General features: G+C 39.0%; 2 protein-coding genes and 1 long non-coding RNA gene across 5 annotated transcripts; 2 read left to right on the top strand and 1 right to left on the bottom strand.

The window, feature by feature from the left end:
- The first annotated feature begins 41,231 nt into the window (after positions 1–41,231).
- On the top strand, positions 41,232–45,048 carry LOC133801163 (protein NRT1/ PTR FAMILY 8.1-like). 2 transcript variants are annotated; one of them, XM_062239319.1, is made up of 6 exons: positions 41,232–41,360; positions 41,472–41,530; positions 42,469–42,623; positions 42,749–42,966; positions 43,135–43,685; positions 43,991–45,048. In XM_062239319.1, the coding sequence occupies exons 3-6, from the start codon at positions 42,509–42,511 to the stop codon at positions 44,823–44,825; spliced, it is 1,719 nt and encodes a 572-aa protein (XP_062095303.1). In that variant the 5' UTR covers positions 41,232–41,360; positions 41,472–41,530; positions 42,469–42,508; the 3' UTR covers positions 44,826–45,048. The 2 variants fall into 2 exon arrangements, with proteins under 2 accessions (XP_062095303.1, XP_062095304.1); XM_062239320.1 differs by having other exon boundaries at positions 42,415–42,623.
- A 2,686-nt stretch (positions 45,049–47,734) lies between these two features.
- Positions 47,735–51,841, bottom strand: LOC133801165 (protein NRT1/ PTR FAMILY 8.1-like). 2 transcript variants are annotated; one of them, XM_062239321.1, is made up of 5 exons: positions 51,035–51,841; positions 49,640–49,857; positions 48,998–49,551; positions 48,506–48,912; positions 47,735–48,317 (listed from the first exon to the last, which is right to left on the bottom strand). In XM_062239321.1, exons 1-5 carry the CDS (start codon positions 51,141–51,143, stop codon positions 47,905–47,907), a joined length of 1,701 nt encoding a protein of 566 aa, XP_062095305.1. In that variant the 5' UTR covers positions 51,144–51,841; the 3' UTR covers positions 47,735–47,904. The 2 variants fall into 2 exon arrangements, with proteins under 2 accessions (XP_062095305.1, XP_062095306.1); XM_062239322.1 differs by having other exon boundaries at positions 51,568–51,841.
- On the top strand, positions 51,565–52,091 carry LOC133801166 (uncharacterized). The gene is made up of 2 exons (XR_009876762.1): positions 51,565–51,703; positions 51,835–52,091. It is a non-coding gene; the product is annotated as an uncharacterized LOC133801166 (long non-coding RNA).
- Positions 52,092–72,089: the final 19,998 nt, after the last annotated feature.

Here is a 72,089-nt window from a genome sequence, read left to right as displayed (position 1 = left end):
TAGAAAAATTGTCACAATTTATATAATGTTATAGGAAAAGGAGTACCTGAGGTATGTTGTGGAGGGGAAGTGGCAATGGTAGATGGACTCTCTTTGACAATATTGTGAGTGACATAATCCCATAGAAGCATCGAAGGAATTTTAGTTCTCATGCCACGACTTAGAACTTCCTCTGAACCATTGTCAACTAAATCAATAGTAACAGGGGTAATTCTATTAGAGTGAGAGACCTCATCCGAAATAGGAGGATTCGTGTTTGTTGTGGTTTCGAATTCTTCCTGATCTGCGTTTGCTGGACCAGCTGAATTAGGCTCAACCACAGGGAGTTCGGTAGTAATGGGCTCAACACTTATGGGCTTGGCAGTCGGTTGGGCTGTAGTAGTGTCTTCGTTGTCAGGGACTACATATTGAAATTCTGCAAAATCCGAATCAACATCCACATCCAACTCGAAATTATTGCGAGCCTCAGTATCACTAAAAGGAAAAGTATCTGCAAAATTTTTTACGTCTCGTGATACAAAAAACTCATTCTTGTGAAGATCATAAGGTCTCCAACCCTTCTTGCCAAACAGATACCCAACAAAGCTACACTTGCGACTACGAATTTCAAATTTATCTCCTTTAGAGTGTTGATTGTGAGCAAAACATAAGGAACCAAACACACGAATTGCATCATAAGACGGAGTGTGACCAAACAATTTTTCAAAGGGAGTTAAGTTATCAAGAACGACAGATGGGGTTCTATTTATTAAGTGTGCGGCTGCCAAAACACTTTCTCCCCAAAAGTAAATTGGAAATTTTGCTTGAAATCTTAAAGCATGTGCAACATTTAAGAGGTGTTTGTGTTTGCTCTCGACTCTTCCATTTTGTTGAGGAGTTCCGACACCTAAAGTTTGAAACAACATGCCAGAAGCAAAAAAATAATCAAGCAAACAATTAAATTACGTTCCATTATCACTCCGTACTATTTTGACAGTTTGAGAAAATTTTCGTTCAACCATGGCGACAAAGGATAAAAACATTCGAAAAAGCTCTGTTTTATCAATCATCAAATAAACCCACATAGCTCTAGAAAAATCATCCACAATAGTTAAAAAAATATCGAGCGCGACAAGAGGATTTATGTCTATAAGAAACCCACAAATCAACATGAATTAATTAAAAAATGCGACTAGCTTTATTTTCACTCAAAGGAAATCTATCTCTAGGATGTTTGGAACGAAAACACACTCCACATGCTTTATTCAAACTACCCCTAAAATTACGAATGGGAGGAAGAAATTTTACTACTTTCTCGGAAGGATGCCCCATTCTATTATGCCAGAGTGCCAAAGAAAAGGTCTCTCCATCAACTGTGACTGCCTGAATTGAGCTCGGTTCCTTGAAGTAGTAGAGTCCATCATGCTTACTTCCCGTTCCAATCAGCTCCCTCGTTTGGTCCTGTATAGCACACTCATAAGAGTTAAATATGACAACATTGTTCAAATCGTCACACAATTGCAACACGGCAAGTAAGTTTCAATTTGATTGAGGGGCATAAAGAACATGTGGAATAGTTATAGCAGCCGACAATCTTACTGAACCCTCCTTGGTTGCTACAACCTTCTTGCCGTCAGGAAGGCCGACGGGACACAAGATATTTTTCACATCAAACAAGAGAGAAATATTTCCAGTTATATGATTGGATGCACCGGTGTCAATAATCCACAAATTACCATTAAACTTACCACTCAAACGATCATTAGAAACAGTCATATTACCGAACACACTTGCAAGTGCCTTCCATTGATTCGCGAAAAACACTTGAGAAGAAGATGCGCCAAGAGTTTTAGTGCCTGCTGCATTAGCACGAATGTCGCTACCCCCCCCCCCTGACCACGGCCAGCCGGAACCAAGGAAGATGATGATTTCCCTCGGCTTGCCCCACCATCATTCTTCGTACGATGCTCCCACCAATCGGGATAGCCAATTTTCTTGAAGCAAGTGATCACTTCATGACCGATTTTCTTATAGTGGGTGCAAGAAAGATGCGATTTATCAGGCTTCTCGGATCTGCCTCATCCTCGCCCAACGAGACGAATAGCAAAACTGACTGCTTCTGGCTTCTCATCAGGTACATTCGATGTCGTTCGAACCCGTTCATCTTGAATTGCTAATTGGTAAGCACGATTAAGAGAAGGCAGCGGATCTTGAGCAAGAATACTCGATCGTAATCGACCATAATACTCGTTGTATAATCCCATCAAAAATTGGTGAAGCATATCTTTTTTACGGCGGATTTCATGGTCTCGGCCAGCGGTACATCATGTACAACAAGAGCAAGTAATCAAAGGTTCGTGGGTATGCAATTCTTCCCACAAAGTGGTCAGTTTTCTGTAATAGGTGGCAATCGTCATAGTTTTAGTTTGTCGACAGCTACCAAGGGCAGTTTTTAATTCTTGAATACGTGGACCATTAACAAGAGCAAATCTCTCTCTGAGAGTATCCCACAAACGTTTCGTATCTTTGTATTTTGAGAGAGTACTTTTTACCTCGGGAGCAATGGTGTTCATAATCCATGAAACGAGCATAGCATGAATAGTAATCCAATTAGCCTGCGTACAAGGAGGCTTCGGTGAGGTGATTGTGCCATCAAGAAAACTAAATTTACATCGCGCTTGAAGAGCGGTTTCGATTTCGCCTGCCCAATCGTCATAATTCTCACCGGTAAAGCGGGCGGGAGTGATGAAGTCGCCAGGACGATCTTGAGGACCAAGGAATAAAGGGGAATTTATTTCAATTTTATCGATTTTAGGTGGTGGTGGTTGCAGCGGCGTTTCAGCGTCGGGCGTTGATATGGTCTGTGACAGTGGCATGTCATTGCCAGCCATTGTTGTGGATCAGCATGTGGCTCTGGTACCATGAAAAGATTAAGCCAAAAAATGGTTGCCTTGTATTGATGTTATACATTGTATATATACAACCTACAAAAGAATCATTCACTGATTCATATCTTCTAAATTAGGAAGCACCAGAATGTTGACCCAAGATTTGGCCAACTAACACGGAGTCAAAACGTGATTGATATGGATGAATGTATAGAGAAGAACGCAATGACAAAAGTAAAGAAAACACAGTAATTTATAGTGGTTCGGCCCCAGGATCTGGTAATGACCTACGTCCACTTAGAATAATATTGATATAAAATCAGAAGGGTGATCAAAGAACCAGGGTTCAATGAGTTTCACTCTTCTCTAAAGAACAATACAGATTTACTTGGAGAATTACTCTCGTTTTCTACGATTCGAAAGCTCAAAAAAAAGGTCCCTCCTCCTTTGAGCTATCTCTTCCTATTTATAGGCTCAAGGAGGGTTACAAGAGATTGTTACAGATATTCTTCCCTGAATAATCGGATATCCAGAAAATTGTATGAGATAAATTCGGGATTCATAAAGATCTTCCCCTAAATGTTGCCTTGTACGCGGAACTACCGACCAGACTGTTCGCGGGTAAGACAGGCTTACCCTGCTTCTACTGTGTCTCCTGGCCGATACTTTAGCAGACGCTTCCAGGTATCAGCCACGTGTCAAGAGATTATTTTCCACGTCACCAATGCTAATTTATTGGATAACATTTGCCCCCCAAAGTTTATTTACTACGAACAGTAAATAAACTTTGAACGAACGACCCTTCGGTAACCCCTTCTGACGTGTCAGAACCCTTCGTGTGTTCTTGAAAAAAGCAACCCACTTCTGTCCAATCATGTCCTTTCAGTTCCCCAGAAACGATTTCGACGGCCATCCCGTTTCCCCATACTTAGAAAAAGGAAAACTAATGATTATACTTTTTTAATATCAGAGAATACTTATATAAGACCGTCAAAGCCTCTTCTTTCTTTTTACGCACGCCATTATCTTTGCAGAAAACCCTAAAAACCAGAGCTTTAAGCTTTTCCGAAGACCGTTCTCCTGCACTTCCAAGACTCAGACCGTGGGCTCTTTAATCTCCGAAGACCTTTCTTCCACCTTCACGATCACTTTTCTTGGTAAGTTTTCGAAACCCCATGCTTCTAATTTCTCGTGATGCATGCTTCTGGTGGTATACTGTTTAAGTCTTTCTGTTTCTGGTTTTAAATGCTTGTAGACAGAATGTTTTGTAGGCGCAGTAGAGTTACGATTTAGTTTAAAAATTCAGGATCATGCTTTTTAGGACGTAAAACCGAAGTAACATTTCGATTTTTAAGCCAGTTGAAAAATAAATTTTTCCCGCCCTATGGGGAGTTGAAAAAGCTTTCACAGAAAAACTTTTACTTTCACCCTTTGATCCGCTTTTCAAACTGTTCGTGTAGAAAAACTAGCTTTTTGATAGAATGCTGTTGTATAAAAGCCTAACTTTTATACTCGACCAGCGTTATTCTAAAAAGCTTTTTAGAGTTCTATTTCCTCACCTCCCCATTTTTCTGTTTGCAGACTTTAATGCCAGATTTGTGGGGAGGTGAAAGACCCATCGACGATGACCTTCTTGCCCAGCTGCTCGAGGGGGAAGAACAACCAACTGTATGCGTCCACGAGATTCCTTTCTCGCGATCCTCTTCCAGACCCCATCCTTCCTTTCCAATGGCCCGCTCCAAGTCCTCTGGCAAGAAAAGGCCCGAGTCTGAAAGCAACCCTACTCCTCCTGCCCAGCCTGATTCGCAGGCTAGGGCTCCCTCGACCAGCGGTCGAGAAAATTTTGTTCCTGACCCTAATATCCAAACTAGGGCTCGTCCTCGTCATCGGAATCCGCCTGATGTCGAGTGGTATACTCCCCCAGCCAGTTCAGTGACCCTTCGCATGGTTGATAACTGTTTTAGGAAATTCCCCCTTACGGGGGTAACCATTATACGTCCTACCGAGGACCAGAGGGCTAACCGTCCAGGAGGGGCGAACAGCGCCTGGTCCCGGTATCACATTGAAGCGGGAGCTTATCTCCCTCTTCATCCCTTCTTTGTGGGGGTGGCCAATTATTTCGGCGTCGCTCCCTTCCAAATAACTCCAAACGGATATAGGATGTTGGCCGCACTCTATGTCCTATACAAACTTAACAAATGGCCAGAACCTTCACCCCATGAGGTCAACTATCTCTTTGACCTCAACTCCAACCCACAGCACAACGGGACATGCTTTTTCCACTTCTGCCACCAGGAGACCGGTCGGACGTTCCTGAGTGGTACCACCCATATATCAAACGTGGGGCACTACAACAAGGAGTAATTCTTTACTCCGGACATAACCAGTAATAACTTGGCCTTCGCGAGAGGAGGTATAAACGTATCTTCGTCTAGTCGATACTTTAACATAGAGTGTTTCCTTTCATTTTTCCTCAAACTTGATCTGTTTTTCAGGCCCTTGGTTACATCCGACCCCAACACCAGACATGGTGTTGAGGTCTAACACTCTGGCCAGGATGTCTGATGCAGCAAAATGTGTCAAGACCCTGACACTTGAAGAGAATTTGAGGTCGTCTGGCCTCCTGGCTCCTCGCCATGAAAATAGAGGGTCCGTGGTGGACGAAGCCACTGCCGAGGGGGTTCCCGAGCAGCAACCTCCTGTGCCTCCTCCTAGGAGGAGGCCAACAGGAGTTACGATCAGGGAACCCACGGGTAGCCCTTCCGCAGAAAGGCGTTCTGCTCCCCAAGGCAAGGGGAAAGAAAAGGCCAAAGAGCCTATTGTTGACTTGGGAGAATCTTCTGATGATAACGGTAAAGTTATTTCTCTTTTAAATGGTTTGTCGATTCCCTGTCACTTGTTTGACGGGGATGGTAACTTTACATATGCTCCAAACTTAGGGTCAGACTTCTTCATGCCAGATAATGAGTATATGACTAATAGAGTCAATAGTGTAGCGACCAGTAGTTGTAGCTCGGGTATTTACTTTGTTACCTCCTTTCAATTTTCTATCTTACTTACACCTGCCTCCTTTTTATAAACTTGTTATGTTTATCTTCATGCAGATATGTCAACTCCCAACATTTTTGACATGTACCAGGCCGAGGAGGAAGAGGAAGTTCCTCAACTCCAAAGGAAGCCCAAGAAACGAACTGGTGAATCCAGTCGAGGCCCTCCAGCCAAGAAGGGTCGATCAGAAGATCCTTCTCAGGGAACGCCTACTGGGCAAAGTCCTGCGCCAACTGGGCGAACTCCTACTCCTCCTCCAGCTCCTTCCGTGCAGCAAAACGCTCCCGCCTCGCCGAACCCTCCAGCCGCACCTGCCAGAGAGCAGCTTTCTTGCGAAGAGGCTCATGGGGCAAGACTTATGAGTCATGCCATTCGATCTACCAGGGACCGCCTCGATCGCATCGGCAAAGGCAAGCGTGTTAGGGCCGCAATGGTCCAGGCTGAAGAGCTTCCAGTCGACCAGATCCTGAACAGGGCTTTGAATGAAATCTCCAGCGTAAGTGTTTCTTTATTCTTCGAGTTTTTAGTTTTTTAGCCCTCGTGATAAGTTCTAACTCCTTTTTCTTTGTGCACAGGCCTTACTTTCTGCCATTACTGCTCGTACCCGAGCCCAGGCTTACATCGAGCAGGTCGAGGCAAAAGCCATCGAGAGGTATCAGGTGAAGGCGGCCGAGGAGCTTTCGGCTGCTGAGGCTAAGCATGCTAAGGAGTTGGAGGCAGTGGTCCGAGAGAGGGACGCGGCAGTGACTAAGCTGTCAGAGGCTGAAGCTGTGAAGGAAGCAGCGGTCAAGTTAAGACAGGAGTACCGAGATTTCAACAAAGCTCATCTCCGCGAAATCAAGCATCTGGGGGAGGTACTCAAGACCAAGGACGAGGCCATTCGCACTCTCGGGGGCAAGGTGAAGCAGTTGGAGCTTGACAACTCCAAGAATCTGGAAAAGTATAAGAGGACTACACTCCGATGTTTCTACAATTTCTGGAAACACAATCAGGGTGCTGACTTTAGCTACCTTTCAGAGGAAGTTAGAAATGCGGAGTTGGCTCGATGTGCTGGTCAATTGGCCGAAGAGGAGGCAAGAGCTGCAACCCTTGCCACTCCAAACGTCGCTGGTGTAGAAGAAGAAATTGTCGAGGACGCGACTAACCAGGATGCTGCCCAGGACCCTCCGGCCCCGAATGCCTCTTGAATTCTTCTCATTTATTTTTTTCTTCTTTTTGGATATACGACCCAAGGGTCGTTATGTAAAGACAATAGTTTCTTTTTAAATTTTGCTGCATGGGCAGTGAATCTTTTTTCTTGAACAATTACATCCAAGCTGCGATGCTTGCGGTGTAAAAGCTTAACTCTTGGTGCTATAATTATTTATTATAACATTTGTCTGTATGACCGGACTTAGCATAGTACTTTGGCATGATTTAACAAAACATAAATTTTGAAAAATACTCTAAGTACTGTAGCATGCTTTCACTTATTCTGTTCATGTGTTTACATACCTTGAGAGTATGCTTTGCTATCGATGTGCCTTATATGCCCCCCAAGTGATCGAGGAGCGTGAGGTCCTTGGTCACTTGCCTTGACCATAACCTGTTCGAACATTCCTGTTCGTAGTAAATTGATACTTGTAATACAGCAAAACAACACACGTAATGAACAAATACTTGTAAATATAAATTCACAAAGGTTGGCAAGAATGACTGGCTGAGCACAGTCCCTTATAATCTCGTATTAAAAATGGACTAAACATGTCTTTACGAGTGATTCTAAAATAGAATCTTACATATACGAGCAGTTAGCCATACAACGTGGCTAACCCTCTTTGCAAAACTTGTAAAAATTAAGAAGAGAAATTTAAACAAGCCAGTCCTTTAAGAAGGGTTGTTTATTGATAATACTTGCGCAGGTGTTCTCCATTCCAATAGCGCGGAACGAGATCTCCGTTTAAGCGTGCAAGTTGGTAGGTGCCTGGGTGAAGGACTTCTTCAATTTGGTAAGGTCATTCCCAGTTAGGTCCGAGCACTCCAGCAGTGGGGTCGCGAGTATTTAAGAAAACTCGTCGCAGCACCAAATCTCTGACGTTGAATTTTCTTTCTTTAACTTTGGAGTTAAAGTACCGGGTGACTTTTTGCTGGTAAGCAGCAACTCGAAGTTGAGATTTTTCTCGTATCTCGTCAATCGAGTCTAGGGACTCCATCATCAGCTGACTGTTCACGTCCTGGTCGTAAGTCAAACGCCGATGTGAGGGGGGATCTAACTCGATAGGTAACATAGCCTCATATCCGTAGGCTAGGGAAAATGGGGTATGCCCTGTTGCTGTTCGGTGAGATGTTCTATACGACCAGAGGACTTCAGGCAGTTGCTCTGGCCACGCTCCTTTGGCTTCTTCAAGTCTTTTCTTCAGGGTGTCCTTAAGAGTTTTGTTCACTGCTTCGACTTGCCCATTCGCTAGGGGATGTGCAACTGAAGAAAAACTTTTAATAACGTCATGCCTTTCGCAGAAATCGGTGAATAAGTCGCTGTCAAACTGGGTCCCGTTGTCTGAAACTATCTTCCTGGGTAATCCATACCGGCATACAATGTTCTTGATGACGAAGTCAAGAACTTTTTTGGTCGTGATGGTTGCGAGTGGTTCAGCTTCAGCCGATTTTGTGAAGTAATCAACTGCCACAACTATCCCCCATATTGCGAAGGGCCATGGGCTCTGCATCTGTTTTAACTCATTTGGAGCTGCTCGTGGGATCTTGGAGAACCTTTGACATTTGTCGTATCTTCGTACATACTCCATTGAATCCTCGTTCATTGTTGGCCAGAAGTAACCTTGTCTTAGAACCTTTTTTGCCAAACTCTGCCCCCCAGCATGATCTCCGCAGAAGCCTTCATGCACCTCCCTCATGAGCTCCTTAGCTTTTTCTGGTGTAATGCACCTGAGCAGTGGCATTGAATATCCTCTTCGGTACATAATGCCATCGACCAGTATGTACCTAGCGGCCCGCCTTTGCAGAGTTCTGGCTTTGTTTCTATCTGTTGGCAGTGTGCCATTCGTTAGATACTCCAAGTATGGCGCCATCCACGTATCTTCTATACGGATCTCCATATTGGCTCCGGCCGCCTCTATGCTTGGTTTACTCAGTCTTTCTACTGGAACTATGCTCAAGGTATCAGCATCCTTTGCGCTCGCAAGTTTAGCCAAGGTGTCTGCATTCGAATTCTAGTCTCGCGGAATTTGCTGGAGGGTGTACTTTGTAAACTAGGCTAGCAAATCCTTTGTTTTGTTCAGGTAGGCCACCATCTTTAAGCCTCGCGCTTGATATTCTCCCAGGACTTGATTCACGACTAGCTGAGAGTCACTGTTAATATCAAGCATCTTTATGCTCATGTCTCTGGCCATTCTCAATCCAGCTAGGAGTGCTTCGTATTCTGCTTCATTGTTTGACGCCGCGAAGTCGAACCTGATTGCGCTGTGAAATCGATGCCCTTCCGGCGTTATCAATATCACTCCCGCTCCAGTGTGGGATTCGTTAGATGAACCATCCGTGAATAGTTTCCACGATGGATTTTTGTCTTGGGGCATGGGCGCTTCAGGCTGTTCGCACTGCTCACTGCCTGGGAGTTCGGTGAACTCCGCGACGAGATCGGCCAAGACTTGTCCCTTTATTGCTGCTCGGGGTGAATAAGTTACATCGAACTGCCCTAGTTCGACTGCCCATTTTAACAATCTTCCAGCCGCCTCAGGTTTTTGGAGGACTTGCCGAAGGGGCTGGTCGGTTAAAACTGTAATAGGATGGGCTTGGAAGTAAGGACGCAACTTCCTGGAGGCTAGAATTAAGCAATATGCTAACCTTTCAATTGGCGGATACCTTAATTCTGCACCAATCAGCCGTTTGCTGATATAGTAGACCGCTTTCTGTATGCCTTCTTCTTCTCGTACTAGTACCGCACTAGCAGCAACTTCAGTAATCGCCAGGTAAATAGACAAAGTTTCTCCTTCGATTGGCTTTGACAAGATGGGAGGTTGCGCCAAATGAGCTTTTAAGGCCTGGAATGCCTGCTCGCAGTCTCCTGTCCATTCAAACTTCTTATTGCCTCTAAGTAGATTGAAGAAAGGGACATATTTGTCAGTTGATTTGGAGATGAATCTACTCAGGGCAGCGATCCTTCCAGTCAAACTTTGTACATCTTTGATTTTCTCCGGTGACTTCATGTCGATCAGGGCTTTTATCTTATCAGGGTTGGCCTCGATTCCTCTTGAATTCACTATAAACCCTAAAAACTTCCCTGATCCGACTCCAAAGGAACATTTGAGGGGATTCAACTTCATCCGGTACTTGCTTGGCACATTGAAGCATTCTTGTAGATCCCTCACATGTCCTTCTGCCTTCTTAGAATTTACCAGCATGTCATCCACATATACCTCCATGTTTGCACCGATCAGATCCTTAAACATGTGGTTGACTAGCCGTTGGTAAGTCGCACCTGCGTTTTTCAGTCCGAAGGGCATTACTTTGTAACAGTATAAGCCCGTATCGGTCCGAAAGCTGGTGTGATCCTCGTCAGGGGGATGCATGCTGATCTGGTTGTAGCCTGAATATGCATCCATGAACGAGAGGATCTCATGTCCTGCAGTTGCATCGACCAGCTGGTCGATCCTTGGGAGCAGGAAGCAGTCCTTTGGGCAGGCTTTATTGAGGTCTGTAAAATCCACACAGGTACGCCACTTGCCGTTACGCTTGGGGACCAGTACCGGATTCAAGACCCACGAGGGATAAAACGCTACCCTGATGAATCCATTCTCCTTAAGTCTTTCGACTTCTTCTTTCAGAGCTCTTGATCTATCTTTATCGAGCAGCCTTCTCTTTTGTTGCACGGGTGGAAAGGCTTTGTCTATGTTCAGGACATGGCTGATTACTGCAGGATCTATCCCAACCATGTCTTTGTGTGACCAGGCGAAAACCTCCTGGTTCTTTTGCAAGAATTCCACCAGTGCTTGCTTTATAGTAGGCTCTAAGTTCTTCCCAACCTTCACGACTCTGGTCGGGTCTTTTTTGTCGAGTTGGACCTCCTCCAGGTCCTCGACGGGTCCAACATTTTCTTCAAAATCCCCAAAGCGAGGATCCAAATCTTCATCCTCACTTTGGGCAACACCCTATTTGGTGACTTCACCACCGGATTGGGCTTGCGTGTCTATTGCCATCTGCAATCGATCTGGGGTAGTGCTCCTCGATGTCCCAATCTTCGCCTTTGTGATCGAGGCATTGTAGCACTCCCTGGCTTCCCTTTGGTTCCCTACGACGCGTCCTACCCCCGCGTCCGTCGGGAATTTCATGGCTAGGTGCCACATAGAGATGACGGCCTGTAGATCAACCAGTATGGGCCTTCCAATAACGGCGTTGTATGTCGAAGGGCAATCGACCACTACAAAAGTGGTGAGAAATGTCCTTGTTGTGGGCGCTGTACCCGTCGTTATTGGAAGCTTGATCATTCCGGCTGGGGCGAGTCCTTCTCCAGAGAAGTCGTATATGGTTTGATTGCAGGGCTCCAAGTCTTTTACGGACAACTTCATGCGTTCCAGTGTTGATTTATACAGGATGTTCACTGAACTTCCTGTATCGACCAGTACCCTTCTTACCATCATGTTGGCCATTTGGATGTCCACGACTAGCGGATCGGAATGCGGGAACTGAACGTGCTGGGCATCGCCATCAGAGAAAATTATCTCACCCTCCTCTGATCGAGCATTTTTTGGTGCACGGTCCTCCACAGTCATCATCTCGATGTCCTGGTCGTGACGTAGAGTCCGAGCATATCGTTCTCTCGCCTTTCCGCTATTTCCCGCGAGGTGCGGGCCTCCACAGATGGTTAAGAGTGTTCCGGCCACAGGGGCAGGCTGTAATGGTGGCGAGCGTTGGCGTGTAGACGCCTGCTCGTTGCTACCTGGAGCTTCTCGTTGGGAAGTTCCCGAGGCCCGTACGTACCTTCTTAAGTGTCCTTGTCTAATGAGGAACTCGATTTCGTCTTTTAACTGGTTGCATTCGTTAGTGTCATGTCCGTAGTCGTTATGGTAACGACAGAACTTGGTGGTGTCTCTTTTCGAAATGTCTTTTCGAATGGGTCCCGGTTTCTTGTAAGGCACACTAGAGCTTGTGGCCTGATAAACCTCTCCCCGAGACTTGACGAGGGCAGTGTAGTTAGTGAACCTAGGTTCATAACGATTACCCTTGGCTCGTTTGTTGTCGGAGGTGGAAGGCTCGTTATACGGTCGTTTCCCACCATTTTTTCCATTACCGTTGCCGTTTCCGTGGCCTTTGTCATTGCCATTAGGTTTGGAACTATTGGCGGCTTTGGCAGGCTCGGCGGCCTTCTTACCCTTGTTCGAGGGTTTTCCATCATCAGCAATGGCTTCCTCGAGCTTGATGTAACGATCAGCTCGGTCCAGGAACTCCTGGGTTGTTTTAACTCCTTCCTTTCAGAGACTCTTCCAGAGGGGAGAGCAACGCTTTACCCCTGCGGTATTGGCCATCATCTTGCCTTCGTCTCCTACCGTTTTTGCTCCAGCCGCCGCTCGCATAAAGCGCTGGACGTAATCTTTCACTGACTCTCCGTCCTGCTGGCGAATCTCGACCAGCTGGTTTGCTTCGGTTGGGTGCGCACGACCTGCATAGAACTGCCCGTAGAACTCCCTTACGAACATTTCCCAAGAAACTATGCTTGCAGGCGGGAACTTAAAAAACCACTCCTGCGCTGCTTCAAAAAGTGTTGCAGGGAAGATCCTGCACCGAGCGTCTTCGGACACTTTCTGAATGTCCATCTGAATTTCAAATTTATTTACATGTGAGACTAGGTCCCCATATCCATCAAAGTTCGGGAGCGTAGGCATTTTGAACTTACTGGGAGTTTCAGCGTTAGCTATCCTCTGGACGAAAGGAGTACCTTTCCTCCTGTCGTGGTCGATATAAGAAGTTCTTCCTCCGACTAGCTGCTGCACAGCCTGATTGAGTGCGTCTATCTGGGCTTGCATTGCGGTAGGAATTGTGGTGGCCTCTGTGGCTGGGGGGAGGTTTTCACCGTGCCTCTCACGACGATCGTTGAGTACATCTCTCAGGTCCTCTTCTCTTCTTCGCTGCTCGCTACCTCCGAGCCGGTTGAAGACATTATTTTGTCTGGGCTGCCCCCCAGCATCTTGTCTATTTGGCTGGTCACCTTGAGGTTCTTGGCTCCTGCCTTTACCTCTTTCTCCATTCCTCCCAGCAGGATTTCCCTTGCCTGAGTCGGCCTCATTGTATCCGTGGCCATCTCTGAGCCTTGACTGGCTGTGGTGAGACTGACTGTTCCCCCTATTCCCGTCTCTGGCAGAAACGCCCCGAGCGTTAAAGGGTGGCCTGCGCTAGTCGCGGTGTCCCCGTGCATTATCATGCCGTGGGGGTCCACGGACCGCAGAGCCTAGCTCCGAGTCCCTCCTGTTACCAGGAGGGTATTGACCTCTGTTTGCTTGGTTTGGCCCATCATTCTCATGGCGTCTAGGACTACGAGGCTGACGCTCGGCCCTATTCTGCCTTTGCTGCGGGGGATTACCCCGAGCAGCTTGGGATAGTGGATTTGCCTCAGGGTCCAACGGGACATCATCATGGGGTGTCTGAGGCTGCTCGGGCCTTTGAGGACTTGAAGGCTGAATTGGTGGGCTAGGATTGGGACCCCTCTGGGGTGGTCCATTCGCGGGTTGGTCAGGCTGCGAGGCAGGTGCGGCCTGATTTCTAGCCAACAGCAAGGCTGCTTCGAGGGCGGCCATGGCTTCGGTCTGGCGGCGATCCACCTCCACCTGTCTCTCGCTCAATTCCGCACGCTGCCGATCAATCTCCTGCTGCTGCCGCGCCATAACTTTCGCGGCAGTTTCTTGATTGGCCTTCAGACTAGCCAATTCTTCCTGCAACGCGCCCAGGGTGCTCTTCAGCGTCGCATCGTCCATTTCCTCCTCTCAAAATCTAGTTGCGGCTCATCTTCCGCCATGCTTGAAGGGGGAGGAGGAGGTGGTGGATTCGACGGTGCAGCGGCGGTTGCCTGCCCAGTTTTCCTTCCCGCTTTCGCCATTGGTTTTCTTAACAGCAACAAATCAATCTCTCAATGAAAGCACCAGAATGTTGACCCAAGATTTGGCCAACTGACACGGAGTCAAAACGTGATTGATATGGATGAATGTATAGAGAAGAACGCAATGACAAAAGTAAAGAAAACACAGTAATTTATAGTGGTTCGGCCCCAGGATCTGGTAATGACCTACGTCCACTTAGAATAATATTGATATAAAATCAGAAGGGTGATCAAAGAACCAGGGTTCAATGAGTTTCACTCTTCTCTAAAGAACAATACAGATTTACTTGGAGAATTACTCTCGTTTTCTACAATTCGAAAGCTCAAAAAAAAGGTCCCTCCTCCTTTGAGCTATCTCTTCCTATTTATAGGCTCAAGGAGGGTTACAAGAGATTGTTACAGATATTCTTCCCTGAATAATCGGATATCCAGAAGATTGTATGAGATAAATTCGGGATTCATAAAGATCTTCCCATAAATGTTGCCTTGTACGCGGAACTACCGACCAGACTGGTCGCGGGTAAGACAAGCTTACCCTACTTCTACTGTGTCTCCTGGTCGATACTCTAGCAGACGCTTCCAGGTATCAGCCACGTGTCAAGAGATTATTTGCCACGTCACCAATGCTAATTTATTGGATAACACTCCTAATATACATCAAATTTGTATCCTAATCGTATCCCACAAATCAATATTAGGATCTCAAAGATATTATCGTAACAATAAATGACTATTTTACACTGTTGATTACCTAAATTTCCTTTTTTTATTATTTTTTAAATTTATTTAGGAGCTAATGACTTTAATATAGTGGTATATGTATATTAGTTTTGTTTAATTGGTTTTTATTTTAAATTTATATTGATTTTTTAAGTTTTTTATGGGTTGTCGGTAGATTATTTTCAACTATTGTATATGTTTTTTGTGATATGACATATCATTTTTTTTATATTTGTGGTGAAAGTACACAATTTATTATGTTTGTAGCACTTAAGTGCCCAAGTTATTTTTTTAGTAGCGAAAGTACCTTTCGTCCATGTTTTGGTACAGTTTAGTACAACCGTCAATTCTCACTGTTAAGTTCGATTGTAACATGTAGGTAAAAGTACTCAATTAAATGGATATTTGCGGTGAAAGTACTTAATTAAAGGAATATTTGTGGCGAAAGTACCCAATTTAAGAGATATTTGCGACAAAAGTACTAAAGTTATAAGTAAATTTCACGTCATGGTGGCAGACTTAACGACGAAACAAACAAATGCACTAAATTGCACCAAAACATGGACGGAAGATACTTTCGCTGCCAAAAAAATAACTTAGGTACTTAAGTGCTACAAACACAATATTTTAAGTACTTTCATCGCAAATATCCATTTTTATGATATTTAGTTTCTATCTTATTATACATAATGGTAGCATATAATTTTGTATCATATGGTATATACATTTTAATGGTAATATATAATTTTGTTAGCATAGTATACATTTTGTGTAGTAATTTTGTAAATTTTGTTGGTATATTATTTTTCAACTCAATATAAGTATTTTGTGATTGTATGATATATCATTCAACAACCCATAAAAAACAAAAAAAAATCAAAATAACTTTAAAATAAAAACTAATTAAACAAAACTAATATACATATACCATAATATTAAAATATTAAAAATAAAATAATAATTTGCTAAAAGACATTTTTTGTACTATGTAATATTAAAAGGGAAATTTGACTTTTAATGCATTAAGTGACACTGTATTTAAAAATTACCCTATCACTATATGACTCTCGTTTTGGTCCTACTAATTACCTTACTACCCAAAATACCTCCCACGGACTCTCCATATTCTCTCGGTCTCTCCCAAAATACCTTAGTCCCGAAGGAAAAAACACTCAAACCCAATTGAATCCGTCAGAACCCAAGCATTGTCTTCCACGACCACGAACAAGGGCTTGGATATTGTCGAAGTTTTTTATCGGAGAAGGCGAAGGAGAAAACGTCGAGCAAATAGACCAAGGTAAGGGATTTCGTTATTAATCTGAAATATGTGTATGTGTCTGGTTTTTTTGTTGATTTCTGTTCATAGGATAGATCGGGGCTGGGGAATGAAGAAATCAGGGTTTTTTTCCTAGATTTTTTATGCAGCTCGATAGAAATTGATAGGACTCGATAGTGTATGTTAGGGTTTGGATTTGACTGTGCTTCGATAGGCCTCGATGGGACTCGATAGGACTCGATGATATTTTAGGCATATAGAAAATTTTAGCATATACCTCAATAGGACTCGATGTTATTGGCCAAATGGATGATTTAGTCTTTGCCTCGATATGAATCGATAGGCCTCGATGCTATTGGCCAAATGGCTGATTTAGTCTTTGCCTCGATAAGCCTCAATAGGACTCGATGATATGGGTACATGGCTGATTGAAGCACCTGCCTTGATAGGACTCGATGCTATTGGCCATATGGCTTTTGTAGCCTTTGCCTCGATAGGAATCGATAGGCCTCGATAGGACTCGATGATATGGGTTACATGGCTGATTTAGCACCTAACTCGATAGGCCTCGATAGGACTCGATAGTAACCAGATGATATCATGCTTTAGGATTTTAGCACCTACCTCGATAGGCCTCGATGGGACTTGATAAGCCTCGATAGTAACTGACTCGATGGGACTCGATAGGCCTCGATAGTAACTGCCTCAATAGTTTTACATTTTCACATTTTTTTTTGTTTTTTTTCTTCAGATGCCTGACTTTACTGTGTCGTTGGAGAAGTACTTCCCTGGCCGTGTCACTTATAGGGGTAGTGCTTACTTGGATACCCTTATAGAGCAGTTTCAGAGGCATGGTCTTATTGAAAGGGCACAGGCATGCCCGTTGGGAAAGTTCTTTAAGGCGAAGCCGTTTAGTTTTTCTGGGGTTATGCTTCATCAGCTAATGTTGCGTAAGGTAGAAAGCAAGAAGCCTGAAGAGGGCCAGTTCTACACGGGGTATCCCAATGGTTTGGAACATGCCACAAGAGCATGATTTTGTGGCCAAGTTCACCTCAACATCACCATTACTATCGACCACAATAAATTCGTGATGACCAAGGACTTGGACATCCAGGAAAATTGCTTTATCACCTATTTGCTTCAAATCATTTTCCATCTCAGGTGATAACACAGTTGTTGCTTTTGCAGCTCTTTCATGTCTATCTGTAAACCAAGACTGAAGAGTGAATCTTATGAATTCAAGAAAAGTGGGGACTGGAAAGCTCCTTACCTCCTTGGTTTTATTGTTAAAGCTTTATGCGTAGTTACTCGTCATGATATAGTATTGGTTACCAGGAAAATAAGCGTTACTCCACCTTTCAAAGTCAATTCCCTCTAGATATTGAGCAATGGGCGGATCAATTACCTTAATCTTGTCAAAGAACTTGTGAAATTCCATTCTTCGAAATGCGTACGCTGCACACCCCATGATGTCTTGCACGTTGTCAGTTTTGAATTTTGCCACCACATTCATACAGATATGATGGTAACATGCACCGTGATAGGCGTCTGGGAACACAAGATCCAAAGCATGATTAATGCTTTTATGCATGTCCAATACAAAAGCAAGGTTCTCAATGTCCCCTATGGCGTCCTTCAATTTTCTCATGAAATAAGTCCAAGAGTTATGCTTCTCACTGTCCACCAATGCAAACGCAATTGGAAACAACTGGTTGTTTGCATCCAACACAACAACACAGAGCATGTGGCCACCATACGTATTCTTCAAGAATGTGCCATCCACACAAATTACAGGACGACAGTACTGGAAACCATGCCTAGAAACACCGAGGGAAAAGAAGCAATACAAGAAACGACCATCTGCTGCTACAAAATTAGTAATTGTACCTGGGTTATTATGCTTCAACTGACACAGGTATCCAGGTAACTTGGAGTATGATTCCTCAGGTGTCCCTCTGACATACATAAGAGCTTTTTCTCTGCATCTCCATGCCTTCTCATAGCTCATTTCGACCCCAAAATGGTGCTTCATGTCCTCCCTTATGTTGTTTGCCATGTACTGAGTACCATCGGTAGCAAATTTCCTCTTGATTAAGTGCCCAACAACCCACGGTGATTGTAATGCCCCGAAATCCCTAATGTGGTTTAATGGCTGGATTAGTAGGCTGGGAGGCACATAATTTTTTAATTATGCCGTTAAATGATAATATGCATGTTTATGTGAATTATATTATAATATGATGTTATATGCATGCATGTTGGTCCACATTTGATTATTAGGGTATTTTGGTAATTTGGCCTGTTGAGGGCATATTTGTGTATTTGGGTGCATATTGTGATTTGTGGATGAGATCTCATTATTATGGAGATATATTCGAGCTATTCGGCATGAGACGATCTTATATTATAAATTAGCAGTTTTGTCATAACGGGGGTCTTTTATTGGGATATTGAGTAATGAGAATGTTATTTGATGATAAATTGAGAATTATTGAGATCAGGAGGAAATTTTGGAAGTTTTGACTATAATGTTCCTGGGGGTGTTTTTGGGACCCTGAGCACTAGGTTTTATTTTAGGTTACTTAAGCTTGAAGTAGCTTGTCAGATAGAACCATACGTTAGAAAACCTCTTTCTCTCTTCCCGTTAGTTCATTTTACCGTTCGAGGAATTTTCGAATAAATCTTGAGTTCTAGGAGTCAAAGAATGTGTATTGATTACGGAGAACTGAATAAGTTGACAATCAAGAATAAGTATCCTTTGCCAAGGATAGATGATTTGTTTGATCAGTTGCAAGGTAAAAAAGTATTCTCAAAGATCGACCTTCGTTCTGGTTATCATCAGTTGAGGGTCAAGAAGAGAGACATACCGAAGACTGCTTTTCGTACTAGGTATGGGCATTATGAGTTCTTAGTCATGTCCTTTGGATTGACTAATGCCCCTGCTGCTTTTATGGATATGATGAACAGAGTGTTCAAGGATTATCTGGACCAGTTTGTGATCATCTTCATCGATGATATTCTGGTATATTCTCAGTCTGAGTCAGAGCATGAGCAGCATCTGAGGTTGGTTCTACAGAGACTGAGGGAACACAGATTGTTTGCAAAGTTCAAGAAATGTGAGTTCTGGTTATCTCAGGTATCCTTTCTTGGGCACATTGTCAGTAAGGAGGAGATTAAGGTAGATCCAGCGAAGATTGAAGCGGTCAGAGATTGGCCAAGGCCAAAGAATGCTTATGAGGTTAGAAGTTTCCTTGGATTGGAACGTTATTATAGGCGTTTCATGGAAGGATTCTCAAAGATTGCTACTGCATTGACTGAGTTGACATGCAAGAGTCAGAAATTTGTGTGGTCAAATAAATGTGAGAACAACTTCCAGGAACTGAAGCAGAGATTGATTACAACTCCGATTCTGAGTCTTCCAACAGATCAGGAGAAGTTTGTGATTTATTGTGATGCTTCTCATCAGGGTTTGGGCTGTGTTCTGATGCAGTCAGAGAAGGTAATTGCTTATGCTTCTCGTCAGTTGAAGGAGTATGAAAAGAGATATCCCACTCATGATTTAGAGTTTGCGGCTGTGGTCTTTTCTTTAAAGATATGGAGGCATTATCTTTTATGGAGAGAAGTGTGAGATCTATACAAACCACAAGAGCTTGTAATACTTTTTCACCCAGAAAGACTTGAATATGAGACAAAGGCGTTGGCTGGAGTTAGTAAAAGATTATGACTATGAGATTTTGTATCATCCAGGAAAAGCCAACGTGGTAGCTGATGCTTTAAGCCAGAAGGGTCCAGGACAAATTTATGGTATGAGGCTGATAGCCAGAGAGTTAGCTGATGATATGACCAGAGCTGGAATAGAGCTGCTGGTGGGCCAATTGGCTAATATTACGCTGCAGCCTACGCTGTTGGAGAGAATCAAGGAGGGTCAATTAAGTGATCCACAGCTAATCAAGATCAGAGAGGATGTTCTGGCTGGAGCATCCAGAGATTATACAGTGTCTGAGTTAGGCTTATTGAGATATAAGGGGCAGATATGTGTTCCGTTAGACACTGCTTTGAGGCGAGAGATTCTGGATGAATCTCATACTACACCTTACTCTTTGCATCCAGGCACCACGAAGATGTATCAAGATGTGAGATCATTGTATTGGTTGTCGGGGATGAAGAGAGATGTAGTGGAGTATGTGGCTAAGTGCTTGACATGTCAGCAGGTCAAGGCTGAGACTCAGAGGCCGGCAGGGTTATTGCAGCCTCTGGATATCCCAGAGTGGAAGTGGGAAGACATCACGATGGATTTCGTGGTGAGCTTACCCAGGACTGTTGGTCAGCATGATTCTATTTGGGTGATAGTGGATCGCTACACCAAGTCAGCTCACTTCTTGCCAGTGAGGACTACTTATACAGTTAATCAATATGCAGATCTCTATGTGAGAGAGATCGTGTGCCTTCATGGAGCGCCGAGGTCGATCGTGTCGGATCGGGACCCTACTTTTACTTCCAAGTTCTAGGGGAGTCTACAGAAGGCCATGGGGACACAATTGAAGTTCAGTACTGCTTATCATCCTCAGACAGATGGGCAATCTGAGAGGACGATCCAGATATTGGAAGACATGTTGCAGGTATGTGTGCTGGACTTTGGTGGATCTTGGAGTAAGTATCTACCTTTGATAGAGTTCTCCTACAATATCAGTTATCAGTCTACCATTGGAGTTGCGCCGTATGAGATGTTGTATGGTAGGAAATGCAAATCTCCCATTCATTGGGATGAGATAGGTGAAAGGAGATACTTGGGTCCTAAGGCAGTTCAGAGGACCAGTGAGAAGATTAGAGCTAGGATGCTCGCTTCTCAGAGTAGGCAGAAGAGCTACGTAGATCCCAAGCGCGTCAACGTGGAGTTCCAAGTGGGAGACTATGTCTTCCTTAGAGTCTCGCCATGGAAAGGGGTGAGAAGGTTTGGGAAGAAAGGCAAGCTGAGCCCTAGGTTTGTAGGTCCATTTGAGATCCTGGAGAGGATTGGTCAGCTGGCTTACAGACTAGCCTTGCCTTCGGCGTTGTCAGCCGTGCATAATGTGTTTCATGTTTCAGCTCTTCGGAGGTATGTATCTGATGTGAATCATATTTTGAGTTATGAAGATCTGGAGCTTGAGGCAGATCTCTCCTTTGAGGAGCAGCCAGTCCAAATACTTGACAGAAAGGATAAAGTCCTCAGGAATAAGATGAAACCTTTGGTTAAAGTATTGTGGAGGAACAACAAGGTCGAGGAAGCAACCTGGGAGCTGGAGTCAGATATGCAGGATCAGTATCCCGAGCTGTTCAGGTAAATTTCGAGGATGAAATTTCTGTAAGGAGGGGATAGTTGTAATGCCCCGAAATCCCTAATGCGATTTAATGGCTAGATTAGTAGGCCGGGAGGGCCATAATTGTTTAATTATGCCATTAAATGATAATATGCATGTTTATGTGAATTATATTATAATATGATGTTATATGCATGCATGTGGGTCCACATTTGATTATTAGGGTATTTTAGTAATTTGGCCTGTTGAGGGCATATTTGTGTATTTGGGTGCATATTGTGATTTGTGGATGAGATCCCATTATTATGGAGATATATTCGAGCTATTCGGCATGAGACGGTCTTATATTATAAATTAGCAGTTTTGTCATAATGGGGGTCTTTTATTGGGATATTGAGTAATGATAATGTTATTTGATGATAAATTGGGAATTATTGAGATCATGAGGAAATTCTGAAAGTTTTGACTATAATGTTCCCGGGGGTGTTTTTGGGACCCGAGCACTAGGTTTTATTTGAGGTTACTTAAGCTTGAAGTAGCTTGTCAGATAGAACTGTACATTAGAAAACCTCTTTCTCTCTTCCTGTTAGTTCATTTTACCGTTCGAGGCATTTTCGAAGAAATCTTGAGTTCTAGGAGTCGGAATCAAGTGAGGATCGAGGCATAGCGATCCTAGGAAAGATTAGAAGCTTCTTAACCGAAGGATTTGATGAGAAATAACCCAATCAAAGGTAATCTAAGTTTTAAGTTTGAGTTTTAGAGTTTCTAAGCTTTTAATTGGATTTTATGAATCGTTGAGTTTTTGGTTCGTTTGAGCCTCGGGATTTGGTGGTTTTGGATCATTGGGAAGCTTGGGAACTTTGATTTTTTGATTTGGAAGTGTTTAGGTATGTTTTTGGAGGGTTTGGGATGAAGGAGGTCGAGTTTTGGCTGGTTCTGGGTTGGGGGCGGCGGCACTGTTCTTGGGCGCTGCGACCCTAGCTCGAAGAAGCAGTTGGGGAGACTTTGGCCTTGCTGGGTGCCGCGTGTAATGTCCCAAATTTCCTAATAAGGTTTAGGACCTTGATTAGGAGGCCGGGAGGGGCATAATTGATTTATTATAGTATTTAATGATTATATGCATGTTTACGTGACTTATATTATTATATGATGGTGAATGCATGCATATGGGAGAACTTATTATTGTGAGGGTATTCTGGTAATTTGGCCACTGTGGGCGTAACTGTATATCTTGGGTGCATGATTGTGATTAATTAATATAGCCACATTATAAGGTGGATTGGTTCGAACTAGTCGACATGAGACGATCATGAGATGCGAGAGTTCGGTCTGGTCATAACAGGTATAAGTTCGGGGCTCGGGGTGAGTCTCGGGGTGAATTTAATGATTAGAGCATTACCAGGAATTAAAGGGTAATGGGATATTGCTTATTGGTGTTTGAGAATATTGGGAATAGCAGGAATTGGAGGATGTTAATTGTGATTAATGAAATAGGTGCGAAAGGACGGTTTTGCCCTTGGTGGTTGCTAAGGTTTTATTTTAGACCTAAGGGTATTTAGGTCTTTTTACCCTAAGAGATATATATCAGCTTTTAAGTGTTAGAAAGCTGTGGAAATTCAGGGGAAAAACAGAGCTTCTCTTCCTTCTCTCCCGATGGATTCTCTTCCTCTTTTCTCTTTGGATTTTCAAGCTCAGTTTGAGGAATTAAGCCAAGGAACCAAGCTTAGCCAAGCTAGGGTTGTGCTCCACCATTGAAGAGGGTGTGTTGCCAAGATTGAGGTGAGTTTCTAGCCACTAGAACTCTTGGTTTTGCTCTGTTTTCTATGTTAAGTTTCTGCTGGTTTTTGAGTTGGAAACTTGGGAATTGGTTGGAGTTTTGGCTAGGGTTCTTGGGGTTGTGGTCCTTAGGATATGTGGGGATGGTTTTTGGGTTCATTTGGCACCAAAAATGGGATTTGGAAGCATTGGAATCGAGTTAGAATTGAGGAAGTCGAGAAGGAAGTTTCTGGGGTGGTGCTGTTTGGGGGTTAGCGCTACAGCGCCCATCAGAGGGCGCTATAGCGCTACACAGGGTTTCAGTAGGGCGGTTGTGTTTCTGTCTTGAGCGCTGGGGCGCTAGAAGGGCAGCGCTGTAGCGCTACCCTGTTCCTTCAGAACCCTGTTTTGGGTGTTTTTAAGAGTTTTTGACTTGGGGTTTCAATCTTTAAGGCCCGGGATCGAATCTACTCACTATGTGGGCATGTTTCGAGGTCCCGAGAGTGGGGTTTAGGTTAAGACCCTATCTTTGGTGATTTTCATTAATTGGAGATTGTTTTGGTTATGACTAGGTGACCGTCAAAGGATTGAGGATCGATCGTTCTCAGGGGTCGTTCTTACTCTAACTCTCACTCGAACCGGAGGTAAGAAAACTGCACCCTGTGTATATGTGACATGCATGGCAATTATGATGCATGTTGATTGTCTACTGGGCATGACATGCGTGGTTATTATAGATGCATGACGGTTGATTATTATGTATGACATGCATGGCTACTCTTGATGCATGTTGGTTGGCTATTAAACGTGACATGCATGGCCGTTGTTGGTGCATGTTGGATTGTTGAATATGTTGCACATGATGCATAAGAAACATGTGATTAGGACATGCTTTATATACTGGGTATGATATTGTTCAGAGCTTGAGCCTCTGTGGTTGCACATGGTCCTATTTGTACTGGTATCTGTTAGTAAGCATGCTAAATACCTTGTTTATGGATATTGGACATGTGATATGTGTTTGGTGGCATGGCTTACTTGTGTATGGCGCTGGCTTATTAGTCAGAATCGACAATAGTGTCAGATCCGTCTGTGAAGCTGTGACTTATTAGTTAAGTTCACCACGGGCTGAGCACTGGTCGTGCTTTACCGACCCAAGGGTCAGAGGTGGCAGTGCGTTGTGAACGCCGGGCCAAATAAAGATTAGATCTAATCGAGGTTGGCATTGAATGACTCATATGGGGTATTAATGCTGGACCGACCGGAAGGTCAATGAGAACCATAAGCGCTTGCCTGGTTTATGACCAGATGTTTGTGGCCAAGGTATATGACCCCGGTGACTGTTGTCACATGGCCAAGGGACGCTGTCCATTGCACGACTCTAGAGTCGGGAGGAAGGTTATGTTGGTGATCATTCACCATGCACCTGTCCTAACCAAACTTATGAAAGGATCACTTACCAGTTAAGCCCTGGTGACCCTATCGTCACATGGCTGGAAGGAGCGATGCTCATTATTGTGACTTTTGGCTATTGTCACCTATTTGCTTGGACTGATAGTCCTGAATGGTTATTATGATCGTTGTTGACATTATAGCATACTTTATTGGGTTTTGTTGCTGGGCTTCGGCTCACGGGTGCTACGTGGTGCAGGTAAAGGCAAGAGGAAGATGGACCATCCTTGAGTTGGAGAGCTTAGGTGATGATGTGTACATATGCAGCTGCTCGTCCGCCACGGCCGAGGTTTAAAGTGGAACTAGGGTTGAACCCTGTTTTGCCGCTTAGAACGGCCTGTTGTAAATATTTTCTGTAATAAACTCTGAAACTTTATTTTCGGGATCCCAGTGTATATAGTAAACGTTCTAGTGAAACGTTACATCTTAACCAAAGTTTTTAATCCTCAAGCCGCTAATCATACTTAGTTCACGGTTTTGGCCAAATGACTCGATTAGCGAGTTTAGCACTGTTTACAAGGCACACCGTAACGGTCCCTGGAGTTTGGGGCGTTACACCGCGGCCCTAGCTTCTGGTGTGGCTGGGGGTCGTGGCCCAAGGTGCTAGTGTCGCGGCTCTTGAGTGGCTTTGAACTCGTTTGAGTGTTTTGACCTCGGGAACTTGGTTTTAGGCCTCAGGATTGTTCTTACTACCCGGATTAGTGGGGATTGATGACTCAGAGGCTAGATCTTGGTTTGGGAACCTTTGATGTTCATTTTATTGATGGTATCCTATATTTGGTTATGACTAGGTGACCGCTAAAGGACTAAAAGTTAGATCGTTCTCAGGGGTCGTTCTTTTGTTCATTCTCGCTCAAATTAGATGTAAGAAAACTGCACCCTGTGTATATGACATGCATGATTGTTGTTGAGGGATGTTGGTTGATAAATGTGGACATTGATTGCATATTAAATTCTTAGCAGAGCTTGCTTACTTGTGTATGGCACTGATTAGTCAGGGATGACACTGGTCTCATATTACTAACCTGGGAGTCAGAAACGGCATAAGCGTCCTGAACGCATGGCCGATTAAAGATTAGATCTAATCGATATCAGCATTGAATGACTCTAGGGCATTAATACTGGACCGACCCTAAGGTCGATGAAACTTATAAGTGCTTGACCATTCTAAGACTAGTTACTCAGAGCCAGGGCCTAAGGCCTAGGTGACAGCTTGTCACATGTTATGACTCTATGGTCATGAGGTAGGTTATGTTGGTGACTAGTCATCATGCACCTAACCTGTTTAAGCTAGTGAAAGGTTTACTTATTTACAAAGCCCCGGTGACCCTACCGTCACATGGCTAATGGGAACGGAACCCACCTTAGTGACTTTTGCAACTGTCACTTGTCTGTTTTGGACTGAAAGTCCTGAATGATTATTATGATCATTGTTGATATTATATTCATGTTATATTATGTTTTCTTGCTGGGCTTTGGCTCATGGGTGTTATGTGGTGCAGGTAAAGGGAAAGAAAAGCTCACCCAACCTTGAGTGGAGAGCTTAGATAATGATGTGTACATATGCGACTACTTGACAACCACGACCAAGGAGTTCTCAGAGGAACTAGGGGGTTTGCCCTATTTTGCCGCTTAGGTCGGCGGGTTTGTAAATTTGAAACAGTAATGACCATTTTGAGTTGTAAATAACTTGTAAAAGTTTTTAATGGGCCCATGAACAGTTTTATGTATTTAAGAAAATATATCATTTTGTTTTGATTGGTTTTTCACCTTAGCCCGTTAATAACACTTAGAAGCACGTTTTTAACCAAAGAACTCGGGTAGCGAGTTAAATTTTCGGTTCACCGTAACTGTTCTGGGGTAACCAGGGCATTACAGTGATGCTTGATGGTGGTCCTTATCTCGAATTTCTTGTGAGCAAGTGTGTACTTCGTTGTATACAGTAATCTCGAACATTTCATATCGCATTTTTTTTCTTACCCCTCAATCTCCAACCACAATTAGGATCCTTGCAGGTAATGCACCACACATCAGTCCCATATTTCTTCACCATAAACTCAAAATTATTCTTTATCGAAAATATGGATGCTTTGGTTTCCAATTCAAGCTTGTTCTGAAAGAACTTCCCAAGGTGCAATTCTCCTGAAGCTTTGCTGGTTGAGGAATGATGTTGATGTGAGGCATCTATATCCTCTTTGGTGAACATGGGAGCACTCCATGTTCTACGATCTTCACCTAAGTCCAATGGAGAACTCCATCTAAAACTATCATCGGTTCTACTTGGACCTGGACGACTACTGCTGGTCCCAGGTGTTTGCCGATCTTCTATTCTGCGCTTCTCATCTACCATGAAAATCTGCCCTAACATCTGGCCCACCAAGATCTGTTGCATCAGCAACAGGATCGTCGTTGATATAAGGATCGTAGCCATAGGGATCGTACTCCGCCATGTCATGCAAATATGGCGGATCTCTAACAGGGATATCATCATGGACTATGATGTCTGGATTTGTCTCGAGAACACATGTTCCAATGTCACCTTGAGTTCCTTAATAAAACATAAGGGTATACACAGATCTGTTCGAAATAGCAAAAGCAATGTTGATAAACAAGTTTCCTCACTACATAAAACAAATATATACTTACCCATACGATTTTTTATCCGAAATCCAAAATGAAGTCCTTGCCTTCAAAGGATTCACAACTTGCCATGAAATAAGCTCGAAAATTTGTATAGATTAAGCTGCCTTTTTTTTTTTTGTACAAGAGCTTGAGAGATAGAGAGGGAAAACGTGAGAGATAGAGAGGGAGAAGACAATGGGAGAAAAAGAAAGAGAAATTTATGATAGGGGCATTTTTGGGAATCCAAATAATACTAGAATAAAAATGTGAGGTTTTTTTCGGTTGGTATAATTTTATTATACAGTGTCACTTAATACATTAAAAGTCAAATTTCTCTATTAAAAAGGTAGTTAGACTATTTTAGTACAAAATTAAAAATATGAATATTTATTTACTTCACACACCATTAATGACTATTTTGCACCAAGCCTAAAAATAAAAAAGCCATAAAATAATTTTTGTTGAAAAAAATCCATATTTTTGTAAACTTATTAAAAATATCTATAAAACATGAAATTTCCTCTTTTCTTTATAATTAAGCCAATTTTATATTTACACAAATGATGATGATGCGTTGTATTACTGTGACCAGAGCCACCATGGTAAGCTAATAATAAGGTAAATTTTGTAATTGTTGCCTTAAAATGGGTAAGATATAAATATATAAAGACTAATAAAAATATAAATTTAAATTAGCCATCCTAAAGCTTCATGCAAAAACTTGCTCCATCTATGCTTGTTACACACAATGTGCAAGAAAAGACATCCGAAAGGGACTTAAAGCAATTTTCAAACTAATAAAAGTTTCTCTTTATGATTCACTTTGTTTCCTTTCACATTATGATTATGATACAAAATATTATGCTAGACGTGATTCTTGAATATATACCCATTTTGAGTCTAAATTCCAAATCTTTCGAACTTTGATAGAATTAAAACTGCTCTCTTATACGTTTTTGAACAGTTTATCCTCAACTTTAAAATTTCACTACTTATACAATTGATTTCTGGACCATTAGTTCACACTTGCAAGTCATACATGCACTACTATAACCATAGATTACATATTATCTTTATGGTTATTATTATTATTATTATTATTATTATTATTATCTAAATTGTGTCAAATTTAGTACCGTAAATTTGGTCCATAATAAATATCATATTTTATTTAATATTTTATCATTAATTAATATTGTTTATATTAATTTAAATTTTTTACTTTTTATTTAAATTATTTAATAACTTTTTATATATTTTGAATAAAAATTAAATGATTCTGATGACTTTTTAAGTTAATTTATACTAAATGCATTAGATCACAATTGCAAAAATTGTGAAAAATATAATATTGACTTATTTTTTGAGCCAAATTTAATACAAAAATTACACCATTTATTGGAGATGGTCTTAATATTCATTTTTTGTTTAATTATATTTGTTTTGCATGTCTTATTTAAGGCATTTATGATTGAATAACTTGTGAATTTCTTTTATTGATTACAAATAGTTTGCATGATTATCCCTCCTAGTATTTATCATACTATCCTGGCTGATAATCAAGTGCTTCCTTAATTTGTTGTGGTTTTAAAAGGGTAAGTGAGGACTTATTAGGCCGCACATAGAGCGATCTCACTACTACAAATATAGGTTTTTTTGCGTTTTTTTTTCAACCTTGAAGAAAAGGCATAGAGAAAATGTTTAATGAGTCTAAAATATCACATTTAATATATACATGCGTACTATTTAATTGTAGTTTTAAAAAAGGCGCAGTCTAAAGTTTTTATAGGGTGGTTTTTATATATACACGAAAGAGAACGGCTCCGCCCTTCGTCCCTTCCAACGGTAAGGTCCATTTTCACAATTTTTTGTTGTTTTTTTCTTTCATTTTCTTGCATATTAACGCTTTAAATCATGTAAATATACCTAATATTGATTTATTTTAAAGTTTTAGGGCAAAAGTAAAGAAATATTAAGTAGGTTTAATGGGGTTTCAATGTACTTTTTTATAGGGTGGTTTTCAAGTTTTTTTCTAATGTTTTTTAACGTTTATTGAGGATTAGAAAATATTTTCATTGTTCAAAACAAGTATTAATCACTAAAACTTGAATTTTTTAATATATATTTCAGTTTTTTGCAATTTTTTTTATTTACCTAATTTATTAGTTTTTTAATAATGTTAATATTAATTATGTTAAATTTTTTAAATGTATTGTATTTTACATAATTTTTTATACTATAATATTGTTATTTACATAATTTTTTATATTCTTTCTCTGCAGTTTATTTAACATAACTGTAGAGAAAATAATGTCTTTTCTCCACAATTTTTTTAACATTTTTTTTTGGTCGAATAAACTGCGATTCTCAGTACTCTCAAAATTCGCAATGTGTATATTATTATTAAGAAAAAAAACTGGAGAGAAAAATATTTTTTGTAGTAGTGCACAATAAGTCCCTGTAAGGACCCGCGTGTTGCAGCCATACTCTAATAAGCATAAATTAGTTGTTAAGGTAACATATGCACTCTTATTTGGAGATTGTTACTATTACGTAATTTTATTTATAATTAAACCAATTTTATATTACTTAAACATAAATTAAATTACACAATTGATGTTGTGTGTTTCTATGGACGGAGACACCATGGTATCAAGCTTAATAATAAAGTAAATTTTTGTAATATTGCCTTAAAAATGTTTACGATATATATTTTACAAACATTAATAAAAACAAAAACATAGCCATAACAGTGACCAAAACATCGAAGTTCCATGCCCAATTGACTTTGGTCCCAAGCCATACTACTGGAGACGTGATGATGATCATTTCATTGGTGAAGTCAAAATACTAGCTACTTACTATGTTAGTATTTAATATGATTACTGTAGAGAGTGAAAAAAAAATCACAAGGTTATTAAATGAAATATAAGTTTTTGGACATAAAAATTTTGTTATTTTTTTATTAATAATTTTATTTTTGTTGTTATTTATCTTATAATAAAACTGCGACTACAAGGGACCCTAATGGTCACCCGCATCTTAAAAGGGTCATTGAGGACTTAATTATTAGGCATCCAAAAGGGGCTTACAACAATTTTCAAACAAATAAAGTTTCTTTTATGATTCACTTTTTGTTTTCCTCACATTATGATTATGATACAAAAAATTATGCTTGACGTGATTCTTGAATATATACCCATTTTGTGTCTAAATTCCAAATCCCTTAATGCTCTGATAGAATTAAAGTTTCTCAACTTTAAAATTTGACTACTTATACAATAGATTTTTCTACCATTAGTTTACACTTGCAAGTCACACATGCACTACTATAACCATAAATTAATAATTTTATTTATATGGTTAATATTATTATTATTACTATTATTCCATAAAAAGATTATTATTATTATTATAATTTTGAAGGAAAGACCAATTTATCATTAATATAACATATGTAGTACCAATGTTATATACAATAAGGTAGAATTACTTCCAAGTTCCAATCGTATACAATTAATATTTTTAGCTGTTAGAATTTATCAATTTAGTGTAACAAAATTAAGTTACTAATAAGTATGAATATTAGGTAGATATTGTGCAATATATTTTATTGTGTGCCCACTTTCAATATCTCTTTTATATAGAAAATGTGCAGATAACAAAATTTATTAGTTTTAACAATTTTTTGTTTGTTTGTTAACTTTAATGGAATATTCTAAATATTTAACAGAATATATTTTTAAAATCAATTAAAAATAAATATTTATTAATTATATTAATATAAATTCAAATATTATAAAATATCATTAGATATTTATTAATTATATTAATATAAATTCAAATGTTATAAAATATCATCATTATAAAAATATTTAATACTAAACTAGATATTTATTAATTATATTAATATAAATTTAAATGTTATAAAATATCATTATTATAATAATATATAATTCAAGACTAAATATTTAATAATTATATCGATATAAATTCAAATGTTATAAAATATTGTTATAATAAGATATAACATAAAATTCAATCCTAATTTTTATAACATTTTGCTAGAATGGTATTTAGTAATCATATTAATATAAATCAAATATATTTTAATTATATTAATTTATAAATTCAACATCTTATAAAATATCATTATTATTATAATAATATTTAATACCAGACTAGATATTTATTAATTATATTTGTTGATACTGTTTTTTGTCAACTTGAGAACATAAGAGCATGGATTCAAGAATTGAGATATAAGAAAATAAATAACATTATATTTTATAGTGGTTCGTAGAGAAAATTATAGAAGAAATGCAGAAATAAGAGAAATGCTCAGCTGAATCTTGCTGAGGTATAAGCTTTTATTTATATATAACAGGGGCTGGTTACAAGAATATTCAAGGACAGGACACGTGTGCCCTGCCAGCCTATCATTGGCACAGAAAACAAAAAATACGGTACAATTGTAACGGCTAATATTCTAACAGAAAAGATCCTCTAATCATTTCCAACAATAAGGAGTACAAGAGGTTGAAGGCTGCTGCATAATTCCTATTTTACCCTGCTTCTGTTGCATCCATTTTCTTAACATCCCCTCTCAAACGAAGTGGGGTTGAAACCACACCGAGTTTGTTGATGAGGAAATGGAACTGAGTATGAGATAGACTCTTAGTTAAACAATCAACTATTTGATCACTTGAGGGTATGTATCTGATTTCCAGGGACTTCTCCAGCACTTTATCTCTCACAAAGTGAACATCTAATTCGATGTGCTTGGTTCGGGCATGATAAACTGGGTTTGAGGCTAGAGCGCTTGCTCCCATGTTGTCACACCAAGTGATTGGTGTTGATGTTAAGGGAAACTGAATTTCTTGCAGCAATGATTGTATCCAACTGATTTCAGCAGCAACTTGGGCAAGTGCCCTGTATTCCGACTCTGTGCTGGACCGAGAGACAACGAACTGCTTCTTTGATGACCATGATACGAGTGTGTCTCCAAGGTACACGCAGTGCCCTGCTATGGATCTTCTATCGTCTGGACAACATGCCCAATCGGCATCCGAAAAACCTGTTAAATTTAGTCTATCGCAGTGTTTGATGTGCAATCTGTGGTGAGGAGTGCCCTTGATATACCTCAGAATTCGTTTTGCTGCACTTAGGTGAGCTGTAGTAGGGGCTTTTAGAAATTGTGACAGCTTGTTGACCGCATAGCTAATGTCTGGTCTGGTGTGTGTCAAGTACTGCAAGCCTCCTATTATGCTCCTATAATCAGTTGGATTTGGTAGTGCTTCACCATCTGACATGGAGATCATCTTTCCCACTGTCATAGGTGTTGGACAGGGTTTAAGATCTAGCATACCTGTTTTCTCAAGTAATTCTTCAATATATTTGGATTGTGTCAAATACATGTCGCTTTCATCTCGATGCACTTCTATTCCCAAGAAGTAGTGCAATGGTCCTAAGTCTTTGAGAGCAAAGTGCTGGTTTAACTTGATTGTGAATTTCTCCAACTCTTCCGGGTGGTTGCCTGTAACAATGATGTCATCGACGTATATTAGTACCAAAATAATGACTGATGGTGTTTGGAAATAGAACAGTGAGGAATCGGCTCTGGAGTTCTTGAATTTCCAGCTGAGTAGTGTTGTCTTTAATCGATCAAACCATGCTCGAGGTGCCTGTCGAAGTCCATATAAGGATTTGTTCAACTTACAAACATAATCAGGTTTCTCTCGATCCTCAAAACCAGGGGGTTGGCTCATGATTACGTCTTCCACCAAGTGACCGTTTAGGAACGCGTTGTTGATATCAAGTTGCCTCACATCCCATGATTTTGCAACTGCGATGGTAAGAACGATTCTTACTGTTGAAGCTTTAGCCACAGGACTAAAAGTTTCTCCAATGTCGATTCCTGGTCTTTGGTTGAAACCTTTGGCCACAAGTCGTGCTTTGTAACGCTGGAAAGAACCATCTGAATTCTATTTTTCCTTAAATACCCATTTGTTTCCAACCACATTCATCTCTGCAGTTCTTGGTACCAAGATCCATGTCTTGTTCTTGACAAGAGCTTCATATTCACTGCTCATGGCATTATTCCAACCAACATGACTTAATGCTTCTTCAACAGTCTTTGGTACTTTACTGATTCTTTGCCACTGTGAGTGAGACAGGTAAGTTTTGGGCTTAAAAATTCCAGCCTTGGACCGTGTTACCATAGGATGAGAGATAGGTGGAGCCACATGTGTTGATGGTTCTGTATGATGACCTGCAGAGGGAGTTTCAACAACAGTGGCTACATCTGGAATGGTAAGAGATGGATCTAAAGCATCTGGAATGGAACCTGATTTTGCAGATCTGTCTGATGTACCAGATGTCGAATCAAAAAAGTTAGACATTTCAAAGTGATCAATGTGTTGTGGTGAAGAACTTACCTGATCCGTGTGAGGAGACGACAAAACAGGTGGTGTGGTAGGACAGCTGGTTTCCCCCGGATAAACAGTAGGAACCTGAGACTTAGAGTTTTGAGTAGACACAGAATGTGGTTGAAAGATGGCAGACCAGCAAGGAACTGATATAGACACTGGAGACTCAGGTTCATGAGTGTTTAAAAAACCAGATTTAAAGGGAAATTCATCCTCATTAAAGACTACATCACGATAGATGTACAGCCTACCTGTGCTGCTCAAGCATTTATAGCCTTTATGGTTGTCACTATAACCAAGGTTTACGCATTTAGTAGAGTGAAATTGAAATTTATGTGACTGATATGGTCTCAGGCATGGAAAACAAGCTGATCCAAAGACTTTTAGAAACTTATAATCAGGCTGTTTGGAGAAAACCAGTTCAAAAGGTGACTTGTTTTGTAACAGAGGTGTTGGTAATCGATTTATTAAATACGTTGCAGTTTGAAAGGCATCCCACCAATACTTTTGGGGTACACTAGCTTGAGTAAGGAGGGTTAACCCCATTTCGACAATGTGTCGATGTTTGCGTTCGGCTCGCCCGTTTTGAGCCGAAGTGTGAGGACAAGGATGATCAAAGTTGATTCCATAATCTGTCACAAGTCTAGTGAAAGCTTGATACTCTCCACCCCAATCGGTGTGAAGATAATTGATTTTTTTATTGAATTGATTTTCAACTAAGGCTTTAAATTGAATAAAAGATGATAGTGCTTCCGATTTCGCTCTTAAAGGGTAGATCCATGTATACCTGCTGAAATCATCAATAAAATGAATATAAAATCTAAAGTTTGTATTGGACATGATAGGAGCAGGTCCCCAAATGTCTGAATGCACTAAATCAAGGGGAAATTTGGCACGATAAGGATTGTTTTTAAAAGGGAGAGAATGTGATTTTCCCAATTAACAAGCTTCACAAAAACTTCCATTTCCTTGAACATTTCTTACATTAAGTTTGTTTAAAACAACATCTAAGACACGACTAGATGGATGACCCAAACGTTTGTGCCATCTATCTTTGATTGAAATTGAAAACTTATCAGCAACACGCTGAGACACTTTGGACTTCGAAGCTACTGCAAGACCGGAGAAGAAGGGCAAACTGGTGGATGTTGAGAAAGTGTGAGTATTGTGAGGTGGCTCAAGCCGGTAGAGACCATCACTAAGTTTCCCTTGGAGTACCACCTGCCGTGTCACCTTGTCCTTCACAAGACACAGATCAGAGAAGAATTCAACATAAACGTCATTGTCAGAAGTTAACTTTGAAATGCTAATTAAATTTTTTGTAATACTTGGAACATGTAAAATTTCTTTCAGAGACAATTTTGAATCAGTTTTTGTGGGCAAGAAACCAGTACCAATATGTTCAATAGTTAATTGATTTCCATCACCAACCATTAAGGTTTCCTTACCCTTGTACTCATCTTTTTGCTGCATTTTGTTCACATCAGCAGTGATGTGGCTGGAAGCATCACTGTCAGCATACCACATTTCGTGGTCAAGAGGGTCTGGTGAAGCAACAAAGGTGAGAGGTCCTGCTGGAGCTTTGTTTTTGTTATTCTGGTTGGTGTGATTCTCGGGTGTGCTTCCCATGAAGGATTCATCGTACCTATTGTAACAATAGGTTGCCGAGTGACCATACTTGCCACATACTTGGCAAGTAGGTTTGGGACCATTACCACGACCTCCTCTTCCTCGAGGTCGATCTCCTCCACCATGATTGTTACTGAAATTACCCCTGTTGCTACTCTGACCACGACCATGATTAGGATAGCCACCTCTGTTAGCCATATTTGCAGAGTGGTTTCCTGAGTTGTTGCTGAGTTTGCTTGTGTTTGAGAAGGAAGTGAGCCTCTCCATTTTACTGTCATAACTCAGTAACATATCCTGCAATTCTTGCCAAGAGGTACTTGGTCTAGCCTCAATAAGAATGACTAAGGGAAGATAATCTAAATCAAGACCAGACAAGACATTTGCAACTAAATGTTTTTCCGGATACGGGTCACCTGCAAGAGCAAGAACATCGGCCCATTGGCATTTTTGGCGAAGATAGTCAGGCATAGAGAGAGATCCATTTCGAGCTGTCTGAATCTTTGTTCGATATTCATCCATTTTCGATTTGGAGTGAGCTCCATACAGAGCTTCCAAAGCACTCTATAGCGACGCAGACGAATCACATCCCATTACTTCAGAAGCGATTCCTTCCGTCATGGACCCATACAGCCAGCCAAGAAGGAGCTGGTCATTAACAATCCACTGCTCAAAAGCAGGATTGATGTCACCTGTAACATTCACAGTACCATCGTCGTTAGTAGTGGTGATAAATTCTTGTGGCCTGAGTAAGGTACCTTTCAGATAGCCATCAAGTCTGTGGCCTCGTACAATAGCTGAGACCATCGTTTTTCATAGTGTGAAGTTGTTTCTGTCCAACTTCAAGGCAAAGGGTTGGTTGAGTGTACTCCCGAATTGGGGCACAATAATATTCGGAGTCTGAGCACTACTTTCTCCGGGAACTATGTTCGAAGCTGTCTAAGCTGAGTCGTCTTGCTTCCGACTTTCTCCAGTGGCTGAGCCTCCATCTGCAGGTGTCTTCTCGCCAACTCCAGCCATTGGTTCTGACAACGCCGAACCTGGCTCTGATACCAGAGAAAATTATAGAAGAAATGCAGAAATAAGATAAATGCTCAGCTGAATCTTGCTGAGGTATAAGCTTTTATTTATATCTAACAGGGGCTGGTTACAAGAATATTCAAGGACAGGACACGTGTGCCCTGCCAGCCTATCATTGGCATAGAAAACAAAAAATATGGTACAATTGTAACGGCTAATATTCTAACAGAAAAGATCCTCTAATCATTTCCAACAATAAGGGGTACAGGAGGTTGAAGGCTGCTGCATAATTCCTATTTTACCCTGCTTCTGTTACATCCATTTTCTTAACAGTTCGGTCCCAAAAAGATGACCTACATCCACTTAGTCACTTTTATTGATATTTAAGCTTGAAGAACCATAGTATGAAGAACTTACGTCGCCGGTTATTCTACAATCTTCCTTCACTTTTACATTACATAAGGATTGTTTATACAAGAATGAAGTTTCGCATTATGAATTGTCTCTCCTATTTTTATCTCATCTCCTCTTATTTATCATGAGGAGTTTTGAGTTACATTTAAATCATGGGCCTAAGCTATTGGGTTTGGCCCGTAAATAGTACATTACAAATAACATAAATATAATTGTATTTTGATAAATGACGACTTTGTACTCCTTTTCTAATTCTATTAGCACCATAGCCTATCAAGAACGAACATGCCTGAATTTAAGAAAGGTTAGCGATAGGGTCGCGATCAGGCATCTATTAGCATTCCTCAGGCATCTAAAAATGAACAGGAAAAAGAGTGTGTTACTGGGCGACCACAATCTTCCTGGTAGCGTGTTATGGCTTGACTTGTGTGAACATATGTGAAAGAATTTTCCTTATGCGAACAGAAATAGAAGAACCTCTCTTGTGCAAACAAAGGTTGAAGAATATGGCTAGGCGACCAAATTCCTTATGTTAGTACTTGGTAGTTTGCTTTGTGTTTTGTGAGAACAAGAATGCAATTAGTTATGTTCATCATCTTTTTATAATTGATATTCTTTGAAATGTCATCAAGCCCAAAAAATAGGTATAACAATATTAATATATATTCAAATATTATAAAATATCATTATTATAATACTATACTAAATATTTAATAATTATATCAATATAAATTCAAAAGTTATAAGATATTATTATTATAATAATATTTAATATAAAACTAGATATTTAATAATTATATTAATATAAATTCACATGTTATAAAATATTAATATTACAATAATATATAATGTTGTCCCTGTTTTCCACCCGTGACACGTGGCATGACATAATGGGTTTGCATGCCCTCTTAAGAGGTCGTCTTGAACCCGATGAACGAAGAAGGATGAAATCCCAGATAGCCCAAGCATCCTGAGCCCAATAATGTTCAATGGGCGCAAGCGTAACAAAGGAACCGAGACTGAGATGCAGGCCCAACTCATCTCCCCAGTCCCAACCAACCTACACCCTCTGGGATGCCAATTGAGGTGGCAGACTAGCTAGTCGATGGAAATAGACCTTATCAATAATCCAGGGGAGATATTGTGTCACAATGTCCATCTTAACAAATGAACCCGAGTCCGGATGAACGAACCTGGACCATACGTCCGGATAGGGTAAGCCTAATCTTCCTTGATGCTGACATGTCCCCAAGAAATCGGGAAGTTGGTCTCCTTAGCTAACCTGCAGAAGAGGGTACGCGTGGAACGCACACTGTTCCTAGGAAACAGTACTGCCACTACTCTGACCGATTATGTTCCTAGAATCATTTTAGAAGCCCACGCGGACCAGTCCGAGCTAACGTACAATGGGGCAGCTGTAAGGCTTGGGCACGCCTGAGCCGGCCCAATGGGCCCAGATTACTTATATTTTATTATGTAATATTCTTTGTATTATGGCTCCATTAGCGAGCAAACTGTGATTACATCCCTATTGGGCCCGGATTAATCCGTCCCAAGCTCATTGCACTTGACTGCCTATAAATAGGGCCAGTTGTGCACTGTAGCGGGGATCCCAGATTTTCTCTTGTAAGCAATTACTCTACTAAAACTTGTAGAAAACTCCATTATCAAAAGACTCCCTAAAGCCTAATGATACTGACTTGTGGACTAAGGCTCGTTAAAGCCCCAACCACGTAAAAACTCTGATTGCTCATCTCAAATCCTTTCTTTTCAGCTTTTACTTCTTAATACATGTATAGTTTCCAAAAAATTCGGTAAACACATGATAAATACATTATATAAGTATCCTATGTGTACAAATAGTATGATTGTGTAACTAAATAAAAAAATTAAAATAACATTTATCTTCTATCAAGAATAAACAACTTTCTTCTCTAATCATTAATGTGTGATTTGAATAATATCATGAATGTTTGTATCTTTAATAGGATACGTAGTTTGTGATCTAAAATGTTATCATATTATTATTATTATTTTAAAAATCATAAATAATATTTTTGTTTAATTTTTCTTTTAATATGTTTATGTCATTTTTTTTATATAAATATTATTTATTTATTTATTTAAAATTTATATGACAATCATAAAAGCTTAATAAAAATAATTAATAATTTTTTTAAATAAAATTAAGCAAACTTTGCACCCAGTTTATAATAACATACTTAGTATATGTCAATATATTAATAGACATTTAATTTAGTAATTTAAAAATAAAATTGGTCTAAATCTAATATCTACTTTTAAAGAAAAATATATTTTTGTTGTAAATATTTTTTAAATGAAAATTATGTGTCATGTACGTATTAGGTAGATATTGTGCAAGAGTGAAAACTATTTTTTTTCTTCAATAGCAGCACATACTTTGTATGTGTTCATGCTATATCTATAAATATATAAATATTTATATATATATATATGTCTATATTAGCTAAGTTTGAGCTTGACATTCCCATTTGTATTTTGTCCCTTTCAATAAGTCAAATAGGAAAAAGAATCAACTACCATTATTAGTTTCTTTGTTTGTTTCCTGTATTAAATATATTTGATTTGCACGTCTTATTTAAGACATTTATGATTGAATAACTTGTGAATTTCTTTTGTTGATTACAAATAGTTTGCATGATTATCTTTTCTGGTATTTATCATACTTTCCTGCTGATAATATCAAGTGCTTACTCAATTTGTTGTGGTTTTGGCTTATGCCTACTTAAAAAAAAGAACTGGTTGCATGGTTGTTATTTTTTGCAAGTACTTTTTCACAATTTCTAAAAATTGAGACATTTTCTCATAAAATATAAAACCTTACAAGTTTTCCATGCATTTTTCTAGTTTATAGGATTATATTATAATTTATTATCATTTTATTTGCTTCAATACTAATTTTATTAATTAATAACAAAACACTATCGTATATTCAACAAATTAGTATAATATATTATATTGAGTAAAACATTAGTCCAATTTATATTCAATATAACAAAAATATTCTTATTTTAATTATATAATATATTTAATTAATAAAACTTAAGTTTTAACAAAATTAACAAATTTTTACTTCTTAGATTTGTAATTAACTGAAATTAATAAATTACTCCTTTATTGATATGAAAAATACACTCATTTCTTAATAATAGGAGTAAAACACAGGCAAAATATGTGTTACAATTTATTACTATTATTATTATTATATTTTTTTAAAAGAAAGCAACAATTCACTTCTATTAGTTTAAATTTTATTTGCATAACTTTTGATATTTTTTATAATATTAAATTAAATATTTTGTATTGTTTTAAAGAGTGCCTATAAATTTTAAATAGATATTTAAAATATATAAAATTATAAACTTAAAATATTGATTTAACTATATTTTAATTATTTATCTCAAGATACTTCAAATCTAATAAAAAATTATACATAAATATATAATCAATAATATAAATAATGAAATAAGAAATTTAATTTAGATATTTTAAGTAAAGTAATTTTTAAAAATAATCAATTAATTATTGTAATGGTGTTAGTTTTAACCATTAACTTTAATAAAAAATAACAAAATCTGTTCAACTAAAAAAATTCTGTTAGATACATATTTTTTTATATATAAAGATAAAAAAAATTGTGTTATTTAGTAAACACGTTTTTTTAATGCACAAATCATATTTTATTATTTTTTATATATTTTTAATAACTTATTTATTCTCTCAAAATAAGATTGAATAATTCTACAACATGTACTAATAATTAATTCTCTTACTACCTTTGTTTGGATCTACCAGTGGTGCTTAAAATAAAATTTTTATGTATTAATGACATTAATAAATATGAAAATTATAATTGTTTAATTTCAATAAAAAGTTATAGATATTTTTAGAAATTCTATGTATTTTATGGAGGCTTAATTGTTGTAAAAAATTTTAAAAAAGTTTATATGATTATCGGTTTGGATTCTGTGTTTTAAAAAATTTATTTTTGGACCCAATATATTTTTAAATGGTTCAAATAGACTCCTAAACTCAATTTAATGAAGAAAAAAAAATTGAATATAACAACACAGTTTTTAAGCAAAATAATTTTATTTTTGTTCTAAATTATTAAATTGGTGAATTATTTACGATTTCAATTGAAATTTTTTTAACAAAAATCAAATTTATGGTTATATTTGAATAATTTTATAAAATATAGAGTCAAAATACAATGATACAAAAGTCAAAAAATGCATAACCCTTGCAAGTATATATATAATATATACTTTAAATATATTTTTTAGTGGGAGATTGAGCCGCACTTGGATTCAACTGGGTCCCTGGTTTCGCTGAGCTCTTAGTGAAAATCATTCTATTTGTAAAGAATGTAAGTATTTATTCAAAATCTATACATGTTTTCTCAACATTTAAATAATTTTGTTACAAACAAACAACCCCTAAAGATAAAAGCCAACTTTGCAATTACTTTGAAAATGATGAGCAAAGTGAGAATATATAGTATTTTGGTATTACGTGTGTAAGATGATGACATGTATAGAACTATATGATGGATTGGATCCAGCCGTACTCGTTATGGTAACTATTTTATTTATTGTAATTCTATAACAGACTCTTTTTTTTTTCCTTTCCTTTCACATTTTCATCTATTTCTACTCCAAAGTAGGTTTGGTTTTTCAGACTCCTTCAACATTGTTTGCTGCTAATATCTCGGTTTGTGACTGAATCTTTCTGGTTTTTTTGTTTCTTTATATATGTATGTATGTATATTTACTTTTACAGTTGGATGTATTAGTCTCAATACCTCTCTTCTTTTTCTTGCAGACATGTTTTAGCTCTGCTTTGGTGGGTTTGGCTTATAAAATTCTCTCAGAGCATTGAAGGTCAGTTTTCTGAAGTGTAAAACATATTTACCGTAATGGGTTCTCTCTCTTTTTTCCAGATATTGTTTAAAGATTCCATCTTTTTGCTTTGAGAGCTTTAAAAAAGCGTTCTTGAACTCAATCTTATCTTTTGTTTTGACTCAGACAGTGTAGTTCTTTATTCAATAAATGAATACATTGCATTAAAATAATCAACTCCATGCTTTAGGAATCTGAGTTATGGGGCTTAATTTTTAATTTTATATTTCATTTTAACTTATCTTCTGTGGCTTGCTTTTGGGTTTAAGAAATGAATTCTTTACATTAGATTTTAAAATATTATATGGACAATTTGAATTTCAATCCATTGACCGGTATTGATGCACCTTGTTTGATTGAGATTTCATATTTTCAATTTAGATTGAATAGAAATTATTAAAATATTAAAATCAGGATGAGTGCTTCTAAGGTTGTGCCTGGACAATGAAATAACACTTAAATTTTTGGAGGTTCACATGGCTGAGTCAAACCCATTAATCATTAGTCATTAATCATTTTAGTTTTAATAATCTCTCAAAGAAATTGATGTAGTCATGGTATTCTCCAGCTCTTACAGATAGGGTTGCCTTTTATATATATGTTTTTATTTTTTGTGTGGTTTTGTTCTTCGCTAGTGTAATATTAAGTTTAAAAGCCTTTTTTCTTTGGAAGAAAGGTCTGCTAATGTCATGCTGCCTGAATTATTTGTGTACTTGTTGAGATATTTGTGTTCATATTAGCATTATTTTTCTATTTGCTCCCACCCTTTCAACTACCCAAAAGCACTACCGAGAAAAATAAAGCATGCCGTGTACGGTGTACCAATGAGTAACTTTCATTATCCTGTCATGATGATGGGATTGCAGGCGTGTGTTGTGTTTATAATCATTAAATCTCAAGAGAGTTGGCATGGTATGCAGAGAAGTACTAGGCTAAACAGGGCATAGCAGATAGCAGAACATGAACAACACCATGGAAGAAGACAATTACACCAAAGATGGAACTGTGGATATCAAGAATAAACCGGCTAATAAGAATAAGACCGGGAATTGGAAAGCATGCCGTTTCATTCTTGGTAAGGTTTTTCGAGTCTTTGTGTCATTATGTTACCAGTGAAAGCCTTTTGAACTTAAAATTTCACATAAGCATAGTATTCTATAAGCTGCTTTGTATGATTACCACTTAATGTTCTTCTTGCAGGAAATGAATGCTGTGAAAGGTTGGCATACTATGGGTTAGGTACTAATCTTGTGAACTATCTTACTGAGCGTCTAAACCTGGGAAATGCCGCTGCAGCCAACAGTGTGACAAATTGGTCCGGAACATGTTATGTCACACCATTACTTGGTGCCTTCCTTGCTGATGCATATTTGGGAAGGTTTTGGACAATTGCTATATTCTCCATTATTTATGTTTTTGTAAGTTACTTACCATAGCCATAATCATCTCTTAATATCATGAATAGTTTCCTTGGATGTGTGTTTGAACATTTTTCAAGTTTAAGTCACTCCTTGTTTGCGTGCACAATTTCTGTCTCAAGCATATTTTGTCCATTTAATTGACTTAGTGTTCAATTTTCCCTTCAGGGTGTGACTTTCTTAACATTATCTTCTTCTGTTCCTGGACTAAAACCATCATGCAACAGTTCTGGTTGCCACCCTAAAGCGTCACAACGTTCTTTCTTCTTCTTTTCATTGTATCTGATTGCGCTTGGTACTGGTGGAATCAAACCTTGTGTCTCATCTTTCGGTGCAGACCAATTTGATGAAACTGATGATATTGAGAGGAAAAAGAAAAGTTCTTTCTTCAATTGGTTTTATTTTTCTATCAATGTTGGAGCACTAATTGCTTCGTCAGTTTTAGTTTGGATCCAAATGAATGTAGGATGGGGCTGGGGATTCGGAGTCCCTGCTGTAGCAATGGCCATTGCAGTTGTGTTTTTCTTCTCAGGCAGTCGGCTGTACCGTATTCAAAAACCTGGAGGAAGTCCCCTTACAAGGATTGCTCAGGTTATTTGTGCGTCCTTCAGAAAATTCCATGTAAAAGTTCCCCAAGACAAGTCTCTTCTTTATGAAACTGCTGATGAGGAATGTAATATTCAAGGGAGCCGCAAGCTTGAGCACACAGACAAGTTAAGGTCAGTATATCAAAGCCATAGAAACAAGAAGCTATGAGTTGGTGTTAATCTAATTGATGATTTTTTCTGTTTAAATGAAATAGCTACCAAACCAGTTGTTTGGTTAATATAGAAAGAAAGATAAGTGTAATGTATGCAACTAAAGAACAGTTAACTATATATTTTTTTCCTTTAAATCTCCTTTGGAATTATTTCTTGATTTTCCTCATTTTGCTTTAGGATCTAAAGTTTCTGTTTGAAATGATTTTTAAATTGATGTCTGATTAGGATTTTCCTATCAATGTTTGGTCCCAAAAATGTTGCAGCTTCTTTGATAAGGCAGCTGTGCAGACTGACACTGATGAAAAAAAGGGTGGATTGGCAAACCCCTGGAGACTCTGCACAGTTACTCAAGTTGAGGAGCTGAAGGCTGTTATTCGTTTACTTCCGATATGGGCATCTGGAATAGTCTTTGCTGCTGTCTACAGCCAAATGAGCACCATGTTTGTTTTGCAAGGCAACACAATGGACCAACACATGGGGCCTCACTTTGAAATTCCATCTGCGTCTCTTTCCCTCTTTGACACTCTCAGTGTCCTCTTCTGGGCTCCTGTTTATGACAAGATCATCGTCCCATACGTGAGGAAGTTCACTGGCAGAGAAAGAGGCTTCACTCAGCTACAACGAATGGGGATTGGCCTTGTCATATCCATGATTGCCATGATCACTGCTGGGATTTTGGAGGTCATTCGTCTAGACATTGTTCACAAGAACAACTATTACGATCTCAAGTACATTCCCATGTCCATTTTCTGGCAAGTCCCGCAGTATTTCCTTGTGGGATGTGCTGAAGTTTTCACTTTCATAGGACAGTTGGAGTTCTTCTATGACCAGGCACCCGACGCAATGAGAAGTATGTGTTCGGCTCTCTCCCTCACAACCGTTGCACTAGGCAATTACTTGAGCACTCTGCTTGTTACTATTGTAACCAATGTTACCACAAGAAATGGGCAACTCGGCTGGATTCCAGATAACTTGAACAGAGGTCACCTTGACTACTTCTACTGGGTTTTGGCCATCCTCAGCTTGGTGAACATCTTTGTGTATCTATTGATTGCCAATTGGTATACCTACAAGAAGGCAGTAGGTCCTGCCAAATAAGAATCTGACTAATCTTTCTGTTTCTGTTTAGTTATTTTTTTTCTTTTCAAAATGTTGATTTTAAGGTCTTGTTCCATTCTCATTATTAGTACTTGTTTGTAAATGTTGTAGAAGATGTCATGCTTGTGTATTTTCATTACAGAGTTCAAGTGTTGGTATTGAATTTAGTGTTTGTATGAAAGGTCAAGAGAGGTTGGTGGTGAAGTGCTAATGTATTTTTTTATATAGTTTTCTTGAATATTTTTTATAATAATGTTTACAAGTTGTTAGACATTATATATCAACTAGCTACCACAAGAAGGCCCTTATAATAACTACACTTGAAGAACCCAACCTGAAATGAAACTTCAAATCAGGGTAAGTTTTTTATGCTGTTTAAATATGACAGTTCTTATATATTAGTTTGATATTCTATGATTTTTTAAAATATTGTTTGAGAATTAGAATTATGTGTTATTTTAAAATTTTAATTGCTTTTTTTTTATATTAAAAAAAATACCTTTGAAAGAAAAAAAACTTTTCAACACTGAAAAAAATATTGAAAAACAAAGTCTAAAATAAAGAGAAAAGTGAGAAAATAATAAATCATGTTTTTAATTTGTATGAAGGATTAAGTATGTGTTTTCAGAAATAAGTTTTTAGTGTTTTTGAAAATAGATAACTAATCAACATGTCAAGTATTTCTGAATTTATAAAATGATTACCTATCAAGTATAGTGTGTACTTAGTATGATATTAGTCCTCCGTTGAGCTTAGAAGTTAAATTTGTGACAAATAAACAAGCAACACCTTTACAATATTACAAAAATATAACTGCGATTCGTGCAGTTTTTTATAAAATTAAAAAATTTATATTTTTAAATTTTATTGGGAAGATTATGTGGTAACTGGTAATGAGTTTTTTTCAGTCTACTCGTACAACGTATTCTTTTTATGGATACGTGGACGCGTTTTGACCCATTTTTTTTATAATTGTATTCATTGAATAAAAAATAATGAAAATATCGAAAACAAAGTTCAAATAATTTTATTTATTTATATATATATATTATTATACACTTTTTGCATGATTTTTTTTTTATAAAAAAATCTAAATTTGTGCAAGAGTTATTTTGGCCGACTATTCTTTATTTTTAAAAATTAACTTTTACACCTCGTCTTTTGTCAAAAGGTTAAAAATATAAATAGATAGATCGATTATTTGAACACTTTATTTTGACTGACTACGTGTTTTGAACTTTTATTTTTTAAAATTAACCTTTGGACCATGTATGTATTCTAAAGGTTCAAAATTCTTTATAAAAAGTAAATTATATATAATATGTTTTGTGTAAGGGTTCACACTATTTTGAACGTTCTGTTTTAGCCGATTATCCGATTTGACCTTTTATTTTAAAAAAATTAACTTTTGGACCTCTTGTTTTGCAAAACGTTAAGAATAGAAATATATATAGATAGATTATTTGAAACACATGTATTTTGATCGATTACTTATTTGGACCCTATATTTTTAAATTGGTAAAATAAATTTTTAAAAATTTATTGAACAACGAGTTCGTATTGAATTTTCAGAAAAAATATTTGACTACAATAAAGTAAATCAAAATATATTTTTTTTTATATAATTGAGTTGCAGTTTAATTTTTAAATCATTTAAATATATATATTTATATATGCATGCATGTTTCATTTTAATTATAATATTCTTAACAAAATATCTCATTTAAAAATACATTTAAATATCTCTATTTAAATTAGTTAATTAATTTATCATTATATATATATAGATGATTAGAAACTAACATAAAAAAAATAGAATAGAGTTAATAGTAATTAATTTATTATTATATATATAGATAAAATAAAAGATAGTTAATTACTATTATCGTTATTATTATTATATATTTTTTAAAATAGAATAAAAATATATTGATTTTAGAAAAAGTTGAATGAAAAAATGAGCAAAACTAAGAAAAAAGATAGAGTGATTAAGAACAATTTTAGAGTTCCTTATATAAATAAATAAATTTATAATATTTAAAAAAAATTAGAAAAATTAAGAAAATGCATCATTTCCTTGGGGCTCTCCTTTATAATATTTTTTAAAAAAAATACATGAGTAAGGAAATTATAATTTTTTTTATAACGATAGAAAATTATAATTTTTGTATACACTTAGTAATTCTTCCACTTTTCTTTAATATTATATATATTTGTACAATTCACCCAAAATTATATATATGCATACACATATATTAGATCATTACTTAAAACTGTCATATAAATTAATTTATTATTTTTTAATTTGCTAATACTTTTCTGATTCTTATATAAAAATTACGAGGAACTATATCATAATGTCATTTTTTTTTCTCTTTTCTCTTATATGATTAGCACAAACAAATTAATATTATAGTCTTAATTTTCTTGAGTATCTTAAACTTATTAACAAATTAGAGCGTCTATTTTCACTATAAAATCTTTTATATACCCTATCAAAGATTGTGAACATGACTTTTTTAAAAGATAGATGATAAAATATGTATATACATTCTTATTACATTATCAATTTATAATTTTTTTTTCAATATATAAAAATATATACCACAAAATTAAATATATAAATATAAATAATATGTTAAATATTAATATAAATTTGATAAACTCAAAATATATATATATATATATATATATATAAACAAGATGGAGTTAAATCAATCATTATAAGAAAAAAATATTAATATTTGAACAAATTACAAATCAAAGTCAATGAAAAGTTTATTTATATCATAAAAGTATAACCCCACAATAGTTTGTAAACCATGTCAGAGTATAGAGATTTTTTAAATTGTTAATTAATTATTTAGATAAATAAAAAAAATTAGAAAAATCATAAATTATGAGAAAATAGATAAATCATAAATCATAAATTGTTTATTAATTGTTAATTATAGATAAATGATGTATTATTGATTCTATATATATAGAATTGATTCTAGGAAGCAACATTACCTCCATATTTCTATCTTTTATATAAGTATAAACTAGCAGAGCTTAACACAGCTCCTCAATCAGCCAATTATAGTGGCTTCTTGTAAGTATACCACTTGGCCACCAAAAGAAACACAAGAAAATTAAGCACACTCAACAGAGCCAAAAACCAGAAGTAATCGACATGACCATAGTTCAAGTTGTCTGGTATCCATCCAGGCTTCCCATTTCTAGTGGTCAAGTCAGTGACTACAATGACCAGGAAAGTACTCAAATAGCTTCCCAAAGCATTGGTTGTGAGTGAAAGAGCTGAACAAAGACTCCTCATGGTGTCTGGAGCTTGCTCATAGAAAAACTCCAGCTGCCCAATGCAGGTAAAAACTTCAGCACAACCTAAAATGAAATATTGGGGAACTTGCCAAAACACTGACATGGGAATGTGTTTTAGCTCATAGTAATTGTGTTTTTTCACCTCTCTTAGCCTCACAAACTCTAGTGTCCCTGCAGCCAAAGATTAAAATGTTTATGTCAAGACAATGATTCACACTTGAAATTTTGAGCAAAATTCCAAATTACATGTCTTCTCTTTGTTCCATCACTCAAAATTTGACAAATGAGCTATTTGATTACATTCGTTATCAGAGAAGAGATGTGTAATTTGGATTAGAAGATTTCTATTCTTTCCTTACCTGCAATGAACATGGCAAGGGTGGAGATCACAAGGCCAATTGCAATCCTCTGAAGCTGCGTGAAGCCGTTGTTGTGACCGGTGATTTTTCTGGCGAATGGCACGATCAAACGATCGTAGACTGGGACCCAAAAGATGACACTAATGATGTCAAAGACGGAGAGAGAGGCTGAGGAAACTTGGAAGGAGTTGGCCACATGAAGATCCATGGTGTTGCCTTGTAGAATAACCAAGGTTCCCATTTGGCTATATGCAGCAGAGAAAATTATGCCTGTTGCCCATATGGGGAGCAGCCTAAGTATGGACTTGAGCTCCTCAACTTGTGTAACAGTGCATAGTCTCCATGTATTCATTGCTGACCCCTTTTTCACATCTGATTCAGTCTCCACTGCTGCCTTGTCAAAAAAACTAACCAAAAAAAATCTTAATAACAGTGCCATTACTAAAATTCACTTCTTTATAATTACTAGTCAGAAAAGGTCAAATTTTTTACCTCAACTGGTTTGTATGATCAAGTTTTCGACCACCTTTAACAACAGATTCATCATCCACAGTCTCATACAAAAGAGACTTATCCTTAGGCACTTCAACTCTCAACTTTCTCAATGAAGCCACAATGACTTGGCATATCTTTGTCAATGGACTCCCATTAGGCCTCTGATTCCTATACAGTTTTGTACCCAAAAAGAAACTCATCACTGCTATCGCCATGGCTGCAGCCGGAATACCAAATCCCCAGCTCCATCCCACATTGGTTTGTACCCAAACAAGCACTGAAGAAGCAACAAGAGCACCAATGTTGATTGACATGTAAAACCAGTTAAAGAAAGAGCTCTTCTTCTCTTTCTCAGCCTCATCAGAATCGTCGAATTGGTCTGCGCCATAGGATGAAACACAGGCCTTGATTCCACCTGCTCCTAGAGCTATAAGGTAAAGACCTACAAAGAAAAATGTGGCTTGTGACCCTTTGACATGGCATACATTTTGGTCATCACATGATGGTTTTAGTCCTTGAACAGAAGCTGATAATGTCAATAATATCATTCCCTTAAAGAAAAAAGAACACAAAATTAAAACATTTTCAAAGCCAGTTAATAATATTAAGTACTAATTGGTTCATAACATTACTACTTACAAACACATAAATGATTGAGAAAGATGCAATAGTCCAATATCCTCCAAGGTAGGCATCAGCTAAAAATGCTCCAATCAAAGGTGTAACATAACATGTGCCTGACCAGTTTGTAACATTATTAACCGCAACCACATTTCTCTGATTTAGTCGAGATTTTAGATAATTCACCAGATTTGTACTCATCCCATAATAAGCTAATCTCTCACAGCATTCATTCCCTGAAAAGTTAAAAAATAAATTAAAAAAAAAACAATTAAATAATTCAAAATGTTACTTTTGCTTTAATAAAAAGAGAGAATGTGCACAAAAGACAAAATAATAGAGTTTGAACTACAGACGAAGCCACTTGGTAGCTGTAGGGGGCTCCCTAAACTCTTAGATATATAAAAAAAAGTCATGTAAGAAGTAATATATTTATGCAATTTAACTTTCAAAGAATAGCCTTAAGCTCATATATAAAATTTACTTTGTTGCCACCAAGTTCTTGTATATTTAATAAATAAAAATGCTTGTTTTAAATTTTTGTTTCTTTTTAAAAGTAGGGATATTTGCGGCAAAATTAGCTAAATTATTGTGTTTGAGCACTTAAGTACCTAAATTATTTTTTCGGTGGCGAAAGTACTTTCCGTCCATGTTTTGGTGTAGTTTAGTGCATATATTTGTTTTGTCGTTATGTCTGCCTACTTGTCGTGAAATCTACCTTTGACTTGAGTACTTTTACAGCAAATATTTCTTAAATTAGGTATTTTTGCCACAGATATCCATTTAATTGGGTATTTTCGCCTACGTATTACAATTGAACTTAACGGTGAGAATTGACGGTTGCACCAAAACATAAACGAAAGATACTTCTGTTGTCAAAAAAATAACTTGAGTACTTTTACCGCAAATATCCCTTAAAAATATATTAATTTATTTTAAATAAATTAGATTATAAAAAACTAATAGTTAAATTAAATACATGTAATTGTATATAAAAAATGTGTATGATTTAAGTGTGTATTTAGCATTATTCTTAAACCACACCTTACATAAAAACCAAATGTCTAGATACAAATATTTTATTAATAAAAAAACATAGCACAAAAAAGTCAAGCAGCAACAACAAAATGAAGTTTCATTAAAACTTTTTAAGAACCCCCAAAAAAAAAAACTTGGAGAAGAGAAAGGAGTAAAATGCTATAACAAACTATCTAAAAAGAGTTCTGAAACCACTTGAGGTTGGCTCGGAAGGTTGGGTTTGATTGTATGTGTGAGATGAGATATTTTAATTCCAATAATGTAGAAGAAAAAAATTGATAGTAAAATCCTCAACCTTATATATAAAATTCTATACTTTCATAAAATAAAATTAAAAAAACTACAATGACTGTATATATATGTGTATATAAATACCAAGAATGAAAGGACAAGCTTTCCAGGTTCCGGTTTCTTTCTTGAGAGCGGGCCTGTTTTTAAAATCAGTAGTTCCATCCTTTGTATAGATATCTTGATCCTCACCCATAATTTCCACTGAAATGTATCACTATATTTCTCTATAAAGAAACTCAAATTTAGGGCTTACAAAGATAGATTTTCCATGTATTTGATTGAAATTTTGAACAAGTATTTTCATAGGTATCATGAATGTGGGTTTTACCAAACTGACCCTACACCAACTCAGTAACAAATTCAAGGTCAATACTGACCTTTTACTTCAACACAAAAATATGGCTGAGAATGAACACGTTTTCTTTTACTGTGTTACTTTATCAATAATATCTAAACCTCATAACTAGTTCTATGTTTCTTTTCAGATTACATCATCTCTTTCATTTTGCACAAACACTCAGAAGAAAAATAAACGAGACCTAGGGCACACAAGCAAGATCTGGAACCAAAACAATCAAAAGAAAAAGAGAGGAGATCAGAGAAGAAGAAGAGCAAACAGTTTTATCGAGTTTCGTCCCAATCTATGGACTACTTCCTCGTCGAGCTCGCCTCAGGGGTGCGACTCAGTTAGTAGCACTATTATCAAGAAGGTTTCTGGTAGATCAAAGAGGATCCAAGCCACACAGACGACTGGTAACCTCTGAACTTTTCTTCTCCTTGCTTTTCTCTCTATTTTTCTATCTTTTACAGATCTCTAACTATCACTCTTTTCTTTCTTACATGAAACCCTCACTCTCACTTTCTCTCTCTGGAACTTCTTGGAGTCTTGGAGATTGCTCAAAAATCTTGAAGGGCTTTTTGCTGATGCGATAAGATCCCTTCTCCTCCTCTGCTTTTACATATATATAGTAATTTTTGTTCTGATAGATGCTAAGGAAGTTGTAACTGTAAACTGGTTTGGGTTAATTTTATGTTGTAAGTTTGTTGAGATTGTAAAAATATATGTGATGTGTAGCTTATAAGGGGATTTAAAATAACAATAAAGTGTTTATATATGCATGGCACACCATTCAAAATCAAACCACGCCTAGATATCAACGAAAAAAAATACTAGCAAAAAGTCAGACCCTCTTAAATGTAAAAATATGTATTAGTAGAAGTAACATCCCTTTACATTAAATTGGTGGGTGCTATTAGTATTTAATAAGGTGAGATTAAATGCATGGGTGAGAGAGTCATTTAATAGTTGGGGTTTGTTATATGTGAAAATTCAACTCTCTTTTTTGCATTGGTGATTTTGGGTTTGGCACACTTCCTTAGGCAAAGCAAATATTTTGATCCATAAAAAAAAACAATAGTAATAATATAAAAAAGATTTTGGACGTATTTGAGAACTAAAGTTTATTTATCCTTGTTTGGCAAGTGCTTTGATTTTAAAATGTCATTAAATGTGAGTGTTAGATCATCAAGGGCAAAATCATTTTAGAAATCGAGGGGAAAATCTTATCTTGATAGTCAAATTCAACAAAAATTCATGAGAAATGATGATTTGAATCAAATATTTTTTCAACAGCATTTCCTTTATGGAACATTACATAGCTATACTCAATATGTAAAAGGAAAATTTGCAAGTAAAAATTAGTAAGTATTCGAAAAAGATGCACTTTAAGTCACCAAGTAGTTTGTTTTTGGGGACAAAAATTAATAAGTGATATGATATGTTGTCACTAAGTAATTTTTTAGTTGCAAAAACTATATTTTACCCTAATTTTGTCTTAATTAATAAAAACCTAAAAATATATATTTCTAATATTGATAAATGATTTGAAATCTTTTGTAAAAATAAAAAATAATTTAAAAGTTTTAACATGAAAAAATTAATTAATTTTAATTGAATTTAAGTTGTATAATTTTCTAAAACTTAGTTTAATTAAAAATTAAATATTTCATGTTAGAAATTAATTTTTTTTTAAAATAGATTTCAAATAATTTTTCAAAGTTAGAAATGTATTTTTGTAAATTTTTATTAGTTAATTAAAATTGAGACAAAATTTGTGTAAAATATAACTTTTGCAACAAAAAAACTACTTAGTGACTTAAGTTCAATGTTTCATGCTACTTTCTGATTTTTGCCACACAAAAAAAATATTACGTAGTGCCTTAAGTGCAACCTTTTAAAATACTTATTAATTTTTGCCACAAAAAACTATTTTGTGATTCAACTTTTTATACTACTTATTGATTTTTGCCACAAATTTCTGTATGTAAAATAATTACAAAAAAATGTTGAAAATTTATTTACAAAAGAAACCAATCTTTATAGAGGAAATTACATTTTATATGGGATTTTTAATAAAGTGTGCAAAAATATGGCTTTTTTTCAAAAAAAAGTTCATGTATGGCTTTTTTTAATAATTTTCACTTTTATGGGTTTATTTTCCCATTTTTTTTGTATAAAAGTTGGTTTATGCCATAATTTTACTCTTAATCAAATTTGGAAGGGTATGTTTGTAATTTGATTATTATTTTTTTAGGTTATTTGTTTTTTATATTGTTTTTATATTACTAATTTTATATTAAAATTTTCTTTGGTTGTTTTGCAATTTTTTTTTTTTTTGTAATATGAATTGTTTTAAAAAAAAAAATTTATTATAAACATGTTTTTTTTAAGATTGTACGTTTTTTTTTTCAAATCCTGGGTAGGGTAACCAGTTACTTGATTGATCTTAAAAAAAAATCATAGAGTTAGGTTAAATAACATGCACCAGGAGGGGTAACCAGTTACCTAAGAGAGGTGACGAGTTACTCATATTAAATATGAAAAGAAACATCAAATTTGAAGGAAAATTGAAGAACACTTCATTAAAAAAGGAAGAAGAAGTAACTATGATTTTAGTAACATAAGTAACTAGTTATCATAAAGAAACCATAAATATACACACACCAGAATATGAAAGTAACCAGTTACCCTCAGAAATATACATACAAAGAATGTGAAGGTAACCATTTACCCATTCACGTTTTCATACTTTTATTAGTTTTCTTTCCAAATTTTGGTATTCCTATAAGTGTTACAGTAAAAAGAAAATGCTGAAAAAATTGATTTGATTTTTTTTACATATAGTGGAAAAAAACTATAAAAAAAATTACAATAATAAAATATAATAAATAAAAAATAGTAGAATAATTATGTAATGTTAAAATATATGTGTGAAAAAAAAAAAGAAATAGAATGAGAAAAGAATAAGTACAAAAATGAAAAAAAAACAAAAGAAATGATGAATGAAAAAAAATAGATGAATAAATAAGAATGAAAAGAAGAAGAAGAAAAATAATGGAAAAATGAAAATAAAAAAAAATATGAATGAAAAAATTTGTAGAAAAAAATGAAAAAAAAATGGAAGAAAAAAAAAAGCTCATATGTGTGAAAAAAGAAAAAAAAATTGAAGGAGAAAAATATAAATACAAAAATGAAGAAAAAATATAATGAAAAAATATGAAAAAAAAAACAATACAAATGAAAGAAAAAAAAATAGATAAATGAATAAAAATGAAAAAAAAAAAAAAAGAATGAAAAAATGGAAAGAAAAAATTTGGTAGAAAAAAAAAAGAAAAAGGAAAAAATGGAAGAAAAAACAAGTAAGGAAAAAAAAGAAAAAAATGATGGAAAAAAAAAATACTTTTAAAATCAAATAAAACATAACTATGATAAAAAAAAAGTGACATTTCCATATTTTAGTTAGCTACTAATTGTGTTTCTCATACTTTAACTTTTTCTTTAGTAAATTTCCCATATAAATTAAGAAAAATATAACTCTCATATTTTTGCACATTTGTGGTATAAAAGTCATATTTTTGAAAAATTCTCATCTTTATACAATAATAAAGTACCCACGCAATTATTTTCATCATGCTCTTCACCTAAAACAATAACTAAATTTGGGGATTCTTTTACCAACTGAATCCCACAATTTCAATAAAACGAATATTAGATGGGCAAATATTGTTTTGACTTATGTGTGGTGCAAAAGTTATCAATTAGACTCTCTGTTTTGTTAAGGGAAATCTACAAAAATGCACTAAAAGTTAAAAAAAATTTGAAAAATACGGTACATTACAAAAATACGGAATTGTTGACGCCGTTTTTCATCAACAGATAAAAGAAGAGCACAAAAATAATGAATGACAATGGTCAAACGAAACAAACAAATCAAACACACGGTTTTTTACGTGGTTCAGCAGTTAAATCTGCCTAGTCCACGAGTCTCTGTTATTAATCTTAAGATTATCTCTGAAAAATTCTTTAGCATGAATTCTCCAGAATTTTCTCTCAAGGATCAGAATTTCGGTCATTTACAATGGTGCATGGCCTCTCTATTTATAGAGAAGACTGCAGAATACTATCCCACATATTTTGGGTAGTTACTCGTTTGTGAATAAAATAAATGGCGTTAAATGCCTTTAATCAGATATAAAAGGAAACCTCCCCTGAAGATCAGGGGGCGCATTAACTGACTAAATAATATCCCACAATTCTTGGGGATTTACATCAATAAATGAAGATTACATCTCTTGTTTATAATACTTGTTGATATTCAAGGTAATTATCGCGTATCTCTAAGGCTTTAGCATCTCAGGTCTCACGTCATTGTTCGAGCTAATGGCATCTCCCGAGATCACGTGTCTTTCGAGATCGTACGTACATCTAGCTCGAGACCCCCGATCCGAAGTCGTCCCCGAAGATGAGTGTGTTCTCGGAGCTACCTTTCGAGATCGAGATCGTTTCGAGCTCATATATTCGAGGTCATATATCGTACTTTGCAGGCTCGATATACAATCCTGGAGCATACTTCAATCCTTACGAGACCATTTGTTGCGAATCCAACTTTCAAGGTCATATTTACCATGGCTCGAAATCTGGGTATAACATCTTGCCCCCTCAAAAGTATTTGTTCGAATCCTAAGAGAAGGAAACTTTTGAACTACTTTCTCTGGGACCCGCACCGTCATACACTTTCGAACATGGACACGCGTCAGCTAGGTATTGCTCACTTTAGGTACTTGAGTACCTTGGAAACACGCCCACGATCGTCCGTCTGACAACTTTTCGGCGCCTTCTTGTCATTGATCCCCATCCGTTCGATCTAGTGAGGATTTTATTCAACGCTCCTGATTAATTCCGTTTTCCCACCTATATATACAAGACTCCGCTTCATCTTCTCCTTCACTTTTGTTCCTCGTAAGCAAGAGAAGAAGAAAAACATACCCAGAAACCTCTTGCCACAGTTTCTACTCTGTGCATGTTTTCTCGGCCAAAGAAACACAGGAACCCTGGTCTGTTCGAGTCAGTGAGTTCTTTCTTGCAACCTCTTCTCCAATCGATGATTTCTCTGCAATCACCATCACTGTGTAAGTATGCCATTTTTGTTTTCAGTTTTTTTTATCCCTACTGTTCTTATTGTGTATGCTAGTTTACGTTCTTAGCATAATAAGATATGGGGTTTCGTTTCGATAGGCTTTCAAGTTTCTTAGACTTCCCCTGCTGGATTTCGCATCACTGGTTTATATCCAGTTTTAACGTTTGAGCGAAGTTTCAATTTTCTGGGTTTTGAAAATTTTAGGCCATGTTTCTTGTCTACTAAGTTTTCGGGTAAAAACCCTTGTCCTTGACAAATGCATGAAACCCAAGAATACCCTTTCTGGTTAACCGCCACCTTTCTTTCCCTTGAATCTCGGGATTTTCAAAAAATCTTCCACGCTCCTTTTCTTTCCCGTGGAACACACGCTCTGACTCTTTAGTAAGGGTCTCAATATTTAATTTCTTGTTCCTAAATCCCCGAGCTCATACCATCGAGCTCGTGATTCTTGCATGCATGACCTTCACCATTTTTTCTTTCTCGTTAGATGTCACAGAATCTGGAAAGACGGTGGGGGTTATTGCGAGCCATCCCTTACGAGCCTAAATCTCCGAGCCCAGAATCGCTGTTCACCCGGAATCAGCGTCAGATAAAAGAATACGAGCTTGCGCGCGAGCAAGAGGACATTCGAGCCCACTATCGCCGTCAGATAGACGAGGTCATTGAAAAGAAGAGAAGAGTTCTTCGGGAGGCCATCTATCCGGAGCCCAACCCAGGAACTAGGCCAATTCCCCTCGACCCTGCGTTAAAAGTCACGGTTGCATATCATCCAAGGGAACTCCAGTTTTCTCTAATGGCGGAACCTTCGTCCTCGCAGCCTAGGAGAGAGATGTTTGAAGCCGAGCTCTACCAGAGCTCGGTTACCACCACCGACCAAATAACTGACATTTTGGCCCTCCATGGCCTTGGTTCGTTGGACACCCTAAAGTGTCGAGCTCCGGCTAGTCATGAACGGAGCTGTTTCGCCCCTGGGGGCCGCGATGTCAGTGTGAAATATGCGGCCTGGAGCCAGGAACATATAAGGGCAGGAGCTCTGCTGCCCTTGAAGTCCTTTTTCAGAGACTTCATTGATTTCGTTGGGTTGGCTCCATTCCAACTCAACACCAATTCGTACAGGGTGCTGTCTGCCCTGAGGTCCTTGTTCCACGAGCTGGGGTGGACAGGACCTTCACCCCAAGAGATTTTATATCTCTTTTGTTTGAAGAGTAACCCCTCCCGAGCTCGGGGAGGAGATGGTTTTTTTTATCTTTCGAGCTACCCCAAAGAGACGAAGATTTTTGAAGATCTTCCAAACCACCCTCCTGACTCCAAAAAGGCTTTTTTCTGGACAGACGGTCTGTCCCTGTCTCGACATCGTTCGTTCAGGCGGATTCGTAAGTACTCTTGTTACTTTTATTATTTTTTTTTTTGAGCTCGGAATTTTAGCCCTTAAGACCATACTTAGCTGAAATGTGTTTCGCCTTTCAGCTAATTTTCAGCGTCCCTCCCCCACCAAGGCAATGAGGGAGCACAGAGAGGCCTTGCTCCGACTTCCTTATGGCAGGAGGTCTCTCTCGTATCTTCTTCAAGAGGGCAAGCTCCGAGCCTGTGGGTTGTTGGGAGAAGGCCAGTCAACCTCTGACTGGTCTAACAAAAAATACGAATGTTGGGAGGAGGTGCCACAGCCCACAAGCACCCTTCTTCCGAGGAGAGAAAAGAGGGCATCTCTCCCAGTTCGCTTGAGGAGTCCGCGATCTGGGAATGAAGCCAACGACGAGGCCTCGAGCTCGGACTCAGATGAAGGTAAAACCCTTCCTACTTCGAGAATGTGGTCCCCCACTTTGCTAAAACACAGGCCCAATAGGTTAGTCTCGTGCCCACAGGATAGATACCACTTCTACATATGGAGTTGGGTAGACGACTGTGTCCATAGGTTTGATAGTGGGCTCGGGAAATACGACACTATGTACACCACGGACGAGGTGTGGAATGGGATAGCTGTGCAGTATGGGACCAATGATTATAGGGACCTCTCGAGGTTATCACCAACTTATAGGGAAGGCACTCCCCCCGCCTCTTCTGAAGACGGGGGAATTTCATGGTCCCCAAGCTCGAGCTCGGGGGAAAGTTCCAGTTAGGTTTTTTTCTACCATCACTCTATACGTCTGTGATACTGAAGTAACTTATACACCTCTTTTACTGACTCACTGTGTTGACTTGTGCAGGCGAGATGGACTCCGACCTTGACACCCTTATTGACAATGCGGGTGCCAAGAGGAGCAAACGCCCCAGGGCAGGGTCACTGAAAACCAGCCAGCCGAGCAAAGGCTCCAAGAGATCTAAGAAAACGCCTCCTCCTGCCCCGCCGGCTTCGAGCTCTGCTGCTGCGTTGACTGGCCAGATCAGCGCCCCCACGACGATGCCATCCTCGCAGGTCGTCGTCTCTGCGGTGGCACCGGCCTCGCTGGCTGGTACCCCTGTCGTGGTTGAGTCCCAACCTCCTGCGGTGGGTCAAACGTTTTCTGCTCAGCTTGCCAAGAGACCTTCTGCTTCTCGAGCTCAGAAGCTAACCATCTCCACCCATATGGACTCATATGTGGTGGATAACGCTGCCGGACCTCATGGATCTACGCTGATTTCGGATGTCATGTCCCGGATCGGCCAGAGCTACGGCAGTTTTGAAGCTCCCCAGTGGCAGTGCCTAACTGGAACCCGAGACCGCACTGTTCTCTACGAGAAGAGTATCGAGCACACCGCTGCAGTAAGTATTTTTTCATATTTCTTTCGCTTATATCCATGCTGTCTCGAGGCTAATGGTGGTTTCTTCCTTTTTTCAGGCTCTTGACTTCACGGCCCAGCTCAACTACGAGCTTAATAACGAGATCCATTCGAGCAGGACTCGTGCCCAAGATGCGAAGGACCTCCACCTTAGAGCGAACGATGATCTGAAGGCAGCGAATGCTAAGCTCGAGGCAGTGGTTAAGGAGCGTGAGGATATGGCCAAGGAGCTCGGAAAGCTGAAAACTGAACTCGAGGAGCAAAAGAAAGATAACACCCAGCTTCGGGAGACCAATAAGAAGCTTGAGGAGGACAAGACCGCCACCTTCGACCTCATAGAGGATGTCAAAGCTCACCTTACTGCCGAGTACAAAGAAAAGAAGGAAAAGGCGGTCGACTCAGCCATGTACCGGATGTGGGCTTTTAACGAAGAGCTGGACACCAGCTTCTTGGGTCCCCACGAGGCACCGCTTCTCGAGCGATGGAACGCTCGACTCGAGAAGGAAGAGGCCGAACAGCTCGAGAAGGAAAAGGCTGAGCAGCTCAAGAGAGAAAGTGCTGCTCCGGGCACCGTTTCGGTGGAAGCTCAGGGGGATAGTCATGCTATTCATCCTGGTGGGTCCAATGTTACTGATGCTGAGAAGGCCAAGGAGACTCCTCTTCCTTGAATCTGGCCTAGGGGAGATCAGTTATCGGGGCTGCGTCCCCTTATTTCTGTAATTATTTTAATTTATGCCCAAGGGGCTGATACAATTTCCTTTACTATTCTTTTATATGCTTTACATTTCTTGGCTCGAAATATTTTGCATATTCTATATTGATGAACTAGTTATGTTTATTTATTCATACAAACATAGTTTGGACTTAGGCTCGAAATTCGATGCACTTATGCATAGTTTATTCGAATTATCCGCTTCCGACCTCGTTATTTATCAAGGTCGGATATTACTTTAACCATGAACTGAAAAGTACTTATATGGTATGTAATATGAATGATTTGGTTATCTTTTTAGTCACTTTTCCTCATCCTCAGTATTTTGGCTCCGAGGTTATGAGTTCGAAACTATTTTTCTTTAAGATATTCCAGCCTCGATCTCGACATATTTCGCAATAGGTTTAGGCTCCCATTTATCATCGATCTAAATTTGGCTGGTTTGTTCCAAACCTGTTGTGTTTGCACATCTGGTTAACTCCAAATATTTTAGGTTCTTGATGGTCGGTTATATCCGAACTATCTAAGCTCGCGTATTTGGTCATATCCAAATACTTTGTTTTTGATAATTCGGTTATGTCCGAACTATCTAAGATCGCGTACTTGGTTACATCCAAATACTTTATGTTTTTGATAATTCGGTTATGTCCGAACTATCTAAATCGCGTACTTGGTTACATCCAAATACTTTGTATATATTTTTTATTTTTTAAGCTGGTGGTATGTATACCAGTGATGCCCCCTTAATATCCTATGAGTGTGACCATAGGTTATTAAATTAAGAGAGATTGCAAAAATAAAAATACATTACATGTGAAACAAAGCAGACCTTTAATTTGATGAAATTCAGAAACAAACAAACAAACTAGTACAGATAGAAATTCATGGTTACAGGCAACACTTCCTACACTATTGATAATATGGTCTAAGGTGTTCGCCATTCCATGCTCGTGGTATCAGGCTCCCATCTAATCTCGCAAGTTTGTATACGCCAGGTCGGATGACTGATTCTATCTGGTATGGTCCTTCCCAGTTTGGCCCGAGCACTCCAGCTGCTGGATCTCGGGTTGCTAAGAATACGCGTCTCAATATCAGATCTCCCACTCCGAACTTTCGATCTCGAACCCTTTTATTGAAATATCTTGTGGTTCGTTGCTGGTAAGCAGCATTTCTCAGCTGAGCCTCTTCCCTTTTTTCTTCGATCAAGTCTAGGGTTTCTTCGAGCCGAGTGTGATTTGAATCCTGATCGTAAATTTGAGTCCGAATCGTTGGGATTTCGACCTCGATGGGCAACATTGCCTCGCATCCGTACGCTAGAGAGAACGGGGTATGTCCCGTTGATGTCCGAGCTGTAGTTCTATATCCCCAGAGGACTTGAGGTAATTCCTCGAGCCATCGTCCCTTTGCCTCCTCCAACTTTTTCTTTAGAGAACTCTTGAGGGTTTTGTTAACGGCTTCGACCTGACCATTCGCTTGAGGGTGAGCCACTGATGAAAAACTCTTTATTATACCGTTCTTGTCACAAAAGTTGGTGAATAAGTCGCAATCGAACTGGGTTCCGTTATCAGATACAATCTTTCTTGGTACTCCATATCGGCATACGATGTTCTTTACCATGAAATCAAGGATCTTTTTCGAAGTTATGGTCGCCAATGGTTCAGCCTCTGTCCATTTTGTGAAGTAATCAACGACGACCACAACTTATTTTACTCCGCCTTTGCCAGTTGGGAGTGAGCCTATGAGGTCGATGCCCCATACCGCGAAAGGCCATGAGGATGTCAACATGGTCAATTCAGAAGGTGGAGCTCGGGGTATCGTGGTGAATCTCTGGCATTTGTCGCACTTTTTCACGTACTCGAAAGAGTCCGTTTTAATGGTTGGCCAGAAATATCCTTGGCGTATAATCTTCTTGGACAGGCTATGCCCCCCGGTATGGTCTCCGCAGAAACCTTCATGAATTTCTTCAATGATCTTCTTAGCTTCGGGAGGAGTTACACATCTAAGCAGCGGCATGGAGTACCCTCTTCTGTATAACTTTCCATCCAGAATGGTGTAACGAGGAAGTTGATACATCAACCTTCGAGCTTGATTTCGATCTCTTGGAAGAATTCCATTTTCGAGATAATCAACTATTGGACTCATCCAGGTTGGTTCTGTTTCAATCATACACACATCTTCCTCGTCTGGCTCAGTAATGCTGGGTGCTGATAGGTGTTCTACGGGTATAACATTCAGCTCTTCATTTTCGGCGGAAGTGGCGAGCCGAGCTAAGGCATCTGCATTTGGGTTTTGTTCTCGAGGAACATGTTCGATTGCATAAAACTCGAAATACTCTAATGCGGATTTTGCCTTCGCCAGATAAGCTGCCATTCTTGTGCCACGAGCCTGGTACTCCCCCAAGATTTGATTAACCACGAGCTGGGAGTCGCTGTAGCAATGTATAGCTTTGGCCTTGAGCTCTTTTGCTATTCGTAGTCCCGCAAGTAGAGCCTCGTATTCAGCTTCATTATTAGATGCTTTAAAACCAAATCTTAAAGCAGAGTGAAATTTGCTTCCTGCAAGAGTGATCAGAATAACTCCTGCCCCTGCTCCATTTTCATTTGACGAGCCGTCGACGTAAAATTTCCACAGCTCGTGGGCCGTGGTTCTTACCTCGTCGTTGGCTATACCAGTGCACTCCACTATGAAGTCTGCCAAGGCTTGTGCCTTAATGGTCGTTCTTGGATGGTAAGTGATCTTGAACTGTCCGAGCTCAACAACCCATTTAAGGAGCCGACCTGACGCCTTTGGTTTAGACAGGACTTGCCTAAGTGGTTGATCTGTCAGTACATGGATGGGATGTGCTTGAAAGTAGGGGCGGAGCTTGCAAGATGAGTGGATTAGGCTGAGGGCAAGCTTCTCCATCAATGGATATCTTGACTCTGCCCCCAGTAATCTTTTGCTGATGTAATAGACGGGTTTCTGCAATTTCTCTTCTTCTCGAACGAGCACCGCGCTTATCGCGTGTTCGGTAGTTGAGAGGTATAGGAACAATACTTCTCCCGTCTCAGGCTTCGATAGGATGGGCGGTTCAGCTAAGTGCTTTTTGAGCTCCTGAAAGGCCAGCTCGCATTCCTCTGTCCATTCAAACTTCTTACTTCCTTTCAATAAGTTGAAGAATGGAAGGCCATGATCCGTTGACTTCGAGATGAATTTGCTCAGGGCGGCCATCCTGCCAGTCAAGCTTTGGACATCTTTATGCTTCCGAGGTGAAGGCATATCAATCAGGGCCTTTATTTTGTCGGGATTAGCCTCGATCCCTCGAGAGTTGACAATAAAGCCCATAAATTTTCCCGAAGATACCCCAAAAGTGCACTTATGAGGATTTAGCTTCATGTTGTATTTCCTGAGTACGCCAAAGCACTCTTCGAGATCATCAACATGGTTCTTGTTAAGTTGAGACTTTACAAGCATGTCATCAACATAAACTTCCATGTTGTTCCCTATTTGCTCTGAAAACATCATGTTTACGAACCGCTGGTACGTGGCTCCAGCATTCTTGAGTCCGAATGGCATGACATTGTAGCAGTAGAGCCCTTTATCTGTAATGAAGCTCGTATGCTCTTGGTCGGGGGCATGCATGGGAATCTGGTTATATCCAGAATAGGCATCCATGAACGACATCAGGCCATGCCCCGCCGTGGCATCCACGAGCTGGTCAATTCTTGGCAGCGGAAAACAGTCTTTTGGGCAGGCCTTGTTGAGGTCTGAGTAGTCAATGCAGGTTCTCCACGTCCCATTGGGCTTCGGGACCAACACTGGATTGGCTACCCAGTCAGGGTAAAAAGCGTCCCTAATGAAATTGTTTGCTTTCAGCCTGTCGACTTCCTCCTTTAGTGCTTTCTTTCTGTCTTCGTCCAGCTGTCTTCGCTTTTGTTGCTTCGGGGGAAATCTTTTGTCTATATTCAATGTGTGTGTAACGACCCAAATTCGCTAATAAGGCTTAAGGGCCTTGATTAGCATGCCTGGAGGGCATAATGGAGATTACGTGTGATTTTAGTGATTAAGATGTATAATTATGATTTAAAGCATGTTATATGATTACTTGAGTACTTGAGATGCATGACTATGCGTGTTTGTATGCATGTAGGCCCAGATTAGGGTAGAAGGGCATAATCGTAATTTTGGCCATTAAGGGCATAACTGCTTTGATATATGTGATAATTGTTGAGACCACATTATTATGTGGATATATCTGCGATCTGTGACTCGAGACGTTCCTAGTGAGCTAAGTAGCGGAAAAGTCATAGCGGGGATTTATACCCGGCTCGGGGTGAGCTCACGGGTGTAAATGGGAATTTAGTGGATGAGCTGGAGATTATTGTAACATTGAGGAATGCTATTGGTGATTAATTAGGTATCGGGAATTAAGCGGGAAATAATAGAGACATTCGAGGAAGTAGCGGGAATTAGGTAAAATGACTAAAATGCCCTTAAGTGGACTAAAGGATTAGAGTTAATTGGGGAGGGCATAAAGGTCATTGGACTCTTAAGGATGGGTATTACTGAGGTTTTAAGTTAGTGGAATTTATAGAATATCAAGGAAGTCTGAAAAAGAAGGGAAAAGGAAGAGGGAAAACAGAGAGAGTTTCTCTAAAGTCGGTTTACACTTTCCTTCATTTGTTTCTTGAGAATTTCTGGAGTAAAGCTTAGAGGAGAGCTGGGATAACTAAACATCAAGGATCTTGACCTAAGACTAAGGAATTGACAGAGGTTTAGCAGGGTTTCACCAACACTTGAGGTAAGGTTCTAGAGTTCATCCATTTCTGTTTCTGGTTTTAAGTTGTGGTGCTTGAATTGAATTGAATGGAACTTTGGGGAATTCAGGCTTAGGGCTGAGGAGTAGCAAGACAAGGGAGCCTAGGGATAGCTTGTGGGCGAAATTCTATCAAAGGTATGAATTCTAAGCTTTAGTTCTGATGTTCAGCTGGTTTATGTTGGGTTTTAGAGTTTGGAGGTGGCTATGGTGAATTTTGAGTTTGTGATTGCATGTGCTTGGATTTTAGATGGTTAGGGTGTTTGGGATGAGTGGAGTGTGGTCATGAGGTTGTTTTTAAGTTTGGGTAAGAGTTGGAAGAGGTTTGGTTGAGGTTGGCTCGAGAAAATCGCATAATGGAAATTTTGGGTGTTGGGCTGTCTGTGACTAGCGCTACAGCGCTAGCCTTTGGGCGCTGTAGCGCTAGGCCATTTTGCTGGAAGGGTTTTGGCTTCTGTCTGTAGCGCTATAGCGCCCTCCCAAGAGCGCTGTAGCGCTACCCTGCCTTCTGAAGGGGATTTTAGGGTAATTTGCAAGGGTTTTTGACCTAAGGTTTGGGGTTTGGTTCCACCACCTTGTTTGGTGGAACTAGGTCATCCCGGGGGCTCGGGATTGGCCCCGGGGCTAGGTTTTGAACTTGAGGGTTGACGTTGACTTTGGCCATGATTGTGTTTAGGTGAGCGCTAGGGCTCGAGTGGGATCGTGCTCAAGGTGTCGAAGGATTAAAGCTATTGAATTGAAAGGTAAGAAAACTGCACCCGAATGTATGGTTGTGAATGGGACTAAGTGCTCCCGAAATTTGTATTGTGTCATCGTTGGTATTATGCCAAGGGACACGTATAAGCGGTCTAAGAGTACCGTTCATGAGTTTAGCGCTCGGAGCGCGAATTGGCCATTGAGTGCCGGAAATAATAGGATAACAGAGGGAGCTGCATGTGAGCGCTAGCCCTGGTTATCGTCTATGCATTATGTGTTTGAGTTGAGATGCTTAGTATATGAAATACTTGATTGATGATACACTTGAGTTAATGAGATGCTATATGTGTAATTGATTTGTTGCTAGTTGTTCATGCTCTATTGTTTCTGTGTTTTCTTGCTGGGCCTTGGCTCACGGGTGCTTCGTGGTGCAGGTAAGGGCAAGGGCAAGTTGGACCAGGCCTGAGGTGGAGAGCTCCGAGGTGAAATGTACATAGCCAGCCGTTCGATCACCACGGTCGAGGAGTGTGTCAGGACAGAGATTACCTAACAGTTCGCTTTTGCCTTAGTATGGCCAGTCGACGTATCTAAACGTTGTAACTTTTGTAAATGGTTTTTAAACTGTCAATTTTGGGATCCCATGTTCGTAAACAATGTTTAGTAATGAAAACGTACTTTTGAGACCAAAACACTTTTAACCCTAGTTCCTCTACCCTTTCAGTATCACGCTTTTACTTAAATGACTTGCTTAGCAAGTCTGGCACTTTATAAACACACAGTGTAACGGTCTTGGCTATCCAGGGCGTTACAACTTGGTATCAGAGCGTCCTAGGTTTATGGGTCCTGAAGACTGGCTGGGTATGTACATTCGCTGCGGGATACAAGCTCAACTCAGGGTTTGGTAATTGTATATGCATGATTATGTGTTTAAATGATTTGAGTGAGATATGAATGTTGGTATCTGTCTGATGGATAGGGAGCATGAGATTTTGATAGGGCCTGGCCCTTGACTATTGCATGATGTTATTGAGGTGTGCTTATTAGCATTGCTGTGCATGTGGATGAATATCTGGATAAATTGTTATACTTGTTTGCTTGTGAATGATTGGAGTTTCGGTGGTGGATTATGGAGAAATTATTACCCTGTCATCATAGCCTAATTGCCGAGTCGTTGATTGCAGATTGACTTGAATAGATATGCGTTCAAGGAAATCTACACGACAAGTCGGCAGGTCTGGGGCTAGAGAGGATGATCAGGGCCCAACCCCTCCGCCAGTCCCTGAGAACTGGCAGCAGTTAATGGCAGAAATGCAAGCTAGGCTTCAGAGCCAAGATGAGTTGATTAGAATGTTGCAGCAAGCTCCATCTGGGAGTGTTGCCCCTGCTGGGCCACCGGCACTGGTACCTGTGATACAGCCTGTCGATGTTGGCAATAAAGTGGAACCGTTGTATGAGCAGTTCAGGAAGCAGCAGCCCCCGATCTTTGAGGGTGGGCCAGATCCACTAAAAGCTGAGCAGTGGATGACCTTGATTACCACTATACTTGATTATATGAAAGTAGAGGGACATGATAGGGTGGCCTGTGCCACTTATATGTTGAGAGAGGATGCCCTAATCTGGTGGGAGGTGGCGTCACAGACTAGAAATGTTGCTGCAATGACATGGGAGGAGTTTAGAGATTTGTTCAATCAGAAGTACTATAATGTTGCCGTCAGGGCAGCAAAGGTGAATGAGTTTGTGGGCCTTGTTCAGGGCAGTTTGACTGTTACGGAGTATGCCTTGAAATTTGATAGACTTGCAAAGTTTGCACCGGATCTTGTTCCTACCGATGCGACCAGGTTAGACAGATTTGTTAGAGGGCTAAATGTCATGATAGCCCGGGATGTAAGGATTACTATAGTTCATGGGGTGACCACCTATGCCCAAGCTGTGGAAAGGGCTCTGACTGCTGAGGAAGCAGAGAATAGGATTTGGAGGGATAGTGCAGCAAGAAGGGAGGGCCGTAGGCCGGTGCCTCCATATTCTGGTTCTAGTAGAGGTGGAGGTATCAGTGATTTGAAGAGAAAGACTCCTGAAGCCCCAATTGCTCCTAGGTTTGATAGAGGAGGTCGGGGTATTCAGGGGGGCCGTCGGGGAGGCGGCGATTCGTGGAGGACTTACCCGGAATGCACAAGGTGCAAGAGACGCCATTTGGGCGAGTGTCAGGCTAAGGCCTGTTATGTATGCGGGGTGGTGGGACACCTCAGAAAAGATTGCCCAACGGTGAAGAAGGGCGAGGCAGGGAAGGTGGACAACTTGACTCCAGCTCGAGTGTTCACTTTGACGCAGGCAGAGACCGAGGCTAGTCCCTCGGTAGTGACAGGTCAGCTTTCTAGTGCCGGCACTTCTTTTACTGTTTTGATTGATTCTGGTGCTACGCATTCATTTGTTTCTGATAGGGTAATTGATAGATTGTGTAGACCTAGTGAGGTTAGAGCTTCAGGGTTTGGGACTATATTGCCTACGGGAGAGCTGGTGGTGTCTAGGAGATGGGTTAGGGCACTGCCAGTGTTAGTTGATGGTAGAGAGTTGTCAGTGGACTTGATTGAGTTGAGTATGGAGGACTTTGACATGATCTTAGGTATGGATTGGCTGGTTAGATACGGAGCTACCATTGACTGTAGAAAGAAAATGGTGACTTTTGAGCCAGAGGGTGAGGATCCCTTCGTTTTTGTGGGAGCGGTGCGTGGACCCCGTGTACCCAGGATTTCTGCGTTGAGAGCCAGAGATTTGCTACAGGGTGGATGTATAGGCTTCTTGGCTAGTGTGGTAGATACCACCAAGGTTTCACCAGTTGGACCGGAGGAGACCAGACTGGTTTGTGAGTTCTTGGATGTGTTTCCTGAGGATTTGCCTGGGTTGCCGCCGCGTAGGGAGATTGAGTTTGTTATTGAGTTAGCACCAGGGACAGAGCCAATGTCGAGGGCACCGTACAGGATGGCACCAGCGGAACTGAAAGAGTTAAAGATATAATTGCAGGAACTTCTGGATATAGGGTTCATCAGACCTAGTTATTCGCCATGGGGTGCTCCAGTTTTATTTGTTAAGAAGAAGGATGGGACTCTGAGAATGTGTATTGACTATCGGGAACTGAATAAGTTAACTATTAAGAATAAGTATCCCCTACCGAGGATTGATGACTTGTTCGATCAGTTGCAGGGTAAGATGGTGTTCTCAAAGATTGATCTTCGATCTGGTTATCACCAGCTGAGGATCAAGGATGAGGACATACCTAAGACAGCTTTCCGGACGCGTTATGGGCACTACGAGTTCTTGGTCATGTCTTTTGGTTTGACCAATGCCCCAGCAGCCTTTATGGATTTAATGAACAGGGTATTCAAAGATTTTCTAGATCAGTTTGTTATAGTCTTCATCGATGACATCCTGGTGTATTCCAGTTCAGAGGCAGAGCACGAGTTTCATCTTCGATTGGTTCTTCAGAGGTTGAGGGAGCATCAGTTGTATGCTAAGTTTAAGAAGTGCGAGTTCTGGTTACCTGAAGTGACATTCCTTGGACACATTGTAGGTGCAGATGGGATTAAAGTAGATCCGTCTAAGATAGAAGCAGTTAGAGATTGGCCGAGGCCAAGGAACGCCTCAGAAGTGCGAAGTTTCCTTGGTTTGGCAGGCTACTACAGGCGGTTTGTAGAGGGCTTCTCGAAGATAGCAGCACCGATGACAGAATTGACAAGAAAGAACTTGAAGTTTATCTGGTCGGATAAGTGTGAAGACAGTTTTCAGGAGTTGAAGCGACGACTTATTACAGCGCCAGTGTTGAGTCTTCCTTCGGGGGAAGGAAAGTTTGTTGTTTATTGTGATGCATCGAGGTTGGGCTTAGGCTGCGTGCTGATGCAGAATGAGAAAGTGATAGCTTATGCATCGCGACAGCTGAAGGAGTATGAGCAGCGGTATCCTACTCATGATTTGGAGCTGGCAGCAGTGGTTTTTGCTCTGAAGATTTGGCGGCATTATCTTTATGGGGAGAAGTTCGAGGTGTACACCGACCATAAGAGCCTGAAATATTTCTTTACGCAGAAGGACCTGAATATGAGACAGAGGCGTTGGTTGGAGTTGGTGAAAGATTATGATTGTGATATTCTTTACCATCCAGGAAAAGCCAATGTGGTGGCTGATGCATTGAGCCGCCGAGGTCCAGGTCAGTTGTATAGCTCCGTTCAGATCTCAAGGGAGTTAGCTGATGAGATGGTTAGAGCGGGGATAGAATTGGTAGTGGGCCAGTTGGCCAACATTACTCTACAGTCGACCTTGCTAGAGCGGATCAGAGAGGGGCAGTTGACAGACGCTCAGCTACAGGGAGTTAAAGAGGATGTTTTAGCAGGAATAGCTAAGGACTATTCTGTTTCAGAGGTTGGCTTACTTCGGTATCAGGGGCGGATTTGTGTTCCAGCTGACGAGGGGATTAGACGAGAAATATTAGATGAGTCTCATACGACGCCATACTCGCTTCACCCGGGTACCACGAAGATGTATCAGGATTTACGGACTTTGTATTGGTGGCCCGGGATGAAGAAGGATGTAGTAGAGTACGTTGCCAGATGCTTAACCTGTCAACAGGTGAAAGCTGAGCATCAGCGACCAGCAGGATTGCTTCAGCCTTTGGGTATTCCTGAGTGGAAATGGGAGGATATTACTATGGATTTTGTAGGAGGTCTACCCCGGACAGTAGGGTTTCATGATTCAATATGGGTTATAGTGGATATATACACCAAGTCAGCCCATTTCCTTCCAGTGAGGTCAACTTATACTGTGGATCAGTACGCTGAGTTGTACGTGAAAGAGATCGTACGTCTCCATGGGGTTCCTAAGTCGATTGTGTCAGACCGAGATCCTATCTTCACTTCCAAGTTTTGGGGAGGTCTGCAGAAAGCTTTGGGGACTCAGTTGAAGTTTAGTACAGCTTTTCATCCTCAGACTGATGGACAGTCTGAGAGGACGATTCAGGTATTGGAGGATATGCTCAGAGCCTGTGTGATTGATTTTGAGGGTTCATGGAGTAAGTACCTTCCGTTGATTGAGTTCTCGTACAATAATAGTTATCAGTCAACAACTGGAGTGGCTCCCTATGAGATGTTATATGGGAGAAAGTGTAGATCACCCATTCATTGGGATGAGATGGGTGAGAGGAGATATTTGGGGCCAGATATGGTTCAGAAGACAAGTGAGGCCATAGAGAAGATTCGGGCTAGAATGCTCGCTTCACAGAGTAGACAGAAGAGCTACGCTGATCCTAAGCGCAGAGACGTGGAGTTTCAGGTTGGTGATCACGTCTTTCTTCGAGTTTCACCTCTGCGAGGGGTGAGGAGATTTGGTAAGAAGGGCAAGCTAAGCCCTAGGTTCATTGGACCATTCGAGATCCTGGAAAGGATTGGTCAGGTGGCTTACAGGTTAGCTTTGCCACCATCATTGTCTGGAGTTCATGACGTGTTCCATGTCTCCATGCTTCGGAAATATGTCTCAGATGTGACTCATGTGTTGAGGCATGAAGATTTGGAGTTACAGGCAGATTTGGCTTATGAAGAGCAACCGGTTCAGATCTTGGATCGGAAAGATAAAGTATTGCGGAATAAGACGATCCCTCTGGTTAAAATACTATGGAGGAATGCTAAGGTCGAGGAGGCGACCTGGGAGCTTGAGACAGCGATGCGGGATCAGTATCCCGAGTTGTTCAGGTAAATTTCGAGGACGAAATTCTTATTAGGAGGGGATAGTTGTAACGACCCAAATTCGCTAATAAGGCTTAAGGGCCTTGATTAGCATGCCTGGAGGGCATAATGGAGATTACGTGTGATTTTAGTGATTAAGATGTATAATTATGATTTAAAGCATGTTATATGATTACTTGAGTACTTGAGATGCATGACTATGCGTGTTTGTATGCATGTAGGCCCAGATTAGGGTAGAAGGGCATAATCGTAATTTTGGCCATTAAGGGCATAACTGCTTTGATATATGTGATAATTGTTGAGACCACATTATTATGTGGATATATCTGCGATCTGTGACTCGAGACGTTCCTAGTGAGCTAAGTAGCGGAAAAGTCATAGCGGGGATTTATACCCGGCTCGGGGTGAGCTCACGGGTGTAAATGGGAATTTAGTGGATGAGCTGGAGATTATTGTAACATTGAGGAATGCTATTGGTGATTAATTAGGTATCGGGAATTAAGCGGGAAATAATAGAGACATTCGAGGAAGTAGCGGGAATTAGGTAAAATGACTAAAATGCCCTTAAGTGGACTAAAGGATTAGAGTTAATTGGGGAGGGCATAAAGGTCATTGGACTCTTAAGGATGGGTATTACTGAGGTTTTAAGTTAGTGGAATTTATAGAATATCAAGGAAGTCTGAAAAAGAAGGGAAAAGGAAGAGGGAAAACAGAGAGAGTTTCTCTAAAGTCGGTTTACACTTTCCTTCATTTGTTTCTTGAGAATTTCTGGAGTAAAGTTTAGAGGAGAGCTGGGATAACTAAACATCAAGGATCTTGACCTAAGACTAAGGAATTGACAGAGGTTTAGCAGGGTTTCACCAACACTTGAGGTAAGGTTCTAGAGTTCATCCATTTCTGTTTCTGGTTTTAAGTTGTGGTGCTTGAATTGAATTGAATGGAACTTTGGGGAATTCAGGCTTAGGGCTGAGGAGTAGCA

The sequence above is a fragment of the Humulus lupulus genome, chromosome 9, assembly GCF_963169125.1.
Source record: "Humulus lupulus chromosome 9, drHumLupu1.1, whole genome shotgun sequence".
In the NCBI taxonomy this organism is placed as follows: Eukaryota; Viridiplantae; Streptophyta; class Magnoliopsida; order Rosales; family Cannabaceae; genus Humulus; species Humulus lupulus.
The sequence above is the reverse complement of the archived record's forward strand: the minus strand, read 5'-3'. Positions and strand labels throughout refer to the sequence as shown.

Bases quoted from the DNA above. Each gene is read 5' to 3' on its own strand.
- LOC133801163 (XM_062239319.1), top strand. From the start codon at position 42,509: ATGAACAACACCATGGAAGAAGACAATTACACCAAAGATGGAACTGTG. The intron at 42,624-42,748 runs GTAAGGTTTTTC...TTCTTCTTGCAG, and splicing joins AGCATGCCGTTTCATTCTTG to GAAATGAATGCTGTGAAAGG. The intron at 42,967-43,134 runs GTAAGTTACTTA...TTTTCCCTTCAG, and splicing joins TCTCCATTATTTATGTTTTT to GGTGTGACTTTCTTAACATT.
- LOC133801165 (XM_062239321.1), bottom strand. From the start codon at position 51,143: ATGGGTGAGGATCAAGATATCTATACAAAGGATGGAACTACTGATTTT. The intron at 49,858-51,034 runs GTATTTATATAC...TTAACTTTTCAG, and splicing joins AGCTTGTCCTTTCATTCTTG to GGAATGAATGCTGTGAGAGA. The intron at 49,552-49,639 runs GTAAGTAGTAAT...TTTTTCTTTAAG, and splicing joins TCTCAATCATTTATGTGTTT to GGAATGATATTATTGACATT.